General features: G+C 36.7%; 1 long non-coding RNA gene across 6 annotated transcripts; it reads right to left on the reverse strand.

Moving 5' to 3' along the window:
• Positions 1-23,119: 23,119 nt before the first annotated feature.
• LOC105096364 (uncharacterized) lies at positions 23,120-58,258 on the reverse strand. Of its 6 annotated transcripts, none has more exons than XR_010381235.1 (7): positions 58,079-58,258; positions 31,983-32,290; positions 31,299-31,878; positions 30,798-30,968; positions 30,072-30,202; positions 29,856-29,942; positions 23,120-27,541 (listed from the first exon to the last, which is right to left on the reverse strand). It is a non-coding gene; the product is annotated as an uncharacterized LOC105096364 (long non-coding RNA). The 6 variants fall into 6 exon arrangements; XR_010381234.1 differs by adding an exon at positions 41,160-41,249 and having other exon boundaries at positions 30,798-31,878; XR_010381233.1 differs by adding an exon at positions 41,160-41,249 and having other exon boundaries at positions 30,798-31,878; positions 31,983-32,865.
• Between the last annotated feature and the right edge of the window lie 13,831 nt (positions 58,259-72,089).

Below are 72,089 nucleotides of genomic sequence, written 5' to 3' on the forward strand. Positions count from 1 at the left end.
ACAAGGAATAAAAAAGTGGGAATATCCAATTTAAAGAAGAGATGACTTGAGAGATTTGACAGTCATGCTCACGATCTAGAAGGATGCCATAGAAACAGCAGAACCACAGGCCTGCCTCCACGTTTAGAAATGTTCAGAAATAAAACAGACAATTACAAAAGAATTCAAATTCCTGTACTGGGGGTGTTCAGACAAAAGCCTGGGAGGTCATTTGATGGAGATGTTTTAGTTAAGTGTTTTTCAAATGTGTTTAAGATCTATTTGAGAGTCATATAATGAAACCAACTTAGTGGGTCATTATAGTTTTTTTTTTTTTTTTTAAAGAGAATAAAATAGGAAATATTCACATTCTGGCTTGCAGGAAAGGTGCATATACTTTGTAATTTTTTCATGAAACTTTTGTTATATACACACACGAGTTTTGTTCTAGATCTCAGTACAAAATGAATTTCTTCTCACGAATTGCAGTCCAAAAAAAGTGTTAAAGTCACTGTTCTAGTTATCACCATAATTCCCAGAGGAAAATCAGGAGTCAGACACACCCGAACTAGCATGTCAGTCACAAAACTTTCATTTAACCTCTTTGTGGTTAAGTTCCCCATTTGAAAAGTGGAGAAAATAATGATAGTCACCTCTGGAATTTAGTTGTATGTTTTACATTTTTAAAAAATATATCTAAATGCTTCATGCTTTTTAGAGATTGTCATCATTTCTGCCCTTAACTCTTTTAAAATTACTTTTTAAAGAAAATCAGAGGTTTTTGTGATTTTTAAAAAAAATCTCATTCCTTGTTTTCTTCTGTCATGTCCAGAAACAGGTGGCCCTGATAAGATAAATCGATAGGACAGCATCCCTGGGAACAGGTTGTGGGGGTGGGGAAGGGTAACAGAGCATGCGCCCCGCTCCTTGATACAATAACGTGATTCATTCGCAGACACCCAGATGTAGCTCTGTTGCATTCTGCAGTGATTTTGGAGGGAGAGGGAACTCTACCATTTTTTTTTTTTTCAATGGCTCTTTTGCAACTGTTAACTTTGGCTGTTGGTGTCTCCCCAGCTGGGACATTCATGTTATCAGAGAACTGAACATCTCGGCCCCTCGTGTATAAGCCCCATTGTGTGAGGAAGGCCACTGTGCTGGGTGCTGTGTCAGTGGTGTTTATTGCTGTTTGGGTAACAGGAAGAAACCTAGTACTTTTGTGCTGCTCAAACACTCATCCTATTCATGGCCACTGTTTATGCCAGAGGAAAATGTTCTCACAGAGAGACCAATAATTTAGAAAATATTTGAATGGGAGGTTGAATAGTTTCTATTGGTGTCTTTATCAGTAATCTCGATTTCTGAATACAATGGAACTCTGTTATAAAGTGTTCTCTACCACAGATTTGGTTTATTGCAAGCCAAATCTTGTTCCCCATATACAGAGTAAAATCTCTATCATCGCAAGATAAAAAGGCTATAATATGGATAATTCTCTTTCCCAGCTCCTGGGGTAATAGTATGAGCTATAATAAAGTATATATATATGTACACATGTGCAGTGCTCATTTTAGAAGATGAACAAACTAAACAAAATAAAGCATGAGATGTCACTGCAGATATTTCAGAAGGTATGAAAGTGTTACTATTCATTATCATTAAACATTGAAACGTTTTCCAAATTAGAGTATTGAACTGGGGAGATGCAAGAGAGATTTAGACTCTGGGGAATATCTGGGGATTTGTGAGCAGCTGAGTGGTCTCTCCCACTTCTGACCAGAGTAAACCAGTACAACTGAGGAAGAGCCAATTCTTTGATATGTGGTTTACAGCATATAGTGAGTCAAAAGTCCCCAAAATCAAGTGTGCAGAGTTAACAACTTTATCTGTCTATAAATTGATTCAAAGTCCATTTCTAGCCCCCTAGCTCCCAGGTTGAGCATGTGTTCCTGGAGGGCCTTCCCCAGACCAAGGCTTCAGGAGCACGATGGCATCTGGTCCTCATGTCATCTTCTTATGCAGGCATCCCCAGAAACAGCCTTAGTCCTGCTGGTCTTCTATCAGTGTTCCATGCAGATCCATGATGAGTTGTCCCATGTCCCCAAATGCAAAGTCACATGGCATTCAGCTCTCTCTTCAATACTCCCAAGGCCCTTTAGGGGCAGAGGGATCGTGCAGATCCATGAGAAACAACCTGAGCCTGTCCAAGGTCAGCAGGCCTCAGTGTCATTCCCACGTGCAGAGGGCACCCTCTCAGTCACGGATCACTTCAGGATATGGAGGGACTATGAGGCTCCTGAAGGCCTGAACTGCATCATGCTTTTCTCAGAGTCTGCTGCTCCACCCAGACTGGACCCAAGATGTCTTGTCTCCTGGATGCCTTCTCCTCCTATGCATACTCTAGAGATGTATCTTCTCCGGTCTTGCTCCTTTCCTGGGGATACACCAAGGAAGAAAATCCACATACCTCTGTTCTCGGAAACCACACACCTCTCTGGGGTCTTGCTGTCACTCCTCCCAGGATCTGGCCTTTGGCAGGGAACACAGCACAGGTCTCCTCTTTTTCAGGGATGCACAATGTCTTCATGGCTTTCTCCTCCTTCCCTCAACCAGAGGCCTTGCCCAGAATGCTGAGGATTGGGAAAGCTTTATCTTCATGCACTAAACATCCTTTCAGATAGACCGTTTAATTTTTGAAACCCCAAAGCCAAAAATTGATGCATTTGCTCTCTGCTTTCTGCTTTGTCATCAATTTATAGAGAATCGTCTAACTGATTAAAAAGATCAGAGGGTACTGGAAATAGGGAGAAAAAATATATAGCTTTCTCTTTTAAACTTTTTTTTGCCACAGTAATTTTGTTTATAGTGGTTTTATTGACTTTATAGTCACTATTTTTGAGGAGCCATAGGGTGCTCAGAGCTGTGAGAATGATGTGTGGATTGTACTGGCCTTGCTCTTTTTCTTTCAATAGAAGAATGCCTGGGCAAAGCATAGTGAGAAATGCTGATCATAAGCCCAGACAGTCATAAGACTTTAAAAATATCATCATCTTAGGTCAACAACCCAGCTGAGCTCAGTATTTCACTTTTAGCAGGGATACCCAGGACCATATTATAAGTATAATTTCTTTCCATGACCTTGAAGAATGAAGGCAACATCCTTAACTTTCTTCAAAATTTACCACTAAATTCATTCATGAATTTATTGTTTCCTTTTAAAGTCTCTTTGAGCATCTTAATTTTTAAATGAAGTATAATCATTGACTTACAATATTATAATAATTTTATATGTATGACAAAATGTTTTGATATTTTTATCCATTGCAAAGCTATCACCATGATAAATCTAGTTACCATCTGTCACCATACAAAGTTATTACAATATTATTGACTATATTTCCTATGCTGTACATTACATCCCTGTGACTTATTTATTTTATAGCTGAAAGTTTGTACAGCTTAATCCCCTTTACCTATTTCACCCTTCCTCTACTCCCATACCAGCAACAGTCTGTTCTCTATATCTATGACTCTGTTTCTGTTTTATATTTATTTATTGTTTTGTTTTTTAGATTCCACATGTAAGTGAAATCACATGGTATTTGTCTTTCTCTGTCTGACTTATTTCACTTATAATACCCTCTAGGTCCAACCATGTTGCAAATGGAAAGATTTCATTTTTTTTTATGGCTGAGCAAAATTTCTTTGTATATACCACACCTTCTTTATCTGTTCGTCTATTGATGGACACTTCAATTGCTTTCATATCTTGGCTATTGTAAATAATGCTGCAATGAACATTGGGGTGCATGTATCTATTTGAATTAGTGTTTTTGTTTTCCTGGAGTAAATATTCAGAAGTAAAATTGCTGGATTTTATGGTAGTTCTATTTTAAATTTTTTGAGAAACCTCCATGCTGTTTCCCATAGTGGCTGCACCAATTTACATTCCCACCAACAGTGTACACGAGTTCCCTTTCCTCCACATCCTTGCCAATACCTATTATTTGTTGTTTTTTTGATGATAGCCATTTTGACAGGTGTGAGGCAATATCTCATTGTGGTTTTGATTTGCATTTCCTTGATGATTTATGATGTTGAGCATCTTTTCATGTGTCTGTTGGTCATTTGTATGTCTTCTTTGGAAGAATGTCTATTCAGGTCCTCTGCCATTTTTAATAAGATTTTTTACTTTTTTGATATTGAGCTGTGTGAGTTCTTTCTATATTTGGGAAATGAATTCCTTATTGAACATATCATTTATAAATATCTTCTCCAATTCAGTAGGTTGCCTTTTTGTTTTGTTGATAGTTTCCCTTGCTGTGCAAAAGCTTTTCAGTTTGGTGTAGTCTCATTTGTTTACTTTTGCTTTTCTTTCCCTTGACTGAGGAGACAGGTCCAAAAAATATTGCTAAGACCAATGTCAGAGAGTTTACTGTCTATGTTTTCCTCTAAAAGTTTTATGGCTTCATGACTTACATTCAAGTCTTTAATTCATTTTGAGTTTATTTTTGTATAAGGTGTAAGAAAGTGGTCTAGTTTCATTCTTTTGCATGTAGCTGTCTGGTTTTTCCAAAACAATTTATTGAACAGATTTTATTTTCCCCATTGTGTATTCTTGCTCCTTTTTCATAAATTAACTGACCATATAAACATGTGTTTATTTCTGTGTTCTCCATTCTGTTCCACTGATCTATGTGTCTGTCTTTGTGCCAATACCATGCTGTTTCAGTCCTTATAGCTTTATAATGTAGTTTGAAACCAGGGGCCTCCAGCTTTGTTCTCTTTCTTAAGATTGCTTTGGCTATTTGGGGTTTTTTGTTTATCCATACAAATTTTAGGATTATTTATTCTAGTTCTGTGAAAAACATGATTGGTATTTTGTTAGGGATTGCATTGAATCTATAGATGGCTTTGGGTAATATGGACATTTTAGCAATATTAATTCCTCCAATCCATGAGCACAGTATCGCTTTCCATTTAATTCTGTCATCTTCAATTTATTTTGTCAATATCTTATAATTTTCAGAGGACAAGACTTTCACTTCCTTAAGTTTATTCCTATGTATTTTATTTTTTGATGCAACTGTAAATGATACTGTTTTCTTAGTTTTTCTTTCTAATAGTTTATTAATAGTTTATAGAAATGCAACAGATTTCTGTATCCTGCATTGTAGAAAAAAGATGGTAAGATTTGGAGCCAGAAGTCTGAGTTCTAATAAATGTTTGTATCCTTGCTAACTGTGTGATCTGGAAAATATTTCACTTCTCTGAGTCTTAATTTTCTCAGGTATAGAAAGTAATTAATAATACTTAGCTCTCATTTTTGGAAGTAAAGAATTCTCCTGCAACGAGTAAAATCTAAAGATTAAATGTTGTTATGTGCATCATCTTGAAGTCAGTGACAAGGGTAGCCAGGAAAAACCAGTTCATTCACCCCTGCTCTAAATGAGGTCTCTTTCAGCTCATTCGATATCAGATAGAGTTGTGTTTACTGACATATGCCAGAGGCACAGAGCTGTATCCTCTGTGCAGAGGTCAAGCTGATTAGTTGAAAGATTTTCATAAGAACCCATGGATGGCTAAGCAGACTCACAGGAGTTCCACTAATTCATTCATTCACTTGTACATCCAATAAGCATTTACTGAGCACTTATGTACCAAGCATTGTGCTAAGCATTGAGGACAAATCTGAATAAGATATGAACCTTACTTTCACAGTCTAGTTGGAAGTGAAGGTGGATGGAAATATAAATAGATAGTTATAATATAAAAATATGTTCCATTTTAGAGGTATGTCTGAAGGACTAAGGAAACACAGGGTAAGGAACTACAAAGTCTGACTGGGGCAATAAGGAAAGGTTTCACAAACAATTATCTCAGCTCTTTTCACCAAAGAAGATTGAAAAACTCGTGTGTGTGTGCATGCACAAGTATGGCGGGGAGGGAGGGGAGGTTTGTATGTATCCTAATTTGCTAAAATAAAATTGGCCATGAATGATCTTATTTCTATCAAATGCAATAAGCACCTCTGACCCCCTAAATCCCTTATGCCCTCTCTATTCAGCAGATGTAGTCATTCTTCTAATGGACAGTATATTCTTAGAAGGGATTCATCAAGTTGATCAATGGGCAGTTTACTTAAAATTACTTAATATATTCAAAGACATAATATGTCAATAATTCAGTCCTGGTTTTGATATGAATTAACCATTTTCCCCTTAAGGATCTCTCTCATGCAGTTCTGTTTCCTTACCACTTCTGGTAAGGATTTTTATAGTGGTGATTATCTGAGATTGGGACAGATTTTTGCCAAGGTAGTTGACCTCTCCAAAGTAGTCTAAAGGGAGATCAAAAAGTTCAAAAATCAATGTTATCATGTAAAAGAAGTGCAAAGGGAGACAAAATGGGATGAACTGAAAACCTAGACTTCACTTTGCAATGCTGAGAAATTTGTGGTTACTCAGTGGCTTTGGGACTAGTACTAAATACATTTCATACTTTCATTTCCTGATGGTCTCTGAAAAGAAACATATCAAAGCAGATTTCATAGCAGTTAACTGTTTCCAGAATCTATATGAAAAACCAAAAGAAGGGTTCTAAGAAGTATATCAGGAATCAGATTAAAATATCTAAATTCATAAATATATTTTGATCAGAATTTTTATTTAATATTTGTCCCTTTAGAGTTCAGGATGTAGTAAGCTAAGAATTGCATCCCGAATGCCATAAACAAGTCTATTTTTTAAGAGCATAAAAAAAAGCAGACACATACAGATATTCAGAGACAAATGAAACAAAAAGGAGGCTAATGACTCAACATTTTTGACGCTTAACAGTGGGTTGACTCGGTTTTAGCTCCAAGCACGGGCAAAGGTTCAAGTTGGAACTCATTTTATTCAAACTGGTTTTCCCACCATCTTTAGTTACATCGTGACAGTACTCCCACTACTATGCCTCAAATACCAAACACTTTGCCAATACTTTTACTGGATTAAAGAAAAGCGAGCTCAAGTAAACATGTTTTGATACCCCCTAAGAGCACATATCTTTTTTTTCACTAGTTCTCCTTGTTCTCAGTTTTTTCTAGACTCTATCACTGATGTGAGGCTGAACTCAGTCAGACAAGACCACACCTCCTTACTGCCAGCTACTTTTGTAAAGAGTAATTTGTAAAGTACAAATACACTCAGTTAATTGCCCAATCAACTTTCAACTAGGACCAAACCTGTATAGCTGCAAATCTAGTATAATTATTTTGTACAAAACTTCTAGTCATTGTCCAGACTACAATTCTTCATATTTGCACAATCCAAGGAATGCTTGTTTATCTGTTCTATAAAGGAAGATAAGTGGCTTCATCTTGTCCGAGAGCCCTAAGATATTTTAGAAAGTCTTCTAGATCTACCAGGCAGTGTTACTGATAAATTAAAGCCATGAACTGCTCTTCTCCCCACAGTAACACATATGTCATCCTTTAAGTTTTATGCAAACCATGTAAAACAAACTGGGTTTGTTCTCATGATCCCAGACCTCTGGGCTTAGATTTTGATTTGCAAAAGTCCACTTGCATAGAAAACTACAAAATATGCCTGTTACCAAAAAACTTGGGAGAATATTAATTTTTGCCTCATGAATGTCTTAAAATCGCCTCACTCCCCACCGATGTTACCCGCTTCTGTGCTTAGTGTGAACCATTCCTTCAAAATGGAAGGACTTAGACTCTCATTTCCATTCCATAGCATCAAATGACTCGAACGAACCACAGTTCTTTCTTCTCTCAACAGTAGCTTACTTCCCTAAGGATGCCTTCAAACAGTTACTTAAAAGGTTTCCACGGTTGAACTGTTCTCAGGCTAGAATAATTTGAGTCAACGGTAAGGGATGCAGGAACAAAGAGATCTCAGGACAGCTAGTACACTTGACTGAAAAGAAACAGTCATACTTCGGGCTGGAAATTTATGCTTGGAACACAATAGGTTCTATGCAAGATATTAGCAATGCATCTCAGTTAAGACTGAAGGCTTGATCGTAATTACAAAAAAAGTGCAGAGATTTGAGAAAAGGACACACAATACTTCAAATAATTCCAATAGCTTATTACTAAGTACCACTCTGAGTAAAATTAATCCGGTAAATAAAACATGACATATAGGGTTCAATCAGTGATCAGCTATAATTATTTTCTGTGTGTGGTCTTGGAAGGCAAGAAATAGGATTCTGCCAGTAGCATGTCATTTCCTGCCCAGTGATGCCTGAAAGGCCAAATGGGTTTACATGTTGGTAGAAGAGCATAAGAGTTTGGTCTGATAATGAGCTTTTGTTTAAGAATGGGGACCAATTACATAAAGCTTTTCCCTTCTAAATAAGCATTTGGGAGATTATTACATTACTTAAAAGTAAAGTGTTGCAATATGTTAGTTTCACAGTATTGAATCCTGCCAAATTCTGGAGAGAGAGTACAGAGCTCCTATTGAGCTGTTTAGGACCCATAGTTTGCCAGCTTCAATCCTTATCTGTATCATGGCTACAATGTTAAACAGATACTAGTTACCTCTGCATTAAATTTATCTATACCTTTTGTTAAGTTAAAATACTGGAGACGGTATCACGCAAAGGTTATACAGAAGATATCATAGAAGGGTTATACGTTTATGAAGGTAGTAGTGAGTGGGAAGTGGAGGAGTGGGAAGAAGGGAGTGTCCCTTAGTAAAGTCAATTCACACTTTCAGTACATAAGAAAACCATGTAAGAAATATTCTGATCTTTAATTAGTCTTTGGTTTCTGTCTTCAAGACAATTCATTTGCTATGCACCGTTTACATAGCAATCAGAGTGACAGAACCGTCATTGTCTACCAATCACAATACCTTCCAAGATGTCCTTTGCTGATCAGATTGTGAAAAGTCTTACTCAGAGCAATAATTCTGGAATACCTCCTATCTCACAAAAGGACATATAATCAAAATGGTATAATGCTGATGAATCTTCAAGGAAATATTAGAGCTGTTCTATGGACATTTTTTATAAAAGAGACAAAAAGAGACTGTTTTACAGTTGAAATGTCCTAAGAAGGGAGATATTCTAACAAGAAATGTCAATGAGAATACTCTAAAGAAAATTCAACAATATATTACCTAAATTAGTGTATGTTCTTTCTACTCACTACCTTCCTAACCCTCATCACATTTTTTTTTGTATGGGAATACAATAAACAATAAAGCAGTGTAATTATTTAATGAGATAAAAGCATAAAATAATATAGAAAGCAATTATCAGAAATCTTTAGTAAATACAAATCTGTTTGAAAGCTTTTGAAATTGATTTCACTGCAGCTCAGAAGAATGTTGGAAAGGGAAGGAGTAAATACCAATAGTCAGTAACAATATGTGGGGAGGCTGAGGTAGGCACATTGCATTTTCTTTCCCTGTATGAAAGAAGCAAAGCAAATGGAATAATTTACCAACAATGCAAAGCACTGAAATTCAAGTGGCTATCAAATCCAGAGGAGGTCTTTCTATATTATCTGCAGAAAGGTTGAAAATTGAGTTGGTTATTTGAAATGATTTAGCTACTTGACACCAAATATCTAGGGCTGGGTGCACGGATAAGAACTCAGATTCTGCCAGTGGACCCAAAGGGAAGGTGATTCCAAGGCTCTTTTACCTGCTAATGTATGCATTCAGGTTTTCTTATTTCTAGATGACTAAATATAAAAAGAGGATTCTACTTCCTACCTTTCAAGTAAAGGGAAAAAGGAACCCAAGACTATGGATGAACAATTAGTTTTATCCTTGCTAGATATCACCCTTCTTTCCACTCAGCCAAGTATTTTTAAATCATATGGAAATGATTCCACTAGGGTGATCCAAAATAACAACATTCCTGTATAAATGGCTAAAACCTAAAGGCTCAGCTGAAAAAAAAAATTGTAAAAAGAACAATTCAATAAAATCAAAAACAAAGGTCAAGATGACTAAAAGTCAAACCAATCTTTCCAAAAACATGGAGGCCCCTTAATTGATCTGAAAGACTATAATTGTATTTATGTGTCTTGCGTTGGAACCGTTCCTAAGCCATTCTAGAGAGGTGTGTTTAACATTGTCAAGGAAAGGAAACTCAGCACCTCTTTTGGGGACCTGCTCCCAAATTACTTCTTATTCTATGTAATGGCCTATCAGTGACAGCCTTCAAATCTTCATTATGCTGAGGACCACAGTGAGAGTAATTGCACCCAAGGTATTGACTGTGACCTTAGAGCTGTAAGAAAAATACTGGAAGCTCCTCACATGCAGCCAGGTGAGAATGCATTTCTGTGCCTGCTTTCTGGATGCAAGATCTTAGCTACAGTACAAACAGTGGGAAAATGTGAGATCTTTCTAGAGGGAAGCTTTAATATCACACTGTAGAGCATTAAATCAAGATGTTAAAAAGCCAGATATTTTTGTTTCTTCATGTAAATAAAAGCTATGATTGATAGATTTTCTGGCACTCCCTGTTGTATGTGACACAGGACCCCAAAATATAAATTGAAAATTTTTTCTTTAGCTGTATGCCTGTGCTATCTGACATGGTGGCCACTAACAAGCCACATGTGGCTATTTAAATTTAAATTATTCTAAAGTTTATAAAATTAAGTAAATTGGTGCAGCCACTATGGAAAACAGTATGGATGTTCCTTAAAAACTGAAAAATAGAGTTACCATATGAGTCAGCAATTCCATTCTGGGCATATATCCAGAAAAGACAAAAACTCTAATTCAAAAAGATACACGCACCCCAAATGCTAACACCAGCTCTGTTTACAGTAACCAAGACATGGAAACCACCTAAATGTCCATTGAAAGGTGAATTGGCAAAGAAGATGTGGTATACACAATGGAATATTACTCAACTATAAAAAAGAATGAAGTAATGACATTTGCAGCAACATGGGTGTACTTAGGGATTATCATACTAAGTGAAGTAAGTCAGGCAGAGAAAGACAAATATATGATATTTATATGTGGAATCTAAAATATGGTATAAGTGAACATATTTAAAAAAAAGAAGTAGACTCACAGACATAGAAAACAAACTTATGGTTAACAAAGGGGAAGGGGGGAGGGATAAATTAGGAGTTTGGGATTAACAGATACACCCCACCATATGTAAAATAGATAAACAGCAAGGACCCACTGTATAGCACAGGGAACTGTATTTAATATTTTGTAATAATCTATAATGGAAAAGAATGTTAAAAAGAATATATATACACACACATATATATGTATCTGTCTAGGGTCACTGGGCTCAGATTTTTATTTTTAATTGAAGCATAGTTGATTTACATTGGCTCAGATTCTGATCTTGCAAGCACTACAGACAATGAAGCAACCACAAAGTTAAAAACTTAGCCTATGTGATAGGCTACTGCAAGCTCAATAAATTTTGGATTTCTGATTATCAATATGGTCACAAAAATCCACACCAATTAAAATAAAAAAAGATGTGCAGCAATAATTGTATAAATGATTTGAACACATTATCTCTATTTTGCTAACTTCTTCATGGACATATTCATCCTAATAATAATGACATCACCCTAAAAATGTGCAATTTTAGATACATTGATTCTGGATGTATTTATTATAATAAAATGACCGCTATTATTTCAGGTAAGGTAGTATTATTTGCTCTCAAATCTTTTTCTGATATTAATATCAGTTCCAGCTTTCTTTAGATTGGTTTTAGCAAGGTGTATCTTTTTCCATCTTTTTTTTTTTTAACCTATTTGTTTCTTAATACTTAAAGTAGATTTCTTTTGGGCAGCTTGGGTCTTGATTTTTAGCCAATATGACACTCTGCCTTTTAATTGGTGTATTTAGACTATTTACATTAAATGTTATGATTGATATGATTGAATTTAAATATACTATTTTGTTCTTCGTTTGGTTTGTTATCTAAACTTTTTATTTTTCACATATATTTTTTCAAATGAATTTTTTACATCTAAAGTAACTACTATATTAAGTTCCTTGGAAGCTTTGTCTAAATTGTCTGAATATTCCAGAATGTAAATGAATTCCTTCAAAAATCTTTTTTGCACAGATTTTCATTTAAGCTTGGTAATGCTTGCTCTCTGTTCTCTACTGAAATCCTTCAGGAGTGACAATGAAAGAGTTTTTTAAAAACTTTTTTATTTTGAAATAATTATAGATTCACATGCACTTGTTAAGACCTAATACAGAAAGATCCTATATACCTCTCACCCAGTTTCCCCCATAATAATATCTTGCATAACTGAAATTCACATTGTTATTATCCAGTGACCATTTTCAGGTTCACCAATTTTAGATGCGCTAATTCCTGTGTGTGTATTTAGTTCTATGCAATTCTTCAGCTGTGTAGATTTGTGTGCCCACCACAAAAGGGAACATACAGAACAGTTTCCTTACAAAGACCCCCCCCCCATGCTACCCTCCTATAGTCACAGCCACCTCCCTATCCACCAAACTCTGACAACCATTGATCTATTCTCCATCTTTATCATTTTGTCATTGCAAGAATGCCGTTATAAATGAAATCATTCAGTCTATAACTTTTTGAGAATGACTTTCTCAATCAGCATAATTCTGTTGAGATCCACTACAGTTTTTACATTTATCAGCAGTTCATTTCTTTTTAATGCTGAATAGTGTTCATGGCATATGTGTACCACAGTTTGTTTATTCTTCCAATGAAGGATATTTGAGTTGTTCCCAGAAGAACAAAAACAACAAATTTTTTTCTCTCTGCTGAAGCTTCGGTGAAGAGAATAAAAAGACAAACTTACAGACTTATAGAAAATATTTGCTAACTACATATCCAACACAGGACTTAACATCTAAAACATATGAAGAACTCTAAAACTCGATAGTCAAAAGCAAACAATGTAATTAAATTATGGGCAAGAGACGTGAACAGACATTTCACTGAAGAAGATATACAGATAGTAAATGAATACATAAAAAGATGTTCAATATCATTAGTCATTAGGGAAATACAAATTAAAAACAATGAGATACTGCATGTCTAACAGAATGGCTAAAGTAAAAAAATGGTAATCATCCCAAATGCTGATGAGGATGTGGAGAAACTGGACCACCCATTCATCACTGAGGGGAATGCAAAATGGTATCGCTACTCTGGAAAAGATTATGACTCTTACTTTGTAAAACTAAACATGTGCTTACCATATGACCTAGAAATTTCACTCTTGGGCACTTATCCCAGAGAAATAAAAACTTAAGTTCACACAAAATCCTGTCCATGACTGTTTATGGCAGCTTTATTTATAATAACCAAAAATAAAGGAATTTTTAAAGGGCATAAGCTCAAAGGACAAAGAACACAGGTGGATTTACCAGGAAGCTAATGAAGCATGGGCTTCAGAGCCACTCTTTGCTTGCATGGGTGCCTTCCAAGACCCTGGGAAGTTCTCTAGCCATGTGTTCATGTTGTCATATATTTTTGTACGACTTGCAAAGTTAAGTCTTTGGTTTTCATTTAATTAAAATTGCTGTATATATCTACTCTGACTTCTCCTTTATCACTTCTCCTTTATCATTGGATGGTGACAATGGTCATTTTGAGATCTGGCTAAGGAAGTTTATTTGGCTATACACTGAGTTTTGGTTTAGAATGATATATTTATGTTGTATGTAATCACTTCTGTGTATAGGTGTGGTATTGTAAGCCATCTTATTGTTGGTCATGGTTCCAGGAATACTGCTACCCAGTTTATCTATGCACTAGGCATCACAAGGCAAATACTCAGAGTCAGAGATATTTTGTGGTATGATCGTTTCCTTGGCACCAGGCATCAGTGCATCCAAGTAGAGCGGGAGAAGTCAGAGTTAAAATATACAAAATTGGAAAATGAGGTCTGGAAAATTTTTCCAAATATCAGATAAATAATAAACACATAATTTGGTGTCATAGACCACTTTTTTTCCTTTTTGATGGGAATTTTAGAAACTAGGATTTATAAGATTTCTTGTGTTTGCAGGACACAGCCCAATATTTCCATACCTACAGTATAAAGTGTCAGCTATGTCTGTGTGTTGTCACAGCCCAACTCTCAGAAAAAAAAGTTTAACCATGCTAGAAAAAGATTGATGTACTTTCCCATTTTCTCCAAAGAAAGTGATGTTACAAAATTGTTTTCATATGGAGCTAATCAAAGTACATGCAACCAGAGAACTTATGGGAGAAAAGATTATAGATTCATGTGAGGCCATTAATCAATAAAAATACTATGTTTTTAAAATGTTGTGACATTTGTAAGGTTTTTTTAAGTTGTTATATTTATTATTTATTTTCTTATTCAAAATAAATACTTGCTTCTGCACCAAGTTTTGTATTCATAATTTTGTCTTCATTTTCTTAAAGAGGGTACTCAAAATTGCATAAACCTAAGTCCTCATGAAACTTAGATCTGTCCTCAGACAAGAGAACAGAAAAAGGAATAAAATTTGGAAGCTGGAAAGCAGATGGGTGAGCAGTTGCTAACTTAGGAAAGCAGAAGGTGCCCATGCAAACAATCAGGGGTACTAAAGTTTAAGCTAAAACCTAAGCTGGTGGTGGAAGGGGCATAGGAGCATATATAGAAGCCCAGAAAGGCTAAGGTCTTCCCAAAACAGAGGCATATCGCACTGAAAACAGACAGACTGATTAAAGTCTGTTTAAGAACAACTAAGTGTTCATAATATTATGTAACCATTGAATGTTAATTGTATGCACAATTATTACATGCCCTCAATTCACTGAGAAAGTGAAGGAAATGAAGTATGCATGAAGAGTGGGACAGGGGTGTAAGAAAGTTAAATTTTCATCATCCATAGTACAAAATTAATAAAAATGTCTAAAATTGAAAAATTAAGAAAACAAGAAGCTTAAACATGTTACTTTAAAAAAATGGAGGGAAATATTTTTTAAAAAGCTATTTAAAAAGTTGGAAATGGTTTTGTTTCAGGGACAGAGTAAGAGATGGAGAGACAGTGTGACAAGGAACTGCTTTTTTTGTAATAAGCCTTGTCCAATATTCAAATGTAAAATTAAAAATTTTAGATGCACTCAAATGGGATCTTACAAGGCATTTTGTTCTTCATCTTGCTTTTTCACTTACTTTGCCTTGGTGTTCTTCATATAGCAGGACTTTTAGATCTGCTTCTTTTCTTTTCTTTTTTTTCTTAATGACTGCATAATCATCTGTTTTATTGATATTATGTAATTTATTTAACAAAGCTTATTCTTTTTTTAACTTTTTAATTGATTTATAATAATTTTACAATGTTGTGTCAAATTCCAGTATAGAGCACAAAATTTTTCAGTTATACATGAACATATATATATTCATTGTCACATTTTTTTCTCCGTGAGCTACCACAAGATCCTATATATAACAAAGCTTGTTCTGATGGACCTTCAGTTTGGTGTCAGATTTTTATAATTACAAAGCTTTAATGGCAAATCTCTCATTGCATATTTTTTTTCTTGTATATGTATAGGATAAATTGCTAGCAGTATATTTTTTAAAAGATTATTTGAAAGAAGGTTTTGGGGGTTTTCTGTATTTTTTAATTGAAATATAATTGATTTACAATGTTGTGTTAGTTTCAGGTGTACAGCAAAGTGACTCAGTTACACATATCTATCTGTCTATCTATCCATTCTTTTTCAGATTCTTTTCCATTATAGGCTATTACAAGATATTGAGTATAGTTCCCTGTGCTAAACAGTAAGTCCTTGTTGTTTATCTGCTTTATATATGGTAGTGTGTATCGGTTAATCCCAAACTCCTAATTGAGCCCTCCCTCAACCCCTTCCCCCCTTTCCTCTTTGGTAACCATAGTTTGTTTTCCATGTTTGTGAGTCTATTTCTGGTTTCTAAATAAGTTCATTTGAATCATTGTTTTTAGATTCCACATATAAGTGATACCATATGATATTTGTCTTTGACTTACTTCACTTAGTATGATAGTCTCTAGGTCCATCCATGTCAATGCTAATGGCAATATTTCATTATTTGTTATAATTAAGAAATAGTCCATTGTGTATATATACCATAGCTTTATCCAGTCATCTCTCTGGATTTGCACTTTTAAAAAGTAAACTTTTTATTTTGGACTAGCTTTTTAAAATAAAAAATGTGAAGGTAGTACAGAAAGTTCTTATATACTCTACTCTTGAGTTTCCCCTGTTATCAACATCTTACATCAGTATGGTACATTTTACATAACAAACAAATATTGATAAACTATGATTAACTAAAGTACAAACTTCATTCAGATTTCCTTGGTTTTTAACTAATGTCCTTTTTTGATTCCAAGATGTATGTTTTTTGGTATTTATCCTGTATGCTGTCTTACGAGCTTCCTGGATGTGTAGTTTGGTGTCAGTCATTAATTTTGGAAAATTCTTTGCCATTATTATATCAAACATTTCTTCTGATCCATTCTCTTTTTCATCTTCTGGTGTTTAAATTACACGCATGTTGTAGTTTTTTGAAACTATACTGCAGTTCTTGGATGTTATGTTCTGGTTTTTTTCATTCTTTTGTTTCTTCTGCATTTCAGTTAGGGAAGTTTCTATTCACCTAACGTTAAGCTAATTGATTCTTTTCTTAATCATTTCCATTCTGCTAATAAGCCTTTCAAAGTCATTTACTTTGTGTCACAGTGTTTTTTCTTTTTAGCATTTCATTTTTTATTTTCTCTTAGATTTTACAGCTCTGTGCTTACATTACCCATCTCTTCTTTCATGACAGATCATTTCAACATGTGTGTCATATCTGCGTCTGGTTCTGATGTTTGCTTTGTCTCTCCAGAGTGTTTTTTCCTGCATTTGGCTTGACTTATAATTTTTTGTTGAAAGCCAGACATGTTATATTGGGTAACAGGAACTGAGGTAAATTGGCCTCCAGTGTGAGGTTTTATGTTAACTTGCTAAGAGTTGGACCCCGCTTAATGTTTGAAGTAGCAATAGATGCCAATGAGTTTGAATTTGTTTGGTTTTCTTGTTTTTGACTCCCCTCTTGAGTGCTGGCTCCCTTCTAAGAGCTCCCCGTCAGAGACAGTTTGCAGATTTCAGCTCTAATTCTGCAGCTCCCAGAACTTCCCCTCTCTCAGGCTAGACCTTGCTCAGCCTTCAGCAATTTGTCAAAATTGCCATGTATGTATTCCTATTAGTTTGTGGCTTCAGCGGCAACTGTTCCTGGTAAGCAAATCTCAGCTGTGACTCTCTAGATTCCAGACTGGGGGTGCCAGTTTGTTCTATGACCCCAGTAATTTGATAAATCCAAGAAAACGCATTGATTTTCAGTTTATTCAGCTTTGTCTTTTTGTAAGAATGGGAGGGACCACTTCCAAGGTCTTTACATGTCAGAGCTGAAACAAAATCTCCCAGCAGAGGAGATACTTAGATAAATATTGGCAAATCACCCTCTAAAAATTTTTCATCAATTTACATTCCCATCAATATAACTTAAATATACTTATTTTTTAATATCTTGGCATCTACACTTGCTAGTATTTGACCTTGAGACTGAGAGACAAACCCTAAGAGAGTAGATAATGGAGAAAGTCTTAAAAATAACATATCAAAATGCAAATATATTTTTGTCATGCATTCACATATCTTATTAAATTTTATCATCGTGCTGGCAGTTGTCTATTTTGATTTCCAAAAGGTCTCATTGGTTTGACCTAAAGATGGAGAAAGTGGAGTGAGGTGGGTTATATTATAAGATAAGTTAAGAATTCCTCTAGTCATGCTCCTTCTTAATAGGTAATAGGCAAGTAATTGGCAAGGACACTGATTTTGATAGGTTTGAATGTATCAAGACTTCCATATGAAAATGTGTCCAAATTTTCCATAAGTTAGGAATCAAAGTTGAAATTTCTGACCTTCCAGGAGGGAGCATAGGTCAGCTATTGAGTGTATGCAGCTGATTTCTACACAGGAAGTAACCCTCGATAGTTTCAAACCCTACCTCTTCTTTCTCTTTTAAAGCAGAAATATCCCCCACTAGAATTTCTCTCAGTTTCCTCGACTGTTGCCAGGAAAATAATGAGGGCTTTTTCCTGATCTATCCTTCTATGTAGAGATGATGAAGCCGCAGTGAGTACATTTTCTCTTTTCCCACATGAATGTTATTTTTCCATAAATGCTTTTTTTTTCCCCTGTAAATGGAAAATACACTTCAAAATCCAGTAAATGCTTTTTTTCAGTCAGCTAATAACAAAATTCTAGCAATCCAGTGACTTTTTCTGTTGAACACAATCTTTCAACCATTATTTTACTCATGGAAAATTTTATCCTGAAAATAGGTTATCTTTGGTGTAAGGGAGAATGGATGAAAAGAAAGTTCTGATACGTATTTCAGGGTCAAAATGGAAAAAAAAAAAAAAGAGTCAAATAATTTGGACTAGCCAAGCTGTCTTAACTCAAGCTTAATTTACTCCAAAACTGAAAGAAGTGAAGACTGTTTTAAAAGGGCTCCTTAGTTATTGTCAAGAACCACAGTGTCATTTTTCATTCACTTTAGTATAAATGTCTACAAATGGTAAATTCATTTTATATTCTAAGGAATGTGATAAGGCTTTCCATCCTTATAAACAATCAGTTATAAAAAGGAAATACAATATGAAGCAAAGCCAAAGTTCCTATTGCAGCTTTCTTTTGTTAAGCTCTGGGCTCATAAGACATTTTCAGCCACAATTAAATGTGACTTTACTAAATGTTATCATTTAATGTCGTGGAGAAAAAAAAAGTCACACTCGATGTTGCAGTTGGGACAAACTGAAGAAGTTATTTCCACATATGATAATCGTGCTATAAATAGTGCTGAAAATGAAAAAAATGAAAAATGTTTTACATAATGCAGCTTCAACCCCCTCTAACCATAGAAGTATATCTATTTTGTAGTTGAATCCATCGCCCAACAAAAATGAAAACTTTCATCAGGATACTGATCCAATTCTTTCAGACATTCACTACCTTTTACTAAAAACAACTTCAGGACCTAAGGATTTGAAGTAAATATGAATTATGTCTTTTTTTTTTTTAAAGAGATCATGTTGTTAATAAAAGTAAAATTACCAAAATGAAAGCTTACTGTATGAACATAAGATCTTTCACTCCCAGATCCCTCTGCTTCTGTCTCAACAGAGTTTCTGAGTGGGAGGATGTACTGAAACCGCCCACTTGACTGCTCACTTTCTAAGCCAGCAGCCTAGAATTAGAAGGGTTTTATCCATGCACAGATAGGCACCAATAGTTAAAATATCTTCTACATTCAGTCATCAGGAATTACCCTTGTTCTGTTCTCTTTCCTCAAGTCAAAAAAAAAAAAAAACAGTTTATCAAAAGATTCTCAGGCTACTAAATGTTATGCTTCAATATTTGTTTATCTCATCAAATTGTGGCACCTATAATTTGTGTCTTTTCTTTTTTTCTTGATCTAGATACAAAATATCATTACAGAAAAAGCTCTCAATTCTCAAACCTTAAAAACTTTTTTTACCATGTGAGAAACAATACCAGGAATGTTAGTGCCATTTAGATGTTATAGTCCAACTGAATAAACACTAATCCTAAGCTTTTGACAAGAGTCTTACAGATGAGATTAGTCGAGTGCATGATGATTTGGGGGCTAAAACTTAGTTTATGAATTTACAGACTGAAGATTAACTACTTTCAGTAACTGGTATGTCAACTCTTTATCTGTGGATTAGATCTGAGGTTCATTTTATTCTGAGCAGATGAGGAACAAAGGTAGGAAATGAGAAAGAATGGAGAAAGTGACATAGGAAACACAGCTGACTTTTTACTTTTGGGAAACTGGCTATTTCTTATTGGCGATCTACCCTCAGATGCAACAGTACGGAAGTACTTGCTGTAACAACCAACCCACATGCCAGTAAAAATTATGCTAGTGCCATCTTGTGCACATGTGTAGTAGGCTGCCAACTCTTTTGGAGACCCATTACCTCCTCTCTTTTTTCATGATCAACCTGATGACATTTCTCCTCCTTCAAAAATATGCTATTGATCAGAACCAATGGTTTATTTTCTTTGCCCTATTTTTACTGTTAGCCTTTTTTAGCACTGGTAGTAGCAAACTGCAACAATTTGGACCCAAAGAAGTCTATAAATTCTATACAGTTCAGTAATCTGTTTGTTGAAAGTATATTAGTCTTAGCCTATCTGACACTACCAAATACAGCATCTTCTGGTGCAATGAAGTAGGATTCAATGTAGAATAATGAGTAAGATCTCAAGTTTCAATATAAGAAAGTGTGGGGCCATGTCCAATCTCCATCACTTTACAGATGAGTGTCTAGCAAAGTACATTTATTCACTGAGTACTTGTTTTCTCATTGGCAAGTGAGTATGATAATCAAACTTGCTTCATGGGTTTTGAGTCAATATTAAACGAGCTCACGCCTGAATGGTGCTTAGCACGGAGCATGGGATATAATAGACATGCAACAAATGTTACCACGCAAAACTGGTTCAGCAAATGATGTTATAAATCTACTCTAACTAAAAAGAAATTGAATACAGTATCCATACCTTGCTTAAAGCAATTCCTTGGAAATGTGTGAGAAGTTTAAGGTCAATAGATATGGATCTTAGAACTCAGGTGCTGAGTGTGTAGCTTTCTGGATTCAAGCCACAACTTGGCACAGAACAGTAGCCAACTCTGATTCTGTCAATACAGCCTAAATGTAATCCATTAGGCCTAAGGTGTCAGGTAAATTTGTGGTATTCTTAACATCAGTCATTATTAGTTAATTTAAATATTAAAGCAAGATTGCATCCCATGGAGAGTTCCTGCCACTCAAGTAAGGTCCAAAGGCTTTCATCAAACAAGGTTCAAAAACAGATGATCCGTTTTGTGAAACTGTTCCTTACAGGCTGGCTTAACAAAATAGACCTTTCAGAAATGTCCCTTCTAGAATCACTGAGACTTGGGCTTTTGGCCATAAATCATGACTAAGCGGGCGATGGTGGGGGGTAGTGGGGAAAGGTAAAGAATCAGTGATTACTTTCTACCTAATTACTCTTTGTCAATTTTGAGTGAACTCACATTTCTATAGTAAGGTATGACTTGGAATTTAAAGATATGTGCTGAGTGATGTAAGTATTCCTCAAAACATTGGGCTCAGTGCTCCAGTTTTTTTCTTTGTGAACTGCTATAGTTTTGTGATGCAGTTATGTAGAGTCAAAGTAGATTAGTCATTTTTTCATAGCAAAAGCTCATTCACTTGTTATCCTTTGTTTATGGCAACCCAACAATGCTTTGACCCAGTCTTTGACATTTATTCCTGCAGGTCAGCAGATGACATTACAAGAAATTAAACACTAAGTTGTCAATTGACTCTTTGTTAATAAATCTGGTGGAAATTTTCATAGGAAAGTGACAGTTAAAAACAACTGTTTAGAATAAAGTTTGTGAATGATGCATGGCTTTTAATAATCTAGTCTTTCCTTTTTATCTTTTACCACTGATTATCAAGATTTGGCTATAAATAACTCTCCAGATGCAGAGGCTAAAACAACCAACCAACATTCTCTGCAGTGTTTTATGAGTCCCTGAATGAGTTCCTTTCCATTTCTCTCCAGTAAGGAGATGTGTCCCGCATGCCCTATGCTGGGTACTTCAATATTAACTCTTTCCTCAGAATATTCTAGTTTACCATCTACGAAGTTATAGATGCTAGTTGACAGATACAGAAAAAAGCCATATAAGATATTGATGTCATCATCAAGAAATTTCTTTACAGTGAGCCACATTCCAAGGCAATGTTCTTCAAAATGGTGCTGTTGCAACTCAAAGGAGGCAAAAGAAGCAATCTTTATATCCCTCTATGATCTCCTAGCCCTGCAGTGTTCCAGAGTCATAGCTCATATTGAAGAAGCCAAGGTTGACATTTAGCCTATTTCCTCTTGTACCGTTCCTTCCATCTTGGTTCCTGGTTGACAAGGGAGCCCTATGGGCTTGGACTTCCCTTGCCCAAAATGAAAAAGACAATGGACTAGCTACATGGTCACTGTTGTAGGATCTTGAGTGAGTATGGTTAAAATTGGTAATAGTCATTAAGAAGTTAGAGCAAATCATTTCAATCTTCATCTCTAATTTAATAAAAACTGACAGGCAGCTTAATTTCTCCATGTGTGTTTCCCTGTAATTGGTTAGTCTTACTACCTAGTTTCTGTGAGGCTGGGTTATAAATCTGAGGCGACTTTGCTGATTCCAAAAGATTTTTCTGAAATAGCTCTGCAATCAAAATAAGCAATGCTTAGTGGGAAGAAGCAGTTTCCCTAGCCAATAGTTAAGAAAGTGTCCATTGCTCCCACAGCTGGCTTTAAGGGCACACAGATTGTGCAGTCACACAAATGCTCCAGAAAGACTTGGGCTTGGTTAAATGCTCTGCTATTGCCATTTTCAGAATCTTAACTTTATTGCCATTTTCAGATTCTTAACTTTATTGTTAAACTCATGTTTTTTAAGTGAAATCATACAGAACAATGGAACACGTGCATGAGCAGAGAAGATACGTACAATCATACACGTACAATCATAGCATGATTGCTATGATTCCTTTTTGCCACATTCTCCTAGAGGATCCATGATGACCCCTGCAATTCACTGGGACTCAAAGTAGATATAAAGCAAGTGTGTTAGGTCTCTAGTTGAGTAAGAGGAGAGATGCAGTCTGACAACACTGAGAGGTCATGCTTTCCTTTTGAATGAGACTTTGCTTCAAATGTAGATAGAAGACAATGGAGTTCTAAGAAACACGAGCAACCAAGGAACTGCATCATATTGTTTCTTACTCATGTTTACTCCCCTGTTTTAGCTGATCACATGTGCTAGAAATACTGACATAAAGAAAAGAGAAAAATAGTGATCCATTGTAACCTTTCCTTTTAGAGCTTCCTTACTTATCTGTAAGTTGAAAGTAGAGAGTGTTAATAGAATGTACGGGTAATGAGAAGTAAAATAAAAACAAATGCAAATTATGTAATTTTGATGATTCTAAATATGAATTAAGTGCTTTTATGTTTGTGTTTAAGACTGGCATGCACAATAAAAAGATGAATGGTAAAATTCATGGTAAGAATTTAAAATTTTATTTTTTCTTTATTTATAATGGCATTAAATAGCAAATTAACACAACACCATGGCAAGTCAAGAAAAAGACTGTGGAAGAAAGGAAAAAATCTTTATAGCTAATACCTCTGATAGTACATTGTTTTCTGCATTTTGAATAAGAGGTTCTGCATTTGCATCTTGTCCTGGGTCCTGCAAATTATTTAGCTGGCTCTGCTTGCTCTGGAGCTGTCTGCTTCTTAACTTTGCTAAGTCATTAAGAGATGGGTTTGGGAAGAATGGAAGGGAAGGGGAGGCACTGAGGAACTCCTCAAGCCCCTTCCCTTCTAAGGGCCTGTGGACTCTGGGCCTGGCATGAAGGCCTTATTCCAAAATTATTTTAATAATAGAAGTCTCAATATTCTTCCTTGTCTCTGATTCTCTAAATACCCAGAAATTTAAGACATCTTTGCTTTTGTTACTTCCCATGGAGCAAGTTCAAGAGCTTGTATTCAATCATCTACCTTCAAAACCATTTCCTTTTCATTCCATTTTTAATCCCATAATTTGAGGCCACAAAAATATGTTACATATATCCTGCAGAGTTTGATCCTCTCTCTTTCCCTTTTTTCTTGTGTTCTGCTTTCTTTCTCATTTATTCTTAGGTGCATAGAATTGCAATCAGGACCCAGGCCTTTGTAAATGTCCTGTTGGTTTCTAAGAAAGAAAGAAAGAAAGAAAGAAAGAAAGAAAGAAAGAAAGAAAGAAAGAAAGAAAGAAAGAAAGAAAGAAAGAAAGAAAGAAAGAAAGAAAGAAAGAAAGAAAGAAAGAAAGAAAGAAAGAAAGAAAGAAAGAAAGAAAGAAAGAAAGAAAGAAAAAGAGTCACATCACTAATGCTCTTCAAAGTTCTCCTTAGAGGCCATAGCCAACTGACCACGATGTCAATGTTTTACCCCTGCCTTTAATTCTAGTTGTCTCTTTCATCACCTAAAATAAACCCTTTTATCTTAGCATAACCTCAGTCTCGTATTTTCAGTTTGTTTGATCCCTAATCTCACACCATCTAATTCATGGAGTCTTAGTATCAGCAAGTGCTAAAACCTAAATCCTCTTCTGATTTTATCTGCACCCCAACAGAAGCTTTAAAACCTCAGAACAGTCTTCATGCCTGGCCCAGATGTATCCTGCCTCATGTCTGACTTAACGTCAACATTTCAGAAATACCAAGTTATTTGTGGTTTTTCATACGTGCCTTATGTTTCAGGTCCCCTTGCTTTTCTCATATTAGTCCTTCCATTTAGAATCTCCTTCCCTATCTTCTTCACCTAGATAATTACTTTTCAAGCTTTAAGCATAATCTTAGGCATTACTTTCTTTATAAAGAAAGTTTATTCTTCTGTTTCTTCATAAAGTGAATTAGGGCCTTCATTAGAGCCCATGCCAACATGGATATCACTCCACTCAGCATATATCATATCATAACAAAATCATCTATTTATATGATTGCTTTCAGACCACACTGTAATGTCATTGAGGGCAGAAATGCCTCTTTTTATTTGCTGCAAGCTATATAGTCCTGGGCACACATCAGGTATTTGGCACATACTTTTTGCCTGAATTAAAATAAACTCACAAATCACTATGTTGTGTATCAGGAACTAACATAGTGTTGTTAGTTACTATATTTCAAAAAGTGTATTTCAGCTATATTTCAAAAACAAACACTCATATTCATAGAAAAAGATCAGATTTGTGGTTACCATAGGCAGGGGGGAGGGGGAATTGGATGAAGGCAGTCAAAAGGTAAAAACTTCTGGTTATAAGATAAATAAGTACTTGGGATGTAATGTACAACATGATAAATATAATTAACACTGCTGTGTGTTGTGTATGAAAATTGTTCACAGTAAATCCTAACAGTTCTCATCACAAGGAAAAAAAATATTTTTCTATTTCTTTAATTTTGTATCTACATGAGATGATGGATGTTCACTAAACGTATTATGGTTATCATTTCTTGATGTATGTAAGTGAAATAATTGTGCTATATACCTTAAACTTATACAATGCAGTATGTCAATCATATCTCAAGAAAACTTGAAGAAAAAAAATTAACAAAATGAACTGAATTAGATGTGCTGTAACCTGACATGTGATATCTATTCTGGATATTATTTATGTTGTCCTAACCCAGAGTACACCAATATATTTACAGAAATTATATGCACTATCATTATTCTCCTAGGATTTTTAAAGCTATAGAGTCTTAAAATTAGAAAGAACCCCAGAATATCCTACTCAATGCAAGAATCCCCTTTACAAAGTTGTGGCCACTAGTTATCCATTTTTTTTAATCATTTAATTTAATTTTGTTCTTTTAACCAGGCTTGAGGGAAGGGAAAGATTGAGAAAGTGTTAGTTTCGTGTGTATTGTCTACCCAAAGCCAGCCAACTGTTTATATAAATTATCTTTTCCAGAAGCTTATTGTAATCAGGAATGAGCTCTTCAGTTCAGATGCAGGGGAAAGGCCACCAGAAACTTTTACTATATCTAGATTTGGGGTAATTCTTTCCTAAGACTATCCCAGAGAAGACTCCACAAAATTTCCAGGTATTTAAGAGTTCTGTTGTTAGTTCAGCTAAAGATAAGCCATTTAAAGAGCTGTTTGGGGTCCTTGTCATAAAGTTTAGTTACAATTTTGATTTCTTGGGACTCTTTTGATTCTTTCCTTCTTGGAATATTTACTGCCTGGATTGTCATTTTCTTGTGTTCTGTGTCATGTATAATATTGACATCTTTTCTTTTTAGACTAGAACAAATACGCTGGATTCCAAGAAATAACTTCCAGGTTTTTCAACATCAGAACCGCCTTGTATATCTGTTATATATATATACATATATATATATATATCTTCACTTAAACACACAGACCTATGTAGGACTTTAGCCCACTGGTGGTGATGAAAAGTCAGCCTTGATGGTCAGATTGGAGACTGATCACCTGTCCACATGCCTAGGGGAACCAACCTGATGAACAGGGCCTGGGCCAGGAACTCCACACATGAGTTTTCCTTTATGTATAGCTGCCAGCTCTTTATGAGAATCAAGGGTCTCTAACCTTGTTCTGTCTCTCTGTTGATTCCCACTGCTGCTGAAATAGACAATGCCTACTTAACTTTGCCAACTTATTTTGAAAGTCAAAGGAAAACAAAAAGTGCAGAGTTAAAAGTACTATGAAAGTAAAGATGTTTCATGTTCACTCTCCTATCCACATTGTTAATTGTTTAGCTTCCTTTGCATTGTAAGTTGGTAGTACAGCTGGAGTGGAGCAGAGAAGGAAGGGCAGTGATAGCTGAGAGGAGGTGTCGAGAAAGAATGAAAAAATGAACTTAATTGTGTTGATTTGTTTCTCCAGGTATTGATTTAGACCTCTTCTTAATCAGAGAGACTCTTTATTGAATCCAGAATGTTCTTCTCTGAAAAGAAGGTGAATTGTTAAACTATGAAACTAGGACAATAGGATGGAGAAACTTCTTACCTATGATTTGACACTGTGGATTACTTCCTCTCCCCATTTTTGTCTGTAGAGAGCCAGGATTGCCCCGCAATGAATAATGGAGACCCCTGGCTTCTGGACAGGTTCTATTGGGCCCACAGCGCTCAGACCATACTTAAGTACCACCATTTGTGGCCTGTGGCATTGTGCCCACTGTAATAACTAAAGCAACAAATAATTCCTGCTTCTAAAGTCACCAAGCATGCGCGTGCTGTCCAAGAGTCTTCCGGATGGCTTTACGTTCCTCCGCTGACAGAGCGAGTGCTTCGTCAGTGAGCCAGGATGCAGAGCCTTTGGGTGTTTTTTTTTTTTTTTTTTTTTTTCAATTTTATTTTTAATGTTCCTTCTCAGCTCCAGACTCACTGGAGACATCCTGACACAGAACACTTTGCCTTGCACAATATGATGCCCTTTACCTATAAAAGTGTGTCTCATAAAGGTGCTACCTTCCCCTCAGAACAAACAACGGAAATGCATCAGGCGAGCTCTGCTGTAGACAGAATGCACATCGTGAAGCAGGAGCCACCACGGGATTCCTTAGATGAAAGCCGATTTCAATGAACATTGTGTTTCAAAGCCCGCTTCCTCTTGCCCCGCAAGAGCTGCAGAAGGAACATCCCACTTGCCTCTGCTGACACAAAAGAATGCTGCCGCTGGGAGATCTTATCGAGCCTTCCTGTGCCACAGTAACAGAGCTCCACTGTGTCTTGTAAGAATTGCTCATTGTTTCTCCGGGACGACTGGCTCCTTTGGGTGGGATCTTGATGGCATCTCATGCAGTGGAGGTAGGCGGTGCTGGGAGGTCAGCCAGCCACGTGACCCAGCTTGCTGGCTTCGGGGAAATCAGACAGAGGAGCAAACTTCACCTAGACCTGTTGAGAGGCTAAACATTTAAGGTTACACTATTAAAAGAGGCATAGACTATTTGCTTACTATCGTCTTCAACTGTGTAAGTTAAGAACAAAAATAAAAGTTATGGTCAAATTCTCCCTGTTGGTATAAACTGTCTCTTTTCTTTTAACCAATTCACCTAAAGCTGTTTGATTCTGAAAAGACTGAGAAGAATAAAGGAGAATTTTTTGAAAATGGAAATTTATTGAGTTTAAAGCCATCCCTGGAGAATCTAGATGCTAATAAGTCAACATGTTAGCTCAAAAATATATACTTGTATTCTGAGGATGAAACTCAGGTATAAAATCATCACATTTATATTTAAAAGTGTGAGTTAATAATATTGGATTAATTAAATTTGGCCAATTCTAGATGATGTATCCTTTGCTTAGAAAGTTTGTAGTTTCCCAGTTTGGGCCTTTTTTTAATAGGGAAAATCGATGGTTAAGTGTTTAGCTACGTGGGGAGTAGAGATAGAATTTTCTTCTCTTTCCTCTTCCTCTTTACAGAGTCTTGCTGAGTAATCAGTGCATATAAGAAATCTATGAGTGTAAGTATGACATGCTGAGGAAAAAGGGTGACCAGGAGTTTCCTAAAGGGATAAAGTTTGAGATTAACATTTTTATTACCTCCTTCCTATGTCTCCTTGTGGTATTTTCTGAAATTCCCTTTGCCCTCAATGTACTTATATTCAATTATTTCACCAACAAATAATTTTTCTCCTCTTACTCTGTATGAGAATCTGAAAATCAAAATATTACCAAAGCACCGTCTCTGTTCTGAATATACTTATTATTGAAATGATCAAATCTTGTAATTTGTTCATTTTCTCTCAGTGAACTGTGAGCATATTGAGGAAAGGAGCTGGATCATATTCCTCTTCCTGTCTCCACTGCTGAGCACAAGCCTCCTACATAGCGTTTACTAAATCCTCATTGGACAGATGCAAAGATGGATGTGTGAATGGACGGGTGGATGGCTGGCTATGCTGTAGTACCTACACTTGCAAATGAGATTGGATCCAGGTTGCTTACATTGTTCTTGGCATGACCACACCTGTTCATCCTCCAGGCCTTTATTATCCCACTCTTAGACACACAGAATGTCCAAATCACGTAGTCCAACTCTTTCGGTTTACAGTTGAGGAAATGAGACTCAGAGAGAGAATCCAATTTACTTATAAGCCCCACAGCTAATAAGTGCCAGAACTGGGTTAAAATCCAGATCTCTTGCTTTTCAGTCAAATACCCTCTACATGAAGTTGCTTTCCATGACTCATATTTGGAGGCTTTAAGGGACCCTGTGGAGCAATCTGTCACTCCTGGCTTATGTGAGCAATGTGAGAGAAAACTGGGTTAGAGCAAAACTAGGTGCAAGGGGCCCCCCTGGGGCTGCTGAATTCATACGTTGGTGATGCTGAAACAATGTGAGAACAAGAACGATTCATCTTTATTCAGGCCAATATTCTTCCACATTGCTCTCAGAAGACACTGCACTCAAAATTCACTCAAAATTCCCTAGTTTCCTAGATAACCTTTGGAGATAGTGCACTCCAGCCCTACTTCACCAGGCAAGAATCCTGTTTTATGCAAAATTCAGCCTACGCTTCTGGACTTAGCGATGTGGCTGATGTAATGATGCTACCCCCAGATCCTCCTGCTGGCAGGAAGTGCTCCCACCATATCACCTCTGACTGCCTGGATCCCTGTTGCTCTGAATTAGGCCCAGTTGCACTGCATCTAAATGTTCGTGATTGACTTATACTTCAACAAAATGTTGTTCGTTAAGGATTTAACCTTTGAGATTCAACGATTGTAGAATGAACACATAACAACAGAGCTGAATCTCAAAATAATTATGCTGAGTGAAATAAGACAAAAAAGCACATACTGTATGATTCCATTTATATAAAACTCTAGAAAATGCAAACTAATTTTGGATAAGAGAAAGAACATCAGTGGTTGCCTGGGGAGATGGGGAAGGAGACGTTGGGGTTGGGGAGTGAGAAAGAGGAATAAGTAGATGTTTGAGGGTGATGAGTGTTTTCATTCTCTTGATTACAATGATGGTTTCATGGCTATATACACATGTCAAAACTTCTCAAATTGTAAAATTTAAATATGTGCATTCTACTGTATGTTAATTATACCTTAATTGAGTTTTTTTTTTAAAAGAATGTACCCTTTTTAAATTCAGTCAAAATACAGTATTAGGGTTCAACTACAGAAGCAAAGAAAATAGGAGATATATATATATATATATATATATATATATATATACGCATAATATAGTTATAAAGATTTTACCTTCTGTAATTGTGGGGTGTGGTTCAATCATGTCTGTAAGGTTACTGTCTTCACGTCTCATGCTGGAGATTAAAGTCCAAGAAAAGGCTGTCAGGAAAGGGAGGTGAATGTAAAATGGGGAAAAGAGCCTGTTTTAGAACAAGCTGGAACCCACAGGCACAAGCTGAAGCTCACAAGGACAGATGGAAACTCGCATCAGTTTGTAGTGCCTCTGACCTTGACTGCAGGATGTCCCTTCATCATACAGCTGGACACACAAACCTGGCCCAGGAGTTGGAGGAGCTGGAGAAGGATGGGGGAGGCAGGGCAGTTACTGGCCCATCTGCTGCCTCAGGCTGGAGGTGAGACTAGACAGCAGAGAAGAAACAAGATGGTTGACCAATGGAAGGGCTGCTGCTCTCCTCCCCCAACCAAATTTTGCACAAGAATATCTCCCTGGCCCACTCTAACCAAAAACACACAGGAGAGAAATGCTGGAAAATATAGTGCATCCTCCTCAATCCATCACAGAGTTACTCCTTGACAACTTGGCATGCAAACATATTTCTTTAAATCATACTTAATCTCCAGATAAAGGTAATAACAGTCATATCTCCACCTGACATGGTGCGTCTGTCCCAAGTACAACCCTCATTAACCTTTGCCCGGAAGAGGGTCCAAAGTTCTTCTCTGACTTTGGATGATGCTCAGTTTTAGTGTGCATCTTGTTTGTTCACACTTCCCCTCTGTCGTCCTATAATTTCTATACTGAGCTATTAAGTCAACTATTATTAACACATCTTATGTTAGAGAAGGGCATGAGAAAAAGGACAAATGCAAAAATAATTGGTTAAATATATAAATAAATGTAAATTTATATGCATATATGTATATAAACTATATAACTCTACATACCTATATAAGTTCATATCATAATAAGGAAGAAAAACTCATAACTCTTACAGTACTATATGCAACTGGTCGTGTGGTCATAGCTGGTATTTGTAACTACTCCTTTCCACTTCCCATTCCATATTCCCTTTGTCTTCAGCAAACATTTCAGCTAGCTGGGAATCCTTGCCAGGTGAAGGGAACAAAATCTTCATTTCTGAAGGCTCTGGGCCATTAGCAGTCCTGTTAATTGAGTTGATGTAACTTAATCATAGGATATGGGCATACTGAGAGGCAACCCTCCCTTCTTTGCCTGTTGATTTCATGGCATGAGTCCAGGAGCAGTCCAGTGCAACAGAATCATCACTCCTCCATTTAAAGCTAAGACTTCTAGACAGGCAGAGACTGTCACAGGGACAGGAAGCAAAAGTTTAGTGGATCACCAGGGATAACAGTGAGAGGAACCTTTCCCATAACCACCCTTTATTCCCAGGCCCATGATTCCTGGCTGTCGGAGAAACAAAAATAAACACTGGATGATTTAGAGCATACTTTGCATCTTGTACGAGTTACCATAACTGAGTCTTCAAAAGGCCGTTGCATCATTCTATCAAGCCAGCTGCTTCAGGGTGATGGGGAGCATGGTAAGACCAGGGAACTATATAAGAAACTGCTGCACCTCATTTGCTGTAAAGTAATTTTCTTGGTCAGAAGTGGCACTGTGTGAAATACCATAATAGTGAGTAAGTTATTCTGTACACGGTTTTGGTGGTGCTTTGGGCAGAAACATTGTGAGCAGAGAAGGCAAACCTATATCCAGAGTAAGTGTCTATTCTAATAAGAACAAATCACTGCCCTTTCTATGAGAGAAGTAATCTGATCTAATGTAATCAACCTGCCAGTAGGTGGCTAGTTAGTAGCTGGGAATGGTGCCATGTCAGGGGCTCACTGTAGACCTCTGCTGTTAGCAGGTTGGGCCCTCTGCAGCTGCCACAGCCAGGTGGGCCCTGGTAAGTAGACATTTATGTTGTCGAGCCTCTGCATAACTTTCATCTCTGCCACCATGGCCACTTTATTCATGAGCCGATTGGGCAATGACGGGAGTTGCTGGAGAAGGATCGCTGTCCATGGAATGACGCATCCCTTCCACCTGCTGATGAAAATACCCCTCTGTTGAGTTTACCCTTCAGTGAGCATTCACAGAGAACACATATATCTTCACGCACCATGCCCATTTGGAGGGGTCTGTCAACCTACCTTTCCTCCAGATCTCTCTGTCACTGATTTTTCAATCATGTTCCTTCCAAATCTCTTGACCTTCCAGCCAAGTATTAGCCATGGCCCATAAACTTGTGCAGACATGTACATCTGCACATCTCTCCTTCCAAGCAAAATGGACAATCAGGTGCAGTGCTCCAAACTCTGTGCACGGGGAAGATTTCCCTTTACCACTGTCCTTTAGGGCCATCCCAGAGTGAGGCTGTTGTGCTTCAGCTGTCCACTTCCTGGTAGCACATGCAGAATAGGCCTGAGTCTTTTTTCCCTCATCACCTGGTCACAAGGAGCTTCCCAAGCGGCCAGGTGCAGGTAAAGAGAGAGAAGATAATATATCAGGAATAGGGGCTATGAGTATATGGACCACTTGCTCATGCAAACATGCCTATGCCTTCAGGTTCTGCTCAAGTCCAATTTCGTACATACCACTCCCATTTGAGAATGAAGTACTTCTGTGCATGCTCAACATTATGGCTCAGTGGGTCAGGCAATACCTAGCAATAGGCAGCTCAGGTCACGTGGTAACTTAGTGACTGATGACCAAGAATTCAATTTCTACTAAGACCCAGTAGCAAAACAAAAGCTATTTCTTAAAAGGATAGTTATTCACAGAGGATGGCAGGGCTTTATTCCAAAACCGTAAGGAGTCACATTCTGATCCATAGGAATCTGAAAAAGGCTCTAAAGAGCATCCCTATCTATCATCAACATTTTAAGCACCATTGGATCTTCTGGACTAGATGGTCCTAGAGGCACAGTTGCTTGAGCAGCAGTCTGGACTTCTTATAGAGCTCCCTCTTGTTCTGGGCTCGACTCATAATTGACAGCTTCTTGGGTCACTCAATAAATGGGTCAGAAAGGGTACCTAGACGTGAGACAGGAAGGAAGGGAGCAAGGCACAACCATTGAAAGAATGACATAGCCATTGAGGACATGACAAAAACTGGTTAGAACCTACTAAACCCAAGATAGTGGAAGATTGTACTTCCAATAGATCTTGAGCCTCATTATATACCCATTGTAATATATTAGCATGCTAAATGAAGCACACTCAGCCTCCATGACAGTTCCAAGGCTGACCATAAAAGGCCAAAAAGTGGGTAGTGGCCCAATTCTGGGAAATCCCTGCCCCTTCCCCAAAGTAGTTAGAATAATCCTCCAACTTGTTAGCCTATAAAATTTCCCAGCCTATAAAAGCTAATAACCCCATGCCCTGGGGCCTCTCACCTTCTGATACAGCCTGCACTCTGACTGTGGAGTGTGTATCTGCCTGAGTAAACTTGCTTTCACTTTACTATGGCTCACTCTTGAATTCTTTCCTGCGTGAAGCCATGGACCCTCACTTGGTGGGACTCACCTGAGACCTGGAACATGACCATCCTCTCATGCCCTATTTTCTTGCAACACACATGCCACAGACTGGACTCCAAGACAATTCACCAAGGTTGCATTTCTTTGATTTTTTTATGGGATTTATTCCCCATCCTCTGGCAGGCAAATATCTTATCACTGTGTGGAGAGAAGTTGCTACTTTCTGCTCACCTAGTGCAGGAATCAGAGAAGCTGGAAGAGGACCCAGGGGGTGATGAGGCAGTTATCAGGCTGGCCACTGCCTCCCACCAATGAGGGGAGCGCACAGATAAGCCACAGTGTGGGTAAGCGAGAACATGGTGGCTGCTGCTTCCTTCCCACCCTCCACGTCCCCCACAAGCATCTTTTTTACAACCAACCCTCACCAGAAACATACAGGAACAGAGATTCTGGGAAATGTAGCTCATCCTCACCAAGGTGACACATTACAAAGCTATGATCTGTGCACAAAATATGATTTATAGTAGATTTTTGCACAGTAGAGAATCCAATATAAAAAAAAATAAGTAGTGGGGAGGGATATAGCTCAGTGGTGGAGCCCATGCTTAGCATGCAGGAGGTCCTGGGTTCAATCCTCAATACCTCCATTAAAAAAAATAAATAAACATTTTTTAAAAAAGTAGATGCCTATCCTGGCCTGTTCTTTTCTGAGGAATTCATCTGACAAAATGATTTCTGTTACCTGCAAGGCCTAGATTCCACAGAATATCTGTGCGTGTTCTGACCCTGGGGAGATTATCAAAAGAGAGCTGTTTTCAGAAACATATACTATTTTTTAATAAATAAATGCTTAACAATGTGAAAATATATTCATAGTTTGAGTGTGTTTATCAGGCACTTTTCCAGAGAGACTAAAACTTGTTTAAGTTTGAGAGTTTTTTTTAATGTTTAGTCTTCAAAGAATTAGAATTCACTTTTAAGTTAAAAAGTGTGCTGCAGGCCAACAGCAGAGTGACATGCTTTTGCATTATAATGAAACGAAACCCTCAGAATTTGCTTTCCAGGCTGCCTGGCATGCTGCTCATCCTCGTGCTGGTGAAAGACCATGGTGGTTTCAGAACTGAATGTCCCAGAAGAGGAGGGCAGGCCAAGCTGTGCATCTTGGCAGGTGGAATCTTTCCCTTTTGTTTCTGAAGTCTATTGTCTAAGAAAGAGCTGACATCAACATTTGTCTCTTAGTATATGAATCTATGAGCTTCTCTTAGGAAATGGTAAGATGACTGCTGTGTGCAAGGAAGGCGTGTGTATGTATGAGAGTGCCAGCACAAGTCTTTGCAGTGACTTAAAGTGAGTCAGGAGGGCAGGGAGCAGGGCACAACCATTAAAAGAATGACACAGCAACTGAGGACAGGTTAACTGGTTAGAACCAACTAGGCCCAAGATGGCAGAAGATCTGACTTGCAGCAGACCTTGAGCCTTATACACTCATTGTAATATATTAGCATGCTAAATGGCAGTCCCACAGGCACCACAACAGTTCCAAGGCTGACCATAAAAGACCCAAAAGTGGGAACTCTCTGCCTCTTTCCCAAAATAGTTAGAATAATCCTCCCACTTGTTAGCATATGAAATTACCTAACCCATAAAAACTAACCATCACCCCACTCAGAGGCCCCTCACCTTTTGAGATGGGCTGCCTTCTGCCTATGAAATGTGTATCTCCTAAGCCACTCTCACTATCCAAGATGACCCCATTCCCTGGGACCACCTCTCTGGCATTCTGAGATAGCCCACACTCTGTCCATGGAGTATCTCTAAATAAACTTGCTTTCACTTTATTGTGGCTCATTCTTGAATTCTTTCCTGCATGAAGCCAAGGACCCTCACTTGGTGGGGCACGTCCCAGGGACTTGTTTGAAACCTGGGACACCACCATCCTCTCATGCCCCATTTTCCTGTAACAGAAGGACAGAATTCATGACAGAGAGCAGCTAAAGGAAGAGATAGTCCAAATGAGACCAAGGGGAAGATGGTTTTCAAAATGACCCTTCATTATTTCAGACCAGTTCACGACTTCCTGATGAAGACATTTGTCCACTCAACAGTGCTGGTGTTTCTAAATCTTCCCATGATGGAATAACCATTGTCAACACTTGCCTCAGACACAGGAATTGGGAAAAACCACGGTAGGAAAGAGAGATAAGTGCATAAACAAGGTTATTGTGTTAGTGACAAAACTGGTCACCTCAGTTAACTGGCTGAATTGAAGGATTAAAAGAAAAAGGTATATGATGCCTTTGATGTAGTATTGGCTGAATAATCATTTAACAAATATAATTGGATGGTTGACTAATTAAGAAAAGGGTCGTCTTTGCTCTTTATACAGATATTTGACAGATATTTGGCTTGTCCCCAAGGAATTCTAATTTCTTCCTCCCCACACCATTTTGGTGCTTTGAAGCTTTAAAATCTTAAATAAATTTGATTCCTAGGATTAGCACATATTAGGATCACAAGGACAGAAGCTCTGAACCACTGAACAAAGGAGGGAGGGACACAGAACAGAATGGAAAGAATTAGAGAAATTTTCCACCAGTGGACTGGACACATCCTCATGCAAACAAAGCTTTTTAGGCTAAGGCTACATTTTATAAAAATGTGATCAATCAATCACTTCATAAGCCCAGAGAGGATAAGCAAAAGATCTTTCTTTCTTTCTTTCTTTTTTTTAATCCTCCACAATTCAGCATCACATGCTGAGCAGTTGAAGGGAAAAGCCTTTTGTCATTTCTGTTTCCAAATGTCTATTTCCTTTCTAAAGCCCCAGAATTTCGAGCTGCTGTCAAAGGCAAGAGGCCAGTGTGTCAGCAGCTCTGATCCTGCATCCACCCTCGTCCTAATCACATCCATCTGCCACTGCTTGCTGGCTGGCTCAGACAGGAGGTGCTGGCCTGGGATGTTGCAGGAAGAGCTGTCTTTTCAGCTCTGAAGCTGGCTGTGCAACACGCAGAAGAAGGCAGAGAGGCAAACATAAGCCCCTCGTGAGCTTTCTCCCTTTGCCATAGAAGGGGGATCCAAGTGACCAAGGTCCCCTGAGAGCACTTCTCAGTTATGAAAACCTTGCTTCCTTCCCCTAAAACCTCTTTGAACCACTATTTTTATAATCATGGTGCAAAATTGCTTAAGCTCTGTTGCTTAATATGAAGCATTCAAATAATGTCAAAGGTGGTCTTGAAACTCCAGCCATGGATTAACTGCCTTTTTCTCTAAAAGGAGGTGACCTATCTTCTCCATTTTCTTTTGTATTTGGCTTTCAACCACCAGGCCGGGAACAGCCTGCAGCTTCCTTGTGGTTGATCATATGTTGCATATTACTTTGGTGCTTCACAGTTTTCCAAGAGCTTTTACACAAGAATGATCTCATCAGGTCCTCAGATAACCCTGTGAGGTGGGTAGGGTTGATGGACAGTCTATCATCATTTATCATAGGAGGAAAGAAAAGTAAATAAGTTATGTAACATGGACAAGGTCACTCTATATTTCAGTGGTGGAGTGAGATTCCAATAGAGATACCTCTCTGGAGGTTTTCTTTCTTTCTTTTTTTAAAATCAGTTTTATCACACCAAGCCACCTCTGTGAAGGAAAGGTGCATACCTTTTCCTAATTCAACAATTCATAATTCAGCTTCAACAGTTGCAAAATTATAGCCATAGTAGCTATGCTGCTGGATGACAACTTCTTCCGTATTTCCATATTGTTTTCTCCCCACCACTATTATCATTTTCCTCTGTACTCAGCATCCCCTATTTAACATGCATAAAAGTAACAACATCCTCTTCTATCTCTCCTACCTTCTTTTCTTTTTCTCTTGTTTTTCTCCCTCTCTCTCTCTCTTCTTTTTTCTCTCCCCATTTCCTTCTCTCTCTCTCTCTCTCTTTTTTTCTCCTTGATTGTGTACTGAAAGTAACTGGCCTATAAGAGAACAAAGTCTGAGATATTTCAGTTTCATCTAACCTCTTTGAATCTCTGTTGCTTTATTTGTAAGATTTTTTCCCCTAAAATAATGATTGTTTTCTATAGAAGTGAAGAATAACAAAGGAAAAATACGGACTTTGTGCTCATCAAAAAAAAAAAAAAAAAGTATGCAGAAAAAAATTTTGGAGAGCTACTTTGAAAGTTTTCTTATTTTAAGTTACAGATGAAGTGATCAAACCCATGTCCTCTGTCGACAAGTCAACTATTTAGTGATTTTATTTTAAAGTGATTTTCATTAGCCTCACCAACAAGCCATTTCTCATATGAAATGCGAAGATTGGTTATCCAAAATTTGGGAAAGAAAAAAGTCAGAATCTTAACAAGATAATTGGCTCTTCACTGTTATTAATAGCTGATAATTTCTCACATTGATGGCAGTTTCAAAACTCAAAGCTAACAATCAACAAAACAAACAACAACAAAGGAAAGAATAAACAGATGGTCATTCTAGAATGCACTCTGTTTTTCTGGTTTTCTTTATTAAGCAAAGTGAGAGCAGGTGATGAGAGTGATCAAGCACAGTCTGGAAATGAGCTGCATTTAGATACTGTCTACAAAGGTTTTTCTTAGGATGAAGCCCTTATTTAACTTTAAATCCATGATTCTGTAGGCTTGTGTGCTCTGAACACAGCTGTGTAATTAGTAATCACCATTAATCATTTCTACTTCTGTACTTCTATCACCAACAAAATTATAGCAAACTATATTTTTAGTAAACTCTAATTGCAAGTTTAATTTGATATTTATTTATCACTTTAAGAAGCAGTTTGCTGAACTGATTATACAAATCTAAAATGATGTTTCTGAAGATAGAAATAAAACTTCCCATCAAGACTAAATAGGATTTTCAAAAGAAAAGTATCTGCCTCTTGGCAAAAAAGAAAAAAGAAAAAAGAAAAAAGAAAAAGAAAAATCAGGCTTCCAGGTTTTTCCTATCTTTAATGTGAAAATGAGTATTCATGTGGGATGGGTTTAGACTACCTATTGGAAAATGTATATCAAGTAACAGATGTATAATTTATGGAACTGATTGCTTTAAGCAGAGAAGCTTAAAAATGAGTTTTTGCAACTCAGGTTGTTCTCATAAGGCAAACATATGCTATTTACTCAGAATTGAAACCTGCCAGGAAAACATACAACAAAAAGGAAAAGAAACTTAAATGTTTGAGAAGTAAAATGCTCTACCACTCTCAGAAATATTTCCTTGTCTCTGTAAGAAGGTGATTGTTTATATTGTTGGGAACTCCATTAGATAGCGAGACTTGAATAGCTGAGGTTCTCTCATGGGACCGGACATTCCCCGGGTGCTGAATTAGGACCTCTAAGCTTTCTGGAGTGGATGGGTGAATGCATGTACTAACTGGAGCTGAGGAACATTCTCTGAGCCAGCCTCAAGATGTGAAGGAAGTAAGAGCTTACTTCCTTTATGAAATTGAATCATTCATAGACAAGGACAAAAGTCTAACAATGAAGATGAATAATACAGAATTTTCACTGTCATTTACATTATATCTGGAAGGACTGGATTATAAGAGCCAAGCCACATGCTGTCAGCCACCGGAGGTGTGCAAGGAAATCCCACGAAGGCTCCTGCAAAAAATGTCCTGCAGTGGAATCTGAGAGCCAGTAACCCAAATGTGCCTTGAATGTTCCTAACTGGGAGCAGGAGGACCAGGGGACCAGTCTCTAAAGTAGCTAAAGCACTTCAATCACATGCAGGAACTGGTGGTTTGAAAAAACAAACCACCAAAAGGAGTACAGGTAAATGTCACAGCAAATCAAGTTGAACATGATAAGCCAAACTCTCTACTCCTATAAGAACAAGGAGTTCCAAGGAGAGATATGCTCAACTTTTCAGATGTTCTACAAACAAAGAGCAATGCATCCTTCACTAGCATCTTATTTCCAGGGTTTTCTTTTATTCTGTTTTGTTTATGTTCATTTCAATGTCTTCCTTGGAAGAGATAGATTTTCTTCAGTTTAAAAATAAAAGAGGAATGGCCATCAAGAGTAGAATGGATAACATACAGTAGAATTTTATGTATTAAATTATCTACTAGTTACAAGCAGCAGCAACTTGCATGAATCTTAAAAACAGAATGTTGCGAAAAAAGCAAGTCTCAGAAGAATATGTTCAATATGATTCCATCTATACAAAGGTCAAAAGTAAGTCAAATTAAATAATATATTTGTAGAGATTCACATGTAGGCGGTAAAACTGTAAAGGATAGCAAGGAAAAGCTAACATAAAATTCAGGATGATTGTCTCCTGGAAGGGGCAGTAAGAGGGGGAAATGTGATCAAGGAGGGCATGGCAGCGGGGGAGACACAAATATGGACAATATTCTATCATTACTTATGCTGGTGACACATGCCTGAGTGTTCACTTTATTATTATTCTTTAAATCGAGCATAAATGTTATCATATACTCTTCTAAATGTGTAATTTATAAATTTGATTTTTTTCCCAAAAGAGATGGGTCGATTTTTATTCTTTCATTTCATTTCTGGAAATTCTAACATTCTTATCTTCTGAAGGTAGCCTTCACCCAGAGAAAGCTATGAAAACACTCAAGAGGCAGAGTTTCTACCATAAAGCAAAAATAAGCAAATAAAATAAAAATCAGGGGGAAAAAAAATCCCTGATTGAATGAGTTTTTTAAAAGCTAGCATCCATATGTACTGCCTGCCGTGGCCTGACACTCCAGGCATTTACCAGTGGGACCCAAACTTTCAAAACAAGTATTTCCCAGAACTTCCCTGTGAAGCCTCTTTCCTTGTTAAATGTGATTCCCTGGGCAAGCCTTACATTTTCCATCCTTGTGCTTTGATTCTCTCATTCCAGTTCCCTGCAGTTCCCACCCTCTTGACTGACCATCATAGTCTGACCTCTTCTGGGAAACCACCATGATAACCTCATAACCTCACTCTGAAGTGCTCTGGCCTTTTCCTGAACTCTTCAACAACTGCCTGTTTAATTTTTGTAGCAGTTAATCTTGTGTGCCTGGTAACACCTGCATTTTTACCAACCAGATTTCTCTTCCCACTATGCGCAGAGCTGGACTGTATTTCCTGTCCTCCCTTGCAGGAAGCCGCAGCCCCATGATTGAATCCTGCCCTAGAAAATGCAGATGCCAGGTGCATGGGCCTTCTCCAGGCCTGGTTCTAACACCTGCCGCAAAATCTTCTGCACCCTCTTTCTTCTCTCCTCCCTGGTTGTTTCAGGACCCTGGGGAAGCACTTCAAAGCTCTAGGGAATTGGGAACTCATATTAGGGGGTCAGCAAACTTTTTCTATAAAGGGTCAGATAATAAATATTTTAGGGCTTTGGGGATATAGAATTTTTTTTTTTTTTTTTTTTTTTTTTTTTTTTTTTTTTACTACTGTGGCTTCCTCTACCATCCTTTAATTCTGGCTTCTAGAACTGGGCTGGATTTGACCTGTGGGCTGTAGTTTGTCGACCCCTTCACAAGTGAAAAGATCTTAAATTTCAGAGGGTCTATATAAAGAAGAGCCTCCTTCCTCCACTGCCTCTCCTCCTCCCATTACTACATGTGACTCACTTGGATTATGATGGGAATGATCATTTTTACTGTGTTTTGTGTTTTCTGAACTCTAGCTCTGGGAACTTCTGTGGTCAAATGCAAGAAAGAAATAACTATTTGGGGACTTTGAGCCAAGTACAGTCCCAGTTTCAAGAAGTTGGGATCCATTCTCTTCTTTACTATAAGATGTTGTTTATACTAGAAATATCTTGTTTGCTACCCTACTTTGTTTAGTCCTTGTCTCAGAAACCAACATGATCAAACCAACCTGCCCAGGCCAGAACAGCTTCCTTTAAAATCACAGCTTTAAAATCCAGCAGGAGAAATCCCCAAGTTGGAGGGGAATCAAGAGGAGAATCTGGAAGAGTAAACAAAGAAAGATATGTGCTTCACTATGTCCGTTGAATCTGCAAAGCATATGGAAACTTCAGGTGCCTCTGACTCATAATATGAATGTTTTCCCTAAGACCCACCATCTCCCTCCCTCTCTTCTCCACTTTTCTGAAATAACCCATATCCGTGAAGTGTCTTCTTTTTTTGTATTCTCTGTCTCTACGGATGCACAGAACTCACTAGAGTCGGCATGCCCAGGCAGCCTTTGGTAGCAAGTCAGAGTGGCATGATGAAAGATTTGAGAAGGAAAACGCCCCACCGCAGCCTGGTTCACTCAGACACCTTGCCAAGATGCTGAGGCTCTCCTGTGAAGAAAGCACTCCTTCACCTGTACCAACAAGTTGTTCCCCCAAAGACAGCAGATTGCATTTGTTTTGACACTGGGTAAGTCGCTATTCTCTTTTCTATGCTGACATTTGTTCTGTTCCTTGAAGCTGCAAACTACCTCAAGGGCAAGGGTTTTTTTTTTTGATATGCACACTGTTGTCACTTACTTGCTGATGTGCACAACTTGAGGCATGGAAGGAATAGCAAAACCAAGCAACAAGCCCACAGACTCTTGTATCTGACCTTGTAATGCACTTCCAGAACCAAAGGAAGGAGGTGTATTTTTGATTGTGATATGAGAAGTAGAAAACTGATCATTTCCTACAGTTGGCTTAGTCAAAGGAAGTTCAAAGCCTTCTCTATGTCCTGGCTTCCCACCTTCCTATCTCTGAAATTGTATTTATACACACATTCTTTCACTGGAGCAGGGTTTAGAGTAGATATTAGCTCTCAGCAACTATAAACAATGGACTCTGAACAATTATTTATATGTGAGCTTTGGATGTACCAGCCTCTGTTAATGATTTGATGCACCAGCTTTAATAAAATATACATAGCTCATTTGTTAACTCTTCCATTGAACCAGTATTTCACTCAGACTTACGAAAATTGTCATCATAGGCTTTAAGAAACTACAGAAAACCCAACTGAGTAAAAACTGACTTCCTTTTTGGCTGCCCTGGTAGATCACACTTGGTAGCTGCAGCTGTCATGGTGCTGTCCCCTGGGTGAGGACACTGGATGCCCCATACTTATGTCTACTGCATCCAGGAAACAGAAGTAGAGGTGGGGCAGGACGGGAGAGAGATGACTGACTTTTGCACCCCATCAACAAATGAACACTGGCCAACTTTGCTTAGGCTAATCTAGAAGGACCCAAAGGAATAGAGTAGAATTAACTTTGTGTTGGGTTTCCTAGTGTCTTTCTTCTAATATAGTCATTTAAAATATAACTCAATAGAAAAGAGCAACTCTCCTGTAAGATTTTTTTAAAATCTTTATTTCATGGGAGGTTTTTCTGTTAATTTGATTAGTTTTTAAAGGATTTGTTGTATTCTCCCTCCCCAAAATTGGATGGAAAGATGAGCAGTTTAAAATTTTGAGTATCTTAAGAGCAATGTTGACCCTCATTAAATTTTGTTTGAGAAAACTGGTGGACAGTTACCATGAAGCAACCATATTCTTAGAAAGCTCCTTATTCAAGATTCAATTGGGTCAATTCTGAGGTTATTCTGGGAGCTGGATACATTTGTTTTCTCTCTGAATCACAGTTTCTGACATGTTATTTTACAAGTCCTTGGTCTTTTTCTAAAAACTGACAGGCATATGGGAAAGTTAATTCAGCAAGTAAAATATGCTTATATCTGCAAACAACAGGGATTAAAAAAAGGTGCTCCATTTTTACTGCAAATCTTCCTAATAGTGTTAAAAATGCAAACCGAAATTTGGCATAGAGAAGGTGCAAAAGACTTCGGCCTTTAAATCTTCTCTGCAGGTTTTCATCATCATACAATGTTTTCAATTTTCCTCCAGATGAAACAATATAGAGCCCAGATTTAGATTACTGTATCCTATACTACAGAATTTTAAAAAGGGAAGAAGTTTCCTAGAAAAATGTGGCTTCTGTGAAATATAGCTATAGTTCATCAAAATGACTATTTCTCCATTATTTCTAACTAACTGAAAAAGAACTTTGAGGATGATTTTCTTACAAATGATACTAGTAGCTTTTTAAATGCCTACGTGAAAATCAGATTTGATATCTTTTAAGGAGACATGAAAAGGACTTATCTAGTCACTAATAATTTCTCTATTTTTCTATAATTCTTTGTAATGGTATTTCAGTTATGTTGAGGAAGTGGCTGTCAAGCTATACAAATAGCCTCCTAGTTCATAAAACAATATGCCATCTTCACACTTAAGATGAGTACTTCTTTTTAGAACATGAAAAATTCCATTCCTATTTCACCTGTCCATAACTTTTCAGAAAATTAACTACTTGAAGCTCAAACTCAGGTAAATAATTTGTGAAGTAAAAAATAAATTCATGGAAAGAAGGAAATCCTTTGTGCTGACAGACTCCGCTGTGAGCAGTGGGGGGGTGGGGGCAGCTCTTTCCTTTGGGATTTTGGTTTCTTTCCCTTGGAATCCTCTTTCTCCATCTTTGCATGGCCGCCTCCATCTTGTCTTAGGATTTTAGCTTACAGGTCACCCTGCAGTGATCTTTCTGGTCACCCAATCTAAATAGGTGCTCTATCATATACTTGTCCACGAAGCACTTATCACTAACTGATATTCTTGGGTTTTGTTTATATCAATCTCCTTGCACTTGGAGGGCATGAACTTTCTCATACTCTTGCTGTAATCCCAGTATCCAGATCACCTGCCTTGGCAGGTATTGAACTGCTATGGGTTAAACTGTATCACTCCACTCCCCAAAGATATGTTGATATCCTAACCCTTAACACTTCAGAATGACCTTATTTGGAATCCAGCTGTTGCAGATGTAATTAGTTAAGATGAGATCATATGGAATAGGGTGGGCCCTTAATCCAAAAAGACTACTGTCCTAGCAGAAAAGAGACACACACACACAGAACATGGTGTGAAGACACAGACACTTGGGGAAGATGATGATGTAAAGACAGAAGCAGAGATTGGAGTTATGCTGCTACAACCCTGAGGCCACCAAAAGTTGGAAGAGGCGAAGAAAGATCCTTCTTTAAAGACTTCAGAAAGAACAGGGTGCTGCCAACACCTCAATTCTCTTTTCAATGCTGAGAACTGACATTCCACCCCCTCAACCAATGGCCAACTACATGCCTTAAAAATGATACTAAAGAAAAATTGGATTTTTGCAGTAAAAATCTGTTGTATAGAAAATGGGCTGAGACATATCCTATTGCAGCTCTCTGGTCTGGCTTGAAGTAATACTGCTATAGTTTTATCAAAAATATTCGTAGGAAGGAAGACTTTTACCATAACTTTATATTAATGTAAATTGGCATGTTTCAGCTTAGCATCATTTAATAATTTAAAAATGCATTATGGTGGGGTTGGGGTATAGTTCAGTGGTAGAGCATGTGCTTAGCAGGCACAAGGTCCTGGGTTCAATCCCCAGTACCTCCATTAAAAAATTTTTTTAATGCATTATATATATATTTTTTCTTTTTTGCAGCAATAGGAGCATACCTTTAGGGCATAGAATGGAATCAGATAGTTGAACTGAAGCCAACTCCAGTTTTTTAAGGAAAAGTTTTCAAGACACTTTCAGGTGGGCAGATTCAAAGACAGGATGAATCAGCCTCAAAATGATGAAGAAAATATTCTGAGTTTTTAATTCCCAAGGTCTACATGACCAGAATAGTAACAGCTCAGAAACACAGATTCAAAATTTATCCACTGTTAAAAACTGATTTGTAGTGATTCTTTTTTTAAAAAATCTGAAATCACTTGAAAAACCAATCATATATATGTGTGTATACACATATGTGTGTTTATATGCACACACACGTGTGTCTGTTCATTAGCATTTGGGAACTGAAAAATTTTATGAACTCCCTAGCAAGTCTACTGCAGCAAGTCACTCCATTGATACCAAGTATATCCTCATAAATCAGTGGAAAGAATCTTCATTCATTCCTTGGTGTCGTAAGGGCAATTTCTTTCATAGGCATATTATCTTATAATTACAGTTTTCTCTCTGTCTCATCTGGACACAATACATAGAATTAAGTAAAAAGAAGCAAATGGATGTACTGAAAACAAAGATCAGACTTTGCAGAGAGTCACGTGCAGGGTCTGCGAGCATTTCCTGTCTCGTAGGAAGCATTCACATCATGACTTGTCATCTATACTGTCTGGCCCAGTGTCTCCTAACTTCCTGGAATAAAACCAAACTAAGCAAAACAATAAAAATGACAGTTTTTCTGTGTTTTGGAATTCCAGACTCTTATTACTGGAATGCTAAATCTTTCAACCCTACTGGCTATTGTGCCTTCCAAAATTAACAGTGGTTTTTAATGGTTTTGTTTTTTTAAGTGTAATGCTTTTATATACATCCCATGAATTATAACATCTCATTTCAAATGTTATTCTAAAATTCTGCTAATCCTGTTTCAGGGACAAAGTATGAGCTTATTATCCTAATTAACTTTTGTTTTCACTTCTGTAAATAGCTTGAACAAAACTCATTCCCCCTTAAATATTAAGCGGGTTTCTAAATGCTGGCAAATGACAAGGACGTGAGTACTATAAAAACAATCCTGAGTTTATTCTGTGAATTCAGCATTCTTGCCCTCTACATGTGCTTGTTGGTTCAGTGGTTTCCAAATCTGATACTTTTCAACTTTGCCTTTATAAGAAACCATCTCCTATGGAAACAGGGTTATATTTTATCAGCACAATCACCCCCAACTACATCGCCATCACCACTTACCATTTTGTAGAAAATTCAGCATGGTCTGCCAAGTTGGCTAAATGTCAAAAGTGCATAGATTGTTTTAATGAGAATGACGTCTTCCGTTGTGAATGAATTTCAGGGACTCGTGTCAGGTATGGGGAGAGCATCTGTGTCATAAGCTTTCACCTCACAGATTAGTAAGATGGTATAGGTACAGAAGCTTGAATAAATCAACAAAAACCTCTGCTTTTCAAACCAAGTTGGGAGTCCTGCTTTTAGGGGACCCTTGGAAATGTGCAACCATGAGTGAGGTGTCCCTGGAGTAAAGAGATGAGCGGGAGCTGCAGGATGGGGTGAAGTGAGTGTGGGTGAATGTGTGTGTGTGCGTGTGCGTGTGTGTGTGATGAAGAGAGGTTTAGCTAGCGCATGATTCAATGTCTATTTTTCAAACAAACTCAGATTATGAAAGTAAATGCAAAATTTTCATAAAATTTTAGGACAAAAAATAGTCTTAAGAATCTTAAGTTATTTTCTGTTTGGTGCAAGCATTCATAGAGAGGACAAATTCATTCAGCCCAGGAGAAATGTTTCAGATTCACCTAATCCAGTGTCTTTATTATACTGGTAAGGAGATAAAAGTAACTTACCAAGCCACTAGAATCCAGATTTTCTGACTGTCAAACTTCAGCTCTGATTCATAGCTCTTTGAGGCAAAAGGAAGTGGAGGATTAACATCTGTTGAATTTCACCCATGGGCCAGACACGGTGACAGCTGCCAAGCACTGTCATCTTCTCAAGGAGTGGTGAAGGGTAGGCTCCCAGTTAGATTTCCTCAGTGGGAAACTGGTTCCACCTCTTATTACCTGTATGGCCTTGGACAGATCACTTAAGTTCTCTGATTCCTAGTTTCTTCATGTATAAAATGAGGTTTATAAATGAACCTTCCCTACTGACAAAGATTAATGAGATATCCTTATAAAATGCTAAATAGTGCTTGGCACATGAATGTTGGCTCAATGAATACTGAATTAAAAAAAGAGAAAAAAACTTTGCATGTCATAGGGGTGGGGAGAATAAAGTGGGAGTAGATTCTATGCCAGTTTTACAAATGAGGAAAATTATGGTTGGGTAAAATTCAGTAATTTGCCAACAAGTCACAAAACCAGAATGAGAAGTTGAAATCAAACTTAAGGTGGTGTCTGCTGTACCACAATGCTGTCCTATAAGAGGATCAGGGAGCTCAAAAGAACTCTGGGAATATTTGCTTGGACAGCTGGCTGCTCTGCTCATTCTGAGCTCTAAAAGCCTTCTGGCAGCATCCCAGCAATTCTAGAAATCTATGAAGCTCTGAACAGGGCACTGCCCAGGTGGCAGAAGCCAGTGAGACTATTCAGGTAATGTGCAAATATCACTCTAGGTTAAAGTCTGGAATGTAACCTTGACTTCCTTTAGCTAAAGACCAGTTGGTTCTCAAGAACAGGTGCTGTGTGTCCTCTGTCTGCACAGACAACTTACCCCGTGCTCAGCGCTGTAAGAGCTTGCTCTCTTTTGGCTCTGTCAATGACGTGACCTTGGGCAGGTCACTTACCTCTTCAAGAATAGATTAGGACAGAGCCTCAGGCTACAAATGTCAACCAAGTAATTCAAATTCTTACAGAGTGAGGTCCTGAAATATCTAATTTTTATGTAAACTTTTCACTGAAGCAACGCTTACATCAGAAAAAAAAAGTATAAATCCTGTAAGTGTACAGTTCTATTAATTTTCACAAAGTGAGCATAGTCTCAAATCAAGTAGTGAAGCAATCTAGTTCAGAAGACACCTCTTTGGGCCCCCAATTTGTCACCTTTCCCAAGATAACCACTACATTCTGGTTTCTAACATCATAGCTTACCTTTGAAATTTATATAAATGGAACCACACCGTGTGTGTTCTTTTGTATCTGGCTTCTCTTACTCAATAGAATGTTTGTGAGATTCATCCATGTTATTGCATATAGTTATAGTTTGCTTCTTTTCCTTGTTACAGCAGGGGGTCAACTTCCTGTTTTGTAAATAAAGTTTTATTGAAGCACTGCCAAGCTAATTATTTGTTTCTTTCTCTTTCTCTCTCTTTTTTCTCTTTTGATAGCTCAGCAGTGGTAAAGTTTTATTATGATTTTTTTGAGCAAATATTAAGATGAGAATGGAGTAGAACTTTATAAATGTTTTCCATGTAATGAATATTCTCAATTGAATCACATGCTATCAGCATTTGACAATACCTATCTGTGTGAAAAGACAGATGAGAAGTATAAACGCTCCTTAGAGATCAACATTAACAGATGGACATTTACAACTGACTTTGATGATACTTTGAACCCCAATGAAGGAAAATATATACTCCCCCAAAGAATTCTTTCTTCATATTAGTAGATCCATGTTATCAAAAATTGTATTCAATTATTATTACTTTGTTTTGAATGTCATCAATTTAAAAAAATTGTGAAAATTATTTGCTCTCTTGTTAGGTACGTACCTACGTAATGCCTCAATTTTGCTTTTTTTTTTTTTCCTATAAAGCCTAAATATTTACTGTACAATCTTTTACAGAACATGTTTGCTGATCTCTGCTCTCAATAGCACCCAGTACTAAAACTGAAAGTATACCCAGTAATTTCTTTTGCTCGTTTTGGAGTCTTGGATAATTTTTTCCAGTAGAAATAAACACACATCTTTTCTTGTATGAAGATTCTGTTCTATACAGGAAAACCAGACCATAAATAAAAATGGATAATTGATAATTTAGATAATGCTAGGATGAAGATAAGGTGATATGATAAAGGTGATGTAACAGAGTGATAGGGATGCAATTAGATGGGGAGATCAGTTGCAGGCATTACAGAGAAGACACCTGTGAGTTAAGCCTGGGTGATAAGAAGGGGCCAGATGGTCAAAGATCTTGGGGCAGACTGTAGTAGGATTGGGAAAAATAAGTGCAAAAATCTTAAGGCTGGAAAGGATTGGGTGCTTTGAGGGAAATAAATGAGGTCAGTGTGGCTAGCTCAAAATAAGAAGTGAGCTCTAGGAAGAGGGCTGGCAGCACCCAGGCCAGGTCTCATGTCTGCCTCCTGCATCTATGATGAAGCCTCCAGGCTAATTTGTTTCTGTATTGTCTATAGCTGCTTTCACACGGCAATGGCTGAGTTTAGTTGCAGCAGAGACTGGCAGCCAAAGCTGAAAATATTTACTGTCTGGCATTTTACAGAAAAAAATATGCTAACCCCTGCTCTATAGCGTCCAATCGTGAGTATACTAACATTTCTTCATCCATTCTGCTCTTGATGGACACTTGGATTGTTTCTTGTTTTGAGTTATTACAAATAGTGCTGCTGTGAACGTTCTTGTGCATGTTTTTGGTAACATACATACATATTCCTATTGGATGTATGGTGTGTGTATTTTATTTAAAACATCTAATTGATTCCAGGGTACAGACAGGTTTGGAAACTTCTACTTTAGAGATGTTTAAAGAGTTGAAACCCAAAGTGTTTAAACTGTCTTGTCCAAGGTCACACAGAAAAAAATTGGCAGAGTCGAGATTGACAGTGAAACCCCTGTTTCATGGAACAGTTCTGTTTCCACTATGATTCCTGTAGTCACCATCTTTAGAACATTAACTTACAGAAGGGTCTTTACTTATCCAAGGTTCTTCACAAATATAACTCTTTTCTGCTGTTATCTGGTTAGACATTTTCAAGAACAGGAATGGATGACGTAAATCACTTAACCCAATCCCTTCATTTTATAAATAAGTCAAGGCACAGGCATATTAATAATTTGCCCAAAATAGGCATTTGAATCTTGACTTTTATCAAGTTCTACAAAATAATTTTGAACTTGCTGCTTTTGTCTTTGCACTTGATACTATTCCAGTCCATTAACCGGCAAAAGGAATATCCATTCGCCCTAATTATTTAAACACTACAGAAACACCTACACTCAAATGAATACTTTCTCCTTTCCTTTCCAGCTGTATAGCCTCTCCCTCCAGCAGGTGATCTCCCTTAAAAATTTATATTTTCATCATCTTTATATAAACATATTTAAATGCATGTAACTGGTAGGAGTCTACAACTTTGATGAGGAAGAATTATCACTTATTTTTTCTTTAATTCAAATTAATTTCTAGTGTGAGGCTTCGTCCCATCAGTTAGATGGCCACACAGTCTCAGTCACTTTGGAATAACCTTCTTTTTTCCTGTAGTTGTGCCTGCATTTTGGGGGCGGGGGTGGTGGTGGTGGTTAGATAGTACCACCATACTGAATGGGAGGTAAAGCATGGGGAGCATCTGATTCTTGCTCACCGTGGTGATACTGAGATCTCTTTCACCCAATCTGGGCGTTGGCCACAGGTCCCCGTAGATGTACAGGCCCCTGTTGTTGGAACCTGTCCGGTGTGGTGGTTTCTGTGTGGTGACTGAGCAACAGCAATCTCTGCCAGGCTGCCTGAAGCCCTACCTGCCCGGCTCCTTACAGCCATTTCCTTTGAGGGTTTTGGCCAGCTTCCCTGGTCTCCACCTGAAATGGAGGCCAGCTTTCCTCTGGTCTCAGATCCCACCAGCCTAGCTGTAGTTTTCCACTTGCCTAGGCTCTATCTGAGGCTTTTGGCATCGAGCCCCTTTCTTCCAGACTCACCTCCAATACTCACTGCTTTCCTTCCAATACACTCTCTCCTCTCCCCAGGCTGGGAGCATCTCCTGTCCAACCTTTAATAAACAATCTAGTACACGTGTTTTGTCTACTTGTATTTTAATTTCTGTCAGGTATCTTTTGCCAGGCAGGCATCCCCTTCCCTAAACTTTACCATTAATTTGCATCCAGCTTTAATTTTAAAATGTATAAAGATAAAGAAAGCATCACATGGTTTTTATTCCAAACTTCATTATGGATGTGAAAGAGCTAAAATTTATCAATTTTTAGTGTCAAGATCCTAATTTTCCATTAAACACCATGGACGAATTGGTTCTTGGAACTTTTGATAGGGCTATTCTTGTTCCTAAATGTAGCTTCGTGGGCATATTTCTCTAGATATAATATCTATAGTCAAGTAATCCAAATAGAACCACCCTGTGTGTAGTATATTACTAATTTATATCTGGAATCGGCACAACAATGATTCATGTGCTGTAATATCCATTACTACTTCTTAACCAACTTTGAAAACCTTTTTATTTTAGGAAGAATTCTGTCTCAATATCCACCCCAGTGGATTTTTGTCTTCGTTTCCTTTGTATTTATTCTGGGTGGCGTTTGCAAAACGCCAAGGATCTATTTTGGTTGGGGACTCTGTTCTCTTCCTAGAGGAGGAAGTGAGAGAGCATTGCTTTGTCTCCAGCTCCAAAGCTGGTAGACAGATCAGACAGGGAGCTCTGTCAGCCAGGCTCCAGGAAGGCTTCTCTCTTCTGATGGAACAACTAAACAATTGTTACTATTTACAATGGACGCAATGGAGAAGTATTCTTAGAACAATAAGAAAAGGGAAAGTCGGCCACCAGGCAGGAAAGAAGGCTTTCAAGCAACATCAAACTCAGAGAATGTGAATGTCTTTTAAATGTAAACAGCTTTACGTAGCACTTCTCTGAATAACAATACCAGGGGCGCCTGCCATGTGCCAGGAACTTGACATACAGTATTATCTCTAATCCCACATCAGCCATACCGGACAAGTATTATCCCCACCTGACACATGAAGAAACCAAGGCCAAAGAGCTTGTAATAAGCTCTCCATGGCTGGCAAATGTGGAATACAAACCCAAACTTGCATAATACAGTTAAGATATCCTCATGCTCTTACCTACCTTTTTTTAAATGAAAAAAATAGAAGAAAGTTTACAGTTCTTAATGAGTGAATCTATATCTTACAAAAAGCACAAGGTAGCAAGGAGGGCTCCACTGATAGCTTGAAATAGGTTCTTTTTGAGTTTCTCTGAATACTCCAGAGGTAATGGGACCCTGAAGAAAACTTGCTAAATGGTGTGTGATGGCAGAACAGCCTCCTTTGTCACATAGGGAATTATTCCCCCTCTATCACTCTCAAACTCTGCCTACAACATGTGGGATGAACTCTCATTCTGTTTACAGTAACTTCCAACCTTGAAGACAAGTGTGTAGATTAAAGATCTGTGTTAACAAGAACTATCATACTAATTTTTAACAGAACTATTGGGTTACCTCGGCACAATTATGATATATGCATCTGGGAAATAATCATCCATTTAAAAATATTTAGTCTTCTTTCCATGAGAGTTTTAACATCTCATTGAAAATGTCTATTAAAGTCTAAATCAATGAAGCAGATCTTTACCTAAATTGTTTGTAATTTACAATAAGTAAGAGGAGAAAATAATGGATCTAAAAGTGAGATGTTCTTTGGCTCGTTTTGGATATGTAGCAATACATGAGAACAAGCCAATAATTGATTTAGGGACTATGATGGACCATGAAAAGTTTCTAGTTTTCTAGTTGCTTCAGGTATAATGACACAAGTAATTTTAGAGTTTTTTGCTAACTTTTTCTTTCATTACCACCCAGGCCTGTTCTACACCTAGGTGGATAAAGGGGATGTTTGTGTAGTATTATTTGAAGCTCTTTTTCTCAGTGCCTACCACCACACCCCTATTCAAGATTTCCTTGTCCTCAAGTCCTATAATGGCCTGCCACCAGTTTCAGGCATATCTACTATGTAGAGGGGAGGGGGGCTTCATGCTCCCACTAGCTCTTGTTAATAACATTTTCATGAATTGGTTAGCCATTCATTAGTTACCACTGACAGAAGGCAGGATGCTGGGCAAATAAATCCGACAAAGCAGCAGAGGACAAGGCAGGTATGTGAGAGATGGTGAGATGTGAGGATGGTAGGATGGTGAGAATGAGATGACTGGCGTGCAAGACTCTGTTGAGGACACTGAACACTAAGAGGAGGGTGGAGTAGAATGGATAAAGAATGATAGGAAGGAAAGCATTAAAAGAGAAGTAAATCCCCCAAGGAGTAGGCAGAAGGTTTCCTCTTCCTTTTGCCTAAGGTCGTCTAAAGTCTATGTTTGTTAAAATTGTCAATCTACATGACACACCAGACCTGAGCATGTCTGCCATTCCTGCACCCCTCTTCAGAGGGAAACTGCTGTATCCACAGCATCCACTAAGTAAATTTTCTAGAAGGTTCCTCAGGCATAAATGGCCATGTTTGGCTCCACATCAGGCTGCTACCAGCAGACAGTGGGAACGGGGTGCATGCCTAACTCAAAGGTAGTCATCTACTCAGACCACCAGCCTCTGAGGTGGTCTGACCCCGAAAGCTCTGACCTCTAGGAATAATGGCGATCGACTGGACAACCTATTTTTACTTGAGAGAGTGACTGACAGACCAACTGTGGTTCTTCAGACTTTGGTATTTGGCAGACATTTTCTAGACAAAAAACAAAGTGTGTCTGTCATTTCAAAAAAAACACCTGGCAGAATTTGTTGTGAGTGATAAAATTTAAACTTTCAAGTGAAAATTAGAATTTTGGAAAAGTTGTAGCTGCCATTTTGAGTTTGACAGCTTTCCAAAACTGTTTTTTTGTTGTTGTTGTTCTGATGAGATGGGTGATGATATTAATAAATGTGATTTCTTAGATACCATAGAGTGATGTGTCAACATTTGCAAGATCTGTATATCTCATTGAACTAAATTTTCCAGATGACCAGTAAAAGTCATGAGTGAAATATTCATTTAAAGTGCAAGATAGATCAGTTATTTTTTTTTGAAATAGTGAATTTTAATGTAACTGAGTATGCAGATTTCATTGATATGATTTCAAAGTTCATGTTGCCACTAATCTTTAAGAAGCCACCACTTGTTGAGTTTTGGTATACTGTCAAAGAAGAATATCCATAATCATCTGGAAAGACTGTTAAAATACTCTTCCCTTCAAATACATGTCTGCGTGAAGCTAGATTTTCTTCATCTACTTCAACCAAATCAACATAATGCAATAAATTGAATGCAGAAGCAGATATAAAAATCCACCAATTTCTTTTAAGCCAGACATTAAAGAGATCTGCAGAAATGTAAAATAAAGCTATACTTCCCCCTAAGTATTTCCATTTCAGAAAATATAGCTACTTTTCAGACAATGTTATTTATGTTAATAGGTAATGGTTTATTATTATTATTATTTTAAATACGTTAATAAATAGTTTTAAATTTTCTCAATTTTAATTTCTGGTATGATAAATAACAATTGATGTAATCCACATAAACAAAAGCTCTTTGGGTTCCTCAACAATTTTTAGAAGTATAAAGGTAGCATAAGGCCAGAAAGTTTAAGCTACTGCTTTTATCCCTGTTCCTTCTTGAAAAATGTAGATAACTCTAAAAAGAGACTACATTTATGTTTTTACTGCAAAAGAAAAAAAAAATCAGATACAAGAAATTCGGATATGCCCAAAGGGAATTTCTGTTTTCAAGTTGATGCCAATGTCCCAAGTTACTTGTATGAAAAGTGAAATAGGTAAAGACCCACATAACCAAGATACTTTCTGGCATACTCGTACATAGCATGTTAGTTAGAAATTCAGCAGAGCATATGAATGCAGAGTCAGCTAGTAGGTTACATCTAACTGAGAAAATAATTGCATAAAGAGGTTTAATCATTAAATGTGCAAAAAGTCATCTAATTTGAATCAAGTTAGAGACTTTCATATTTTGAAAACACATGTATTCTTTACTGCCACCAGATACAATGATTAAAAACTGGGAGTTATTTTTGAGCACAAGCCACACATTCTCCTTGCTTGGCCCTGCAATAAACTTTTCTCTGTTCCCAAAACCAAAAAAACAAAACTGGGAATTAAACAAAGATCTTATTTGCATTGTCATCTTCATGTACAACAACATTCAGGTAACAAAAACAAAGCTAAAATTTTAAAAGTCATGCACAAGCAACTGCTCACCATTTCTTCAGAGCATTTGATGATACAAGAAAGATTATATTTTTGTGAAAGTGGTAGCTTAAGTTTCAGTCAAATTCTGTTACAATAAATTGCAACAAGTGTCTCAATTATTGAGTTTCCAGAATGTGTTCCATCAAATATTACCTTAAATAGGCTATTATCTCTGACTTTAAAATACCTTCATTATTAAGATTTTTATATATATACTCATTATAATAGATACTGATCTGTAGCTTTTTGGGTTTCGGTGCAATATTGTTTTCCACTAAGGAAGGAATAGGTGTCTTATAAAGAACACAGATGCAGACCTGTGGTGCTAACTTGCTGTTTTTATTATTACAGTTACACTTCTTACACCAGTGAAAAACTGAAGTAAATTTACAAACTAACTACATTAACCAAATTCAGTAAAACCGAAGGTAACTAGGATAGTTGAATTAACGATGGGGCTTTGCAGAAGTTAAACCACCGCTGGCAGTAAGTCCCTGGCTCCCACTACAATAGTGGAACTTTTTTGGTTTGACATGAAGATACTGTTGCTAAATGGTCAGATGGCTGTATTCACTCACGACTCTTTCTTTTAACCAACTGCAGCAAAACCTTCCTGGGTACAGGAGGCTGCAACATTGTCACTCTTCACCCATATTCCTATTAACCAGAACTCTTGAATTCAGTGGGCACTTAGTTCCTCTGATGGTACCCACTTCAGCAGTCATCACCCAGATGATCCCGCATTTGATGACATCAATTATTTTATTACCATTAGAAACGAAAACATAGAACTTAAAAATTCTGTGGAGAACTTGAGTGACCTCAAGAGTGTTCCCTTAGAGTCCAATTGAAGAAACTGTGCTTCAGGGTAGAAAGCGTTGGCTGGAGCTACAGGAAATAGCCTGCCTGCAGAGGAGGTAGCCAGGGATGATTTTATTCCTGAAGTTGGAAATATACAAGCCTATCAAAGCTCTCAGAGCTCTCCCAATGGAAGGGTCACAAGATAGAGCAGCTACTCCTCAAAAGAAAAGCCTTTCTTTATCTTGGAAAAGCGACATTTTCATGCATACCAAGAAGGAACGGTATATACCTTTCTCCATTAAAACTAGGACGTTTCCATGTCAAGAATTCTTGCAAATTTTATATAAAATTACTAGCGAGCATATTTGAGCACCATTTGCCCTATTCTAAAATCTTAAGTAGGAGTCAGCAAACTACCATCTGTGGGTTTAATTCAGCCCACTGTCTGTTTTTGTACAAGTGTGAGATAAGAATGTTTTCAACATTTTTAAAGTATTGTCTTAAAAAAAAAAAAAAAAAGGAAAAATAAAAGCCCAATAATAAACAGAGAAGGTATGTGGTCTGCAGAATACAAAAGCTACTCTCTGGCTCTTTACAGAAAGTTTCCAACTGCTTCTCTAAAGAATTGCTTTTTTTTTTTTTAAAAAAAGCAACATCAGCCACGTCTTGGGGGAGAGGTTGATAGTATTCATATTCTGTCTTTCGTCTTGGTTCTGTTTCATTCTTGGTTTACTTTTGCCTCATTATCAACTTAAAGGCTTTTAATATATTGCAATATTTGTTAAATAAGTTCTATCATTCAGTCTTTTATTTTAAAACAAGTGACAAGGTGATTTATATTAATCCTCCTATTAAAAAAAAAACACTAAAAGGAAAGAGTTTTTTTTTAATTTATTTTTCCTGTGGGTCAGTAATTCTTGAGAAAAAGAAAATGGGACCTTTTTCCCTTAAATATCAACATTAAAGCAAAGCTATTCCTTAATGTCTTTAATGTGCCTCCTCATTCTTTTCATTCTTTTTTTTTTCTTTATTTTAATGGATGTACTGGGGATTGAATCCAGGACTTAGTGCACTCTGCTCCTCCACTGATCTATTACCCACTCCCTCATTCTTTTCTTTAATAATAATAAAAAAAAAAAGTAGGTCATTAATGTTCTCTAAGTTTGGGAATAACTTGAAGAATGTTTAACCTGAGTTCAGGGCTTCCCACATGGAGTACGTAATTACTAAACTCAGTGCAGGACAACTGAACATTAACCTCACTTTCTAAATCTCTTTTCCTGGGAATTAAAGCATGAGTAACATTTGTTTGGTAAAATCTAAATGGCTAAACACTCTGTAAGTCTGCAAAGAACTTCACTTTCAGAGCTGCAAAACCATTTATAAGCTTCATTAATAGTCAATTTTAAGTATGATTAAGTGCTTGGACTATTTTTTAAGTACCCAAGAACTAGTTGTTGATGAATGATTATGATCTCCTTTACCTGACTCAGAGAACACATTTAAACAGCTGAAGAAATATCATAATTACTCACTAAGGAAATAAAATGTGGTGGGTAAGTAGCTGGGTTCTCTGTCCTCTTCAATGGATTATTTAGAAAAGAACATTTGAAACTAAGTCCACAGGAAAATGCATTGGGACACAGATTGCTGCTGAGAGCATTTGGTCCCGAACACACTGAATTAAGAGAATGATGTTTTCTTCCCTGATGGCAGATGGGTGCTTGTTAAGAGCTTCCTTAAGCAAGAAAATTCAGATCCCTGACATGTTCTCCACCCCCTCGTGGTCTCAGCTCCCTCCATTCTGGAGTTCTCCACAGGAAGCACGAAAGAGGCATCGGGAAGAGGAAGGCAGTGGGGCACCCTTGGCTCTCTGAGGACTAGATCCACATTAATCTGTGTGCTGCCCATGGGTCTCGGGTGGTTAGTCCATCATAACCAGAGACATCTGGCCTGGTAAGAAATGATGATCCAGAGCTTTATTCAAGAAGTCCTGGGGGTCAGGAGGGCTGCACCCAGAACGGTCCTGGCACATCACGCTTCACACTTCTTTGGGCCCTAACTGCTGCCGGCAGACAGCTCTGTAAGGACTTTGAGAGAGATTGTGCTCTCCAGGCCTCCAGAAAGAGTAGTAAAAGTCTCCAAGGACACAGAAGGCACTGCCTTCTCCAGCACTAGCCGAATCCTTCTTCACACCCTCCCAATCCTTATCTGCAAACTCAGGATGGATGACCAGGCCCCCGTGGCTGTGGTCAGCAGCCCTCCCCAGAGCCAGGACCATGCTGGCTTGAACTGCTCGCCTGGGAGCCTTGCTGCTGCTCCAGAACTCCCACTCTGAGCTCCAGTCTTTCCCTGATCCCTCAGGCCAGCGTGGGCCCGAGTCCTGACATGCCCAGGCTCTCAGACTTTATCCCTCCAAGTATGCATGAGTCAGGGCAGCTGGGTAATCTGGATCTTAAATCACCTCCTCCTGCACAACCCCTACCCCAACCCCATGACCACACCATGACTTTTGCCCCTGCTGGACCTTGACCTCTGGCACTCTCAGAGAACCAGCCAGCTTGAAGTCTGAGCTCTGGCCTGTGCCCTGCAAGTCAACCTTGTCTCTTCCTCAGGCTTAATGTTCCTATGTTTGTTTTATGAACTTACCCTCCAGCTCTGAGCTCTGGCCCTGCCTTGGCTGGCCTGTTACCTTGGCCACAGAGCCAGGCTGACAGAGTCCCTAAAGTGAGTATCTTCATGCCTATTTCCCAAGTTTGCTGAAGCTATCCATGTGTGCCCAGATTCCAAGGAATCTCCAGAAATAGGACAAAAGTTGAAATTACGGTAAAGAGGATCACAGGGAGCACAGAGTCCCAGCAAATTTCCCCTGTGAATGCTCGATGAGGCATTACTGAAAGGAACTTCTTAAATCACCACTGACAAGTATTCTTAAGGGAAGGTGGGGTTCGGATGATAGAGTGAGATAGATATTCACTGGAAATGGAACAAGCCTGAGCCAAAGCTCATCTCTTTTACTTGGCTCCTTTCATTGATGAGAAAATGGAGGACCAAAAATATTAACTGACGTGGCCAATAGCACTCTGGTTAAAATAGAGCAAAGTTTGATCCAGGATCCTGCTTCCTGGGTGGGTACAGTATTCGTCACCTTTATTCTTTCAACAAGCATTCACTGAATGACTACTCTAGGCCAGGTTATTACAGTTTATCAATTCTTGAGCATACAGTAGGTGCCAGGAAGATACAAAATAACCATAGCAAAAAGTAGTTGTTCTAAGGAATGTTGATCTGGTAAAAAATAATAAGTAAATATATATTAAGTATTTAAAATAACTAAAAGTCATTTATGCTTGTGTGGTAATAGAAGTGTATGTAGTAAGTTTTCATGGGAATTCAGAAATAAGAAGCATCAAAATAGGCTACAGTTCTCAAGGGAAACATGTTGTGTGGTACGGAAGTTAAGCTGGAAGACAAAGTAGGATTTAGATATATTGAAAGGAGTGAGAAGGATTCTTAAGTAGGAGAAACTGAAGTTTCTTGTTGGAGATTTAGAAGAGAAGTTTGTGTAGTTTGTTTGGGGACAAATTATAAAAAGCTTTGGGAAAAAACAAGCAAAAGTGTCAGTAGGCACTGGGGAGCCACTGAAGTGTTTAGCAGGAGAGTAGTCGTGAGTAAGCAAAGCTTTAGGAAGACTGACCTGGTGATGTTAGATTGGGAGGCATTGGGAATGGAGGTAGAGAGTGAGAGCCCCAAGTTGATAAGACAAGTATTGGGTCATTAAAGTAATCTTCAATTATAGAAGATTCTTAAAGAAAATCAGTTATATCATTTCCAAGTACTTAGAACCATGTGATCTCATGATTAAAACAGAACCGTCATCTTCAGTCTTGACGAATCAGCTGTAGCCAAGAATTTAGATTGTGTGTGTTCCTACCATGAAGCTTTTATAGAAATGGATGAAGGTAGTGCTCAAAATAATTTGTTCTCAGATTAAGCAAACCACCTACTCCCCAAACCAACTTCTTTTTATCTATAATTTGTGTTAACATCTCTTTCATAGCTGGTACAAAATTAAACAAGACTAGTTTATATTCACAAAACTCAAAATTCTCCATAAGTGTATATTCTAGGTTAATAAGCATTTGTTACTCTATCAAGAGTTTAAAGAGACAAAAAGCATTAAAAACAACAATAAAAGATAGAAAAATGAAATTCACTCCCAATCTCAGTACTTCAACACCAACTGGTTTTCCTTTTCCCATGTATTTTTTTCCAGACTTTGTTCATATGCTGCTGTATCTCTTTTTACAATGGTGAAACTGTTTATCCACTATAAGAGATGAAGTGAAATTGACTAACTTTGTCCCTAACATAACAATGACTAACTTTGTCCCTAACATAACAATAACTATCTGTTATTAAAGAACTGCTGGTTGGTAGACATGTAACGGACAATTGGTTTCTCGGACTCTGAGCTCCTGAAAGAACATACTATGTGGACTCTCATACAGAAAGCTTGATTAAAGCCAGCAAAGTGGTCTGTAGTTAACTGTCTTCGGCTCCAACTAGCTGACTAAGTGATAAAGGGCAACAGCTGCAGTACTTTCTTTGTGTGTGTCCTTGTGTGTCTGTGTTTGGATCGCCAAGTTAGACAATAATCTCTCTAGTGGATTGAGCATTAAGTAGGTTGTAATGTCTTATGGAAAAAATAATCTACATCTCTGCATATGGATTTTAAAGAAATTAAATTCTGCTTATTTATTACGAATCTGTTTTTGAGATCAAGTCATCGTTGTTGGAAAAGAATGTTCTCATATTTACTTCATTCATATTTGAAAACAGCTACACTCAGAGTCTAGTTATATGGATTGTATGGAATGGTTCACTTGTCACTGATCAAGTCATTATCCCCAGTGAACCAGATTTGCCTGCCTGGAGGCAATGTTCTCGGATGTACTGCATTTATTCATAGGTTTTTGGTTTGTTTAATAGCCCTTGTTAGCAAACACTGAAATTTGAAAGTTGCCCAAATTCATTACCAGGATGTAGCTAGAGCTCCAATTTGGTGCTGAAAGTGTAAAAAAGTCTTGATTCCCAATGACCTCATTCCCAAATTTACATGAATTTGCATATATATCATGATCTTTGCTTATGAGTTACAGAAGCTGAAATGAAATTAGGTAATATTGCTTTCAGCAGTTGAATACGTGCTATAAAAATAAAACCAGATTCCAATAAAAGCAAAAATTAATTAAAATGTTTGATATAATTTCATCACAGCAAAGTCCAACACCATTATATCTACCATGAAGTTCACTTTACTGCAAAAATGATTTTTGTAATATTTTTAGAAAACTAAAACCTATTTTCATAGTTCTGCCTTTTATTCCATTAACTGATATTCCATGTGATGCTTATTCCACAAGAGCCAAGCCAAAAATGACCCATGCAGAAGATATTGTTGTTATTGTAGTAATGGTTTCCACTAAGGGTTCAAGTGCTCACTATTTTACCCTAAGTTTTAAGGGAAGATCAGTATTTTTTACAAAAATATTTCTTGACATGAATTAATTTTTCTTGAGCCTTGCTTTTTTAAATTAAATACTCTCTGAAAATTGTTTTCTCATGATAATAATTGGTAATAATAAAATTAATTTATACTGGAAAATTTTCCACAAAGGTTATCTAAGTATATTCTCATAAAGTCTTGTGAGGTAGCAATTATTGTTTTATTTTTTGATGGGTCAAGAGCCAAATGAATCAAAAGTCTTTTTAATTCTTACAATAAGTCAATGGAAAACCTGTAATTTGAGTTTATGGCTGGCTTCCTAGTACATTGTTCTTTTCATCAGCCTTGTATATCATGTGCTGATTGCAATGGAACAATGACTGAGAGTACCCCAAAAGGTTACCTTAAATTGTTTTATTGCTTCAGCCAAAGTATTTTGTCAAAGTCAAATGTGGTGATTTGTGCTCACATGACTACTCTGCATTGGTCCACCAGCAGCTTTGCTTGGCACAATTTTAAAGCTCTTGCTTGTAAGTGGAAACAGGTGCCCTTCCTCATCTCCTGTGTCCACTATCCCCTCAACCAGTATCCTCCCTCTCACCCGGACACTGCCACGTCTAATGAGCTTACAATTATTTTTAAACTTCTTTCCATGAGGTGGTATCTGCATACTAGCTGAGGGAGAGAATGTAATCCATCTTGCAGAAGTTAAACCATGGGTCATGTGAAGAGCAGAAGGTGGTAAGAAGGGGATATTTGATGGAACTCTCAATAGAAATGTCAAACTCAATATCATATGTCTATTTGACTCCAGATTTTAGAGTTCAAACAGTTTGTGCTAGAACCAATCAGTGGAACCAGTTCATGTTTGGAGAAATGTTTCTCCCAGATTTCCAAAGAAAGAGAGAGAGAGAATTTAAAAGGAGGGAGTGGTGAGGAGGAGGAGGAATGGAGTAATAAAGAAGAAGTGGAGGAATGGAGGAAGGAAAGAGAAGAAAAGAAAAAGAAGAGAAAAAAGGAGAGGAAAAAAGAAAAAAGGGGCAGAGCTTTTTGTGCATGCATGTTCTGCCCTTAAAAAAAATAATGGCTTAACTAATTTGATTCATTTGGCTAATGAAGATGATTTTGGTTAAAGAATCAATAAATTTCATCTGGCCAGTGAGTTTAATTTACAAATTCCTACCAGAGGTTATTGAAGGGTGAATAATGCTGTGATCAAAGAACTAGACAAGAGTACATACATCCCTGTTGAAGAACAACAAAATTACACGTGAAAGAACAATGTGGATAACCGTCAGTACCATGTAGTTGTTAGGAGTAGTTGGAGAGCACATGCTTGAGGTTCCGTCAAGGTGAAGAAAGAGCATTATATGGCCCTGCCCGTCTGGCATTCTCATCTCAGTAAGCATCACCACCTACTACTTAGGTCCAAGCCTGGCACCCATCAATGCTTTATACTTTCTCCTCTAAGAAGAAACACCAACAAAGGGAGATAAGAGAACAAAATCTCCTGACTGATTGGAAGGTGGACGAGTTTGCCAACCTAGTCCTTTTCACCTCTCTCTCATCCTTCTTCCCTGCAGCTGTCTTACTTAAGCACTCATTATGTTGTGCCAGGATAATTGCAACAGTAGCCTGACTCTTCCTTTTTCCCTAATCCAGCAACCACAATCTTTCCAAAGCATAAATATATTTAAATCCTGTTGTTCAAGGAGCTTAAAATCCCTGAATGTCCTGCCCTTGCCTCAGGATAAAATTCAAAGGCCTTCACCAAGCCTATGGGGCCGTTTATGGGTCAACCCCTGTCTAACTTTCAAGTCCCCGCTTTACATTCTTTCATCACTCAACCTACCTATCAAACGAGATTCCATGCAGTTCCAGAAAAGGCCATACTGTCTCATGATGCCTTATCTGGGCACTAGAGGCACCCAGGGTCATCTCCCCAGCTCTTGCACTGGGCTAGCTTGGTAAAGGCCTCATCTCTTTCAAGAAGTCTCCGGGCCCCAGCCTGCCTGCTGGCACCAGAGTGTTTCAGGTATCCCTCCGGAGGCTCACTCTCATCTCACATGCCACTCCCCTTTTTCATGATAGCTATCAGAATTTGTTCACTTTTCTGTCTCCACACTAGACCTTGAACTCCTTCCTCGCATGAACTCCTTCCTGGCACTCACCTAACACGTTCCTGGCACAGGGAGGTGCTCAATTCAGTAAATCCTTGTTTAATGATTTAAAGAATTAATGAACTAACAAACAACACATTAATGAGAAGAAATGAAGAGAAGATAAGGACATGAAGTTTGGGCGGTAGTGGTGGTAGAGTTGTTTCTCGGTCAGATTACCTGAATTGGATAAAATGGCAAGAATTCAGAACTGGACTGGGTTCTAGTCTCACTTGGACCCTAAAAGGGTGCCTTTGGGCTGGTCACTTAAATTCTCTAACCCTCAGCTGACTTTTCTGTATACAATATGAACCTCATAGGTTTTTTGTTTTTTAATGAGGGTAAATAAAATATCACAATACTGTGTTTACAATATTTGCTAGAACATACTAACAAACTAATAATTAAAAATCTATCATTAAGAATCTAATAAATAATAACTACAGCCCCTTGAAGTTCTTTCTCTGATCCTACTGAAGTCAACCAGTTCAAAACAACAACCAAAGAGCTTCAGATTAGTAATTTAAGACAGAGAAAGATCAATTAAGTAAACAAAAACTTCCTGTACAGGAGAGGAGTAGGAAAGAATGAAATTGCAGAGGCATTAAATTCAAAAATAAAGGGAAAAATCTAATTCACATTAGTCTCCACTATTTTTAAAATCTTCTTTCTCCTTATCATCCTGCAATACTTTGATTTATATTTTATAAAGTTTACATACAAATCTTGTGTGTACAATTGGATGAATTTTGACAAATGAATATACTTATGTAACCAACAGCACAATCATGACATAGAATATTTCCATAGCTTCAAAAGTTTTCTTGTCCTCTCTTCCACCGGATCCCCCCATAGACAACAAACATAATGTTATTCTGTCTGCTCTTGAGCTTTATGTAGTGAAATCACATTTCCTATTCACACAGTATTAGCCTGTGAGGTTCATCCATATTACTAAATATTTAAGTAGTTCTTCAATTTATATGATTATACCATAATTTGTTTATCCCTTCTCCTGTTGCTGGACATCTGAATTTTTTTTTCAGTTTGGGGCTATTACACATAAAGGTGCTATAAATACCCCCATATCAATCTTCTTGCAGGCATATAGATTTATTTCGCTTGACAAATACATGGAAGTAGAATTACTGGTCATGGTGTAGCTGCACATTTAATTTGATAAGAAAATAAGAAACAGTTTTCCAAAGTGGTTGTATCACTATATAGTCCAACTCCATCCAAGCAGTGGATGAGACATACAGTTGCCCCCTCAGCCCTCACCAATATTTGAGCTGTCAACCTTTTAATCTTTTCTCTTCTGGTAGGAGTAAAATGATATCACACTATGGTTTTAATTTATGTTTCTTGGCAACTAAGGATGTTGAGCAACTTTTCAAGTGCTCATTAGACATTTGTATATTTTCTTCTGTAAGGTGTCTATTCAAGCATTATGTCCCCCCTCCTTTTAAAAAATAAAAAGAAGAGAAAAAAGCTTCTTGTAGGAGATATTTATATACCATGGATACATGTCCTTTGTCACATATATTAAGCCAAGTTAGTTACTTGCTTTTCCATATTTTTAGGAGTCTTTTGATGAGCAAGAGCTTTGAATTTTGAAAAATTTTGCCTACCCCAAGGTTGCAAAGATAGTCTCCCATGAATTCTACTCAAGTCTTTGCAGTTTTAGTCTTGAAATTAAGGTCTGTGATCAAACTTAAATTAGTTGTGTGTAATGGTGTGAGATGAGGGTTGAGGTTCAGTTTCTTTTTCCTATATTTTTCTCCAGTGTTCCATCACCATTTGTTGAAAAGAAGATTCATCTCCATGAACTATATTAGTATTTTTGTTGACAATCCATTAATTCTACATTATGTGTGGACTTATTCTGGACCCTATTCTATTTGTCTAGTCTTACATAAGGACATTACAGTTTCTGATTACTATAGTTTTATAGCAAGGCATGAAATATGATGTGTATCACACCAACTTGCTTCTTTTCAAATTTGTTTAGCTATTCTAGGTACTTTTCACTTGCATATAAATTTTGGAATCAGTTTGTCAATTTCTGAAGAAAAAAAGCCTGCTAGGGCTTTGAGATTATATTGATTCTATGGATCAATTTGAGGAGAACTGAAATCTTAATGATATCCATTATTCTAGCTCATAAATATGGTATATCTTATTATCTCTCCATCTATTTCAGTCTGCTTTTATTTCTCTCAGCAATGTTTTGTAGTTTTTAGTACAAAGGTCTTGTACTTTACTTTGGAAAGTTCAGTTCTTAGTATTTTATATTCTTTGATATTATTGTAAGTGGAATTGCATTTTTAAATTTCATTTTAAATGATTTTCTATTAGTAGGTGACATTGATTTTTGAAAATTGAATTTGTATTCTTAGTAAGTGAACTTGCTAAGCTCACTTTATTTCTAGTGGTCTTTTTTGTAGAATTCCTTAGGATTTTCTATGTGTTATCTGTAAATAAAGATTTACTTCTTCCTTTCTAATCTTAATGCTTGTGATTTCTTCCTTAAGTGTTTAATTGAGTTACTAGAAAAGTTATTTAAGTCTAAGGATTTTATCAGGGGAAATTTTAAAATTGTGAATCCAATTTCTATATGAATAGGGTTATTTTATCATTGAATGTACTGTTAGTCATTAGTTTCCCATTGACCACATTATTAGACTGAGGAGACTGTTTTTATCCTAGTTTGCTGTTTGATTTCATTATGAAAGGGTGTTGAATTATTTTCAAATGCTTTTCTGTATTGACTGAGATAATTATGTTTTTCTCCTTTATTCTGTTATTGTGCTAAATTATAATAGACTTTTGAATAGTGAACCAAACCAACCCTGCATTCCTGAGATAAATACTACTTGCTTATCAAGTATTACTCTTTTTACATATTGTGGCATTTGATTTGGTAATATTTTAGCAAAATTTTTGCACTTATGGTTATAAAGAATATTGCTCTGCCATTTTCTTTTCTTGTAACATCCTTGAAAGATTTTGGTATCAAGATTATGCTACTATTATAAAATGAGTAGAAAACTATTCCTTCATTCTCTATTTTTAAAAAAGTTTTCTAACCAGTGAGATCATCTAGCCTGACATTTTCTTTCTTTGCAGCTTTCTATCACAAATTCAATTTTCAAACCAATTTTTGGACATTTCTGATTTTCCACTTCTTCCTGTGTCAGTTTTAGTAAAAATATTTTTCAAGGAATTTGTCCATTTTACCAAAGATGTTTAATATATCGACATAAAATTTCTTCTACAATATTCTCCTATGATTCTTTTAAAGACTTGGATCTCCTTTTTTCATTCACAATACCGATTAATTGTATTTTTCTTTATCAGCTTGCTAGGGCTTTATTAATTTTAAAATATCTTTTCAAAGAATGAACTTTTGCTTTTAAAATGTTCTGTATTGTTTTCTTCTTTATTTATTTTCTTTAATGTTTTCTTTCTTCTACTTATTTTAAGTTTATTTGCTCTTTTTCTACTATTTTAAGGCAAAAATTTGGAATATTGATTTAAAAGATTCCTTCTTTTATTATATCAGCTTTTAAGGCTTTAAATTTTCCTCTAAGTACTCCTTTAATTTCAATCAACAAATTTTGATATGTTATTGTTTTTAATCATTTTGTTTGCACTATATACCCAGTTTTATGAAATATAATTTACATAAAATAAAATTCACTCATTTTAATTGCCCAGTTTGATCAGTTTTGGCAGTTCTGTATAATCACATAATCACCATCAGAATCAAAATACACACTATTTCCATTACCTCCCTGCAAAATCTCTCATGCCCATTTGCAGTCAATGTGTTTCTTAAATCTCTGATCCCAGAAATCAGTGTTCTTTCTGACATTAGGGTTTTTCCTTTTTTAAAACTTAATATAAGAATAATAATACAATGTATAGTCTTTTGGTTTGACTTATTTCACTTAGAATAATGTTTTTAGTTTCATTTATGCTATGTACATTAATACTGTGTTCCATGATTAGTGCTAATCATATTTCACAATATGAATTCACCAATTGGTGGACATTCAGTTGTTTCTACTTTTATCTTTTATGGATAATGCTGTTATAACATTCATATAAAAGTCTCTATATGGATGCATGTTTAATTTCTTACTTCAATACATAGGAATGGGATTGCTGAGTTGGATAAATGCATGTTTAAATTTGACACTGCCATACTGTTCTCCAAAGGTACTGTAACATTTTGCGTGTCCACTCATACTGTATGAGAGTTCCAGTTGCTCCACATTTCTCACTGGCACTTGGTATTGCCAGTCTTTTTAATTTTAGCCATTTTAGTGAACATGTGGTAGGATCTCATTGTGGTTTTAATTGATGACTAGAGATGTGCATATACTTTCATATGCTTATTTGCCATCTGTATATCTCCTTGTGTGAAGAATTTGTTCAAATCTTTTGCCAAGTTTTTCATTGTGTTTGTCTGCTTACTATGGAATTGCAAGAATTCTTTATAGATTCTGGACGCAAGCCCTTTGACAGACATATGCTTTGCAAGTGTTTTCTTCTCAATCTACAGCTTGCCATTTTATTTCCTTCAGTCAGTGTGATTTTCTAAGAGCGTAAGTTTTTAATTTTGCTAATGTCCTTTTTATCAGTGTTGTCTTTTATAATCAGTGCTTTCTGTAGTCTATTTAATAAATCTTTCATTAACTCCATATCACAAAGATTTTCTCCTATACATTTATCTGAGGTTTTTTGCTCTTATATTGAGGTCTATGATCCATTTTAGTTCATTTTTACTTCTAATATGTGGTAAGTGTCAAGGTTAATTTTTCAAATCCATAGAGATATACAATTACTTTGGCACATTTGTTTAAACGGCTATTCTTCCCATATTGAATTACCTTGGCACCTTTATTAAAAACCAATTGATCATGTAAGTGTGGATCTATTTATGGATTCTGTTTCATTGATCTAATTGTTTATCTTTATACTGTTGCCAGTATAAATGAATACTGTAGCTTTATGATAAATTTTGAAATTAGGTAGTGTAAGGCCTTCAACGTTGTTCTTCATTTTAAAAATTATTGCTGCTGTTCTATGCCTTTACTTCTTCTTATAAGTTTCAGAAGCAGATTATTAATTTCTTCAAACAAGACTATTAGAATTTTAATTAGTATTGCATTGAATGTATAGATCAACTTAGAGTGAATTGCCAACATTGAACATTGCATAATATAACATAACATAACATTGAATCTTCTAATCCATGAGTAGGTGCATCTCTTCATTTATTTAGGTCTGCTTTTATTTCCCTTAGCAAAGTTTTGTAGTTTTCAGTGTAGACGTCTTACCATTTTTAAATAAATTTAAATCTCTTAGTATTCCAATGCTATTTATAAATAAAATAGTTAATACAATTTTTCCAATTGTCCATTGTTAGTATATACAAATACAATTGATTTGGTTTATTGACCTTGTATCTTGCAATCTTGTCATACTCACCTATTCTATTAACTTCTTATAGATTTCTTTAGAATTTTCTATGTATGAAATCATTTTATATATAAAGAGAATTTTACTTCTTCCTTTCCAATCTATGTACCTTTCATTATTTTTATTGCCTATTGCATTGGTGAAGACCAGTGAAATGTTGAATAGACACAGGGAAAGTGGATATCCTTGCCTTGTTTTTTATCTCAAGAGAAAGCATAGTGCTTTCAATATTGAATTATGATGTTATCTGTAAGTATTTGTAGATATTCTGTAATCAGATTTAGAAAGATCAACTTTTCTCCCTAATTTGTTGAGATCATAAATAGATGTTGGAGTTTTACAAAATGTTTTTTTTTACATTGATTGAAATAATATTTTTTCATTTTTGCTCTGTTAATGATAAAATACACTGATTTATTTTCAAATGTTAAACTCAATTTGCCATAAAGTATTATATTTTTATATATTGTGGAATTCAATTTTTTATTTATTGCAGAATTCAATTTTTTATTTATTGCAGAATTCACTTTGCCAAAATTGTATTAAAGAATTGAATTATCATTTACGTTCTCATGGTTCATCAGTGTAATGTCTTGTGATGTCTTTTGTTTTAGTATCAGGATAATGCTAGCCTCATTAATTGTTGAATGTTCCCTCTCCCTCTGCTTTCTAGAAGAATTTGTTTAGGATAGTCTTATTTCTTCTTTAAACATTTAAGGAGGATTACCAGTGTTTTGAAATTTTGATATTAGTCACATAAACATTTATCATTGTTACATCTTTCTGATAAATTGACCAATTTATCATTATGAAATGTCTCTCTTTATCTCTGTTGATATTTGTATCTTTAAAACCTCATCTTCTTATATCTCTGTTTTCATGGTTCATCTCTTTTCAGCCATTCACTTTCAGTCTATTTCTTTCTTTACATTTAAAGTGCAGCTGTTGTAAATAGCATGAATTCAGATCATTTTTAAAGATCCATTATGACTATCTCTCTATTTTAGACTATTCGTGTATTTATTGATATTTTTATAATTGGTCGTGTCATTTTATTATTTATTTTCTATTTGTTACTTTAGTATTTTGTCCCTCTCTTCCCTTTTCCTGATACTCCTTATTTTTTTTGAAATCACTTTTTATTTTCCTATTGGCTTTCTAGCTGTACTTCTTTGCATTATTTATGTTGGTGTTTGTTCTAGGAATTTCTATATATGTATGTATATATACATATAGAATACAAAGATACACATATATCCCTAATTTGTCATAGTGCACTTGTATTTATGTAGAAGACTTACAACAGTATAAGGCCTATACTGATGTCTCCCAATTCTTACTCTATAATTGCCACATATATTACAGCTGGCTATGTTACAAACCAAACAAGATAATGATACAATTTGCTTTAAACGGTCATATTGATTATAAAGAAATTAAGATAAAAAAGCAAAAAACTAGGTCTTTTCTGTTTACTCAGACAGTTACCATTTTTGATGCTCTTCATTCTTATCTGTGGATCTCCATTTCCACCTCTTAGCATTTCCTTCAGCCTCAAGAACTATCTTTAGCATTTCTTGTAGTGTGGATCTGCTTGTACCAAATTCTCTTCATTTCCCCTCATCTGAGGATGTCCTTATTTCTCTTTCATTATTACAGGATATGGAATTCTTGATTGAAAAATTTTTTCAGCACTTTAAAGATGTTGTTTCACTCTCCATAATCATTGGAATAATTAAGTTCTAATCTCTGAGCAAGAAATTATAATTATACAATGTGATAGAGGTGCTAATTATCACTACAATGGCAATCATATTATAATATATAAATATATCAGGTTAACAGATTGTACACTTTAAATTTACACAATGCTATAAGTCAAATGTATTTCAATTAAAGTAAAAATATGTTGTTCTGCTCTTTGCTGGACTACATGGTTTCTCACAGATATCAGCTACTAATCAAATTATTGTTCACTTGCATGCCATTTTCTAGATTTGCTCTTAATTTTTGACTTTCAACACTTTGACTCCAATGATACCTGCTTTTGTGGATTGGCTTTGGCAAGAAACAAAATTTTATGACAAATGACAGCATCACCGATTCCTTTGGTGGCTAGAAAAAAACAAAATATATAGAGTCAGGTCAGGTTTCAAAGGAGATTTTATCAACTTTTAAAGAGTAGATAATTTAAATGCTATTGACATTGTTCAAAGCAAAATTTTTTGTATGAAGCAAAGATGATATTGATATCAAAATCTTATTTAAAATTTACATATAAAGAAAACTACAGATCAATATCACATATGATTACAACCAGAATCCAAAAAGACATTAAAAAAAATATACCATAACCAAATGTGCTTTCCATCCATGAATTCAAGATGCTCAACATCAGAAAGTCAGTTAATATTATTTTTCAAATTTAATGAGATTTAAGAAGCAATTCACAAATCATTTCTACAAATGTTAAGAAGATTTGACACATTACAATACCCATTCTTGATTTTTAAAATTTGATAAAATGAAACTTGATACTTTCTTGACATGAAAAAATGTATTTACATATGGAGTCCAGGACAGCACAAGAATGCCCTCTACTACCACTAACACTTAATATTTCACTAGAGATATTAACTTATGTCATTAGACAAGAGAAGGAAAGTAGTGATTTAAGAATTGAAAATGAAGGGTTTTAAAGTTGTTTCTATTTGCAAATTATATTATTGTACATGATTTTTCTCTTGTAAAATACATAAAAGAATTGATGGGAAAACCACCACAATTTAAGACAATATTAGCAAACTAGTGGGACTTAAATTTACATTTAAATATATATTTTTTTCCATTTATTGCTATTGCAATAGCAATTTTTAAAAAAGACAAAATAGCTAGGATTAAACTTAACATGAAATGATCAAAATCTACATGAGGAAAACTTTTAAATGCCCCTGAAGGGAAAAAAAGTACATTTAAACAAGTGAAAATATCTATCATGTTCCTTGATGCAAAGACTCAACAACACTGTAATGTTTGTTCTCTCTAATTGAATAAATTTAACAAAATCCAAGCAAAAATAGCCAGGAAACTTGGAAACTTTCAGATATTAAAATATAATATGATATCTCATTGATTGAAACACTATAGTATTGA

Source organism: Camelus dromedarius, chromosome 6, assembly GCF_036321535.1.
Source record: "Camelus dromedarius isolate mCamDro1 chromosome 6, mCamDro1.pat, whole genome shotgun sequence".
Classification (NCBI taxonomy): Eukaryota; Metazoa; Chordata; class Mammalia; order Artiodactyla; family Camelidae; genus Camelus; species Camelus dromedarius.